We start from the raw sequence: 72,089 nt of genomic DNA on the forward strand, positions 1-72,089 counted from the left end.
CTGTACACTCCAAGCACTACCATGACCGGCCTGCAAAAGAAGCACAACCGGTCTCCAAAAGATCCCTATTAAGTATTTGGGGCATGTTATCATGCACAATAATATCAACCACATCAATACGATAGCAATTCTCTTCAAGAAAATGACTCTTTAAGAGCACGTACATTGGTTGGCTCTTCAAAATAGCTCTTGGAGGGCTCTCCACTCTCTCTCTACCATTATCTTTCTACAAGATACACTCAAGAATTCATTCCTAAAAACACCCAACATTGGTTAGTTCCTCAAATGAGATCTCCAATAATTCTTTTACCATTTGGTGGTCCCATGTCAATTCTTCATTTATTTTATATATATCAACAATGTTAATATTTATTGGTAATAACTAATAAGTTAAGTAATTATGATAGAAAATTTTAGGTTACTGCAATATTAACAATAATTAGATTTCAAAAAAAAAAAAATTTATTGATGATAATACATTGATAACATCTTGTACTAATTAACTGGTATTATCTCCTAGATTATAGCTATAAAGGATAATCATAACTGATTAATCGAAGAAGACAAAATAATTTTAGTTGCAAATAAATAGCCCAATATTAGGCTTGTTAAATAGGGAAGGAAAAAAGAAAAAGTAACCATTATTGTAGATTTTCCGTAAAAAAATATTAAACATATTAGTTTTTCATTTTATTGAATCATAAATATTAAATGTAAAAAAGTTACTACTTAATTGTATTTTTACCCAAAGTTAATATCTACTTTTAAAAAAGTTACTCCTCAATTTTCAACAAGAACCAACTCTTTGAGGGCTCTTGGGCAAGAGCTATCTTGAAGTAGCTCTCCATGAAGAGCTACTCAAGAGCCCCTCAAGAACCCCAATGTTGGCAAAGAGCTAGATCTTGTTGAAGAGCTACTTGGAGAACTACTTGGAGAGCCACTCCAAGAGCCCCAATGTACATGCTCTTAGCATTATTGAGTGTTGTTGAGAAGGAGTTATTTTGTTTTCTTAGCATTTAGTATTGGTGCATTCGTTACTTTACTGCTCCCTTTGTCCCAAAATGTTTTTCACGTTTGTTATTATGCACGCGTTAACGACTAATTAATATTCATTATATTGAGATTCCTCTATTTTTATTTAAACAAGACAAATTACATTTATTCATAATATTTTGATATTGGCTATTCACGATCTCACAATCAATGTGTTTTTCACTTTTTATAATGTTTTTTTTATAAAAAAAACTGTCACTTTGGCCTCTGATATGAGACGTGAATATCACAGTCGATGCATATTACACCAAACAATTTGTTCATGTTCTCTCTCACTGGTTTCTATTATCAACCAGTCCAGATAATTTGTTATGCCTGTGATGTGGAAAAAATGTATTTGTAGCATCATTAGTATAAACGCAAAGTGTTCTAAAATGAAACAAACTCCACAATCGCATAACCGTGTTGGAGACATTAGATAAACTCTGACATCTAAGATGAAGTGCTACAACAAACATTATCGCATTCGATACGAGGGAAGGGCCGATACTTCGATGTCAGCACCCTGTTAGAGTGTTAGCATAGTTGACATGAAGATTGGTAAGCCAATGCAGCACTGTGCAAGACTCGACACGAATTCTGATTATAAAACGGGGTGAAATGGGAAAATTTTCAATCTCTTCGATATACAAATTCTTCTTTTTTTCTTTTTTTTCCTTGCCCTGTATCCTAAAAACAATGGGGCTTGAAAGAACAACGCCCACAAGAACAATCAAGGACTAATGCAACTAATGAAGCCATCTGTCACATGTGAAGGCACGGCAGAGTAACAGGGGTGTTTACATTATGGATGAATTGCTATGCCAAGAACATTTGTGAGCTGCTGAGCTCTAGCCAAGCAAGAATCTGAACACATCGCTTAATGTAATAATGCCTTCAACACGCTTGCTGCCCGCTTCCACAATCACAAGCCTCCTCACACCTGAAGACAAGGATCGATAACAATATAAATCACGTCTCATATCAGAGGCCAAAGTGACAGTTTAAGGGCATGTGATGTGACCATATGTTTTGGAGCCCGGAATCAGCATACCTGGATTTGCTAGCCGCTCCATCACCTTTTGTAAGGAATCGGAGGACAAGCACATCTGACATCTTTGTCCATTAAATACTCCAGAAGGAGAAGTAGCATCTTGTCCAAGTTGAAGTGCCTGTAAGACAGCAAATAGCTAGGTGTGTAAGAGAGAAGTCCAGTCAAGCTATATCAAAGATATGAAGACTCCTTGTGATGAAGTAGACAATATTGAACCCTGCATCTAGTAAAGTGATCTTGTAAATCATCACAAGGTTACTGGTGAACAGGTGAAGTGAAGAAAGTAGGATAGAGAAAGTAACTAAACCACAGAAAGAGAGATTTTACTGCAGGGATCTAGCTACATTTACCTGATGAATACTCATTTCGTCAAGACGAATTTGTGCATACGCCCTGTCTTTTGCTAAAGATGTAATATCACTAACAAAGAGATGAAGGATACATCAGATGATAAAAATGAATATACACAAAAGGATCAACTTTCTAAAAGGAAATAAAGCACCATCAATACCTTCGAGAATATATATCCAGTAACGAGTCATTTTCATCAACTATAGGCACTGAACTCACATCCGCTGCAAAAATAGCATGAAACAAGCATGAGATGGATAAGGCTATACACAGAGTTCTCTTAAATTATTGATGTCTTTTTGCATCACAAAAAGGCAAAGAGTAACAAGATAGATCCAAAATGAGCCTATGAAGCTATATAGAGAGTTCTCAAAAACATTCGCTGTTTACACACACAAAAGACACTGAAATCTTATTTATCTGAATGGAGAAGCATCAAAGGCCACAATCACCTTCTACAAGCATAGACAAGGCATCCCCAAGTGAAGCATTTGGTTTCAATGTAGCAAATGGCAATCGACTTGATTCCCCAATCTTGGGAACCCAAGTACCCAAAGGAACTGAACAAATTGGTTGTTGAAGAATAGGCAAAGAGCTGCTAGAGTGTTTAAAATGTCTGCAAATACCTGGAAAAATAGGACGGTGCTCAGCAGTTAATAGGATCAAGCTAAGATGCAGCAAGGAGTTGTGATGAGGGAAGTTGGGGGTTGGAAACTTACATTTTAGTATTCCAGACAAGGAAGCAAGATGTAGCAGCTGAGGGAAAGAACCATCTGGTGACGAGGAATGAATAATTGGAACAGTGGATACTTTGTTTTGCAAAATTTTCAAAGCCACGTCTTTCAAAGAATCATAAGGCCCAGCCTGCGCATGTGAAAGGTACATATGTCATTGAGAATGCTGGACCATCCTTTCAGCAATATTTTTAAGAGAAAACCAGAAACAAAAATACTGCACCACGAAATATAACAAGTATATGCTCAGTATCTCAACTCATACAAAGCCCAGAAACCAATTTCACTAACTAGGGTCAAAATACACCAGGGCTTCTTATAGATCACTTTAAAGTTCAAAGAAACAATTCCATATAATCAAATATCAGGGATTCAGGGAAAGGAAGACAACCCTTGACCCATAATGCACAAAGAAGACAGAAAACTTGTACAGGCCAGAAGTATTACGGCGTTTTACTAGAGCATATTCACTACTTGGTAATTCAGCATACTGTCTTGCACTATATGACACAGATGTGATTTCACGTCACTATCACTACCAGTACCAGATGCCATTCTTTGATGATAAAGAAAAAGTGTCGGTATCACCAGCAAATGGAAAGAACTAAAAAAGGCTGAAAATTTTGGAAGAGAATAACCAAACCCTCCCAACTAACAGATGACTCGAAGACAGCAATTACAAAGAATGCAAACAGACCATGACGAACCTCCAATTTCGCACTACAAAACACATAATCCAAAGGTTTGCTAAATCTTGGAATGTCTTCTCCAGGGGATTCTTAGATATAAATTAATTACTGTGTCAGGATTTGGAAGCACTAGCGGCAAACCTAATTGGCCCAATAGAATTGCACACCTCAGTTGAGTTAAATGCTTCAACCAAAAGCTATTACACATAGGTGAAGTCATAGAAAGGCAACTTCATAAGCTTAAGACTATAGCACTTACATTTATAAGCTGTCTGGCATATGGCCTCCCACTACCCTCAATTTGTCTGTTGAGACGAACTTTCCCATCTTTCCATGCCAATATCGTATGAGTCTCCAGCTCTTCTTCCGTCAAGTTTGAGCCATGATTCCCAAGCTAAAAATTGTACAATGTCAATAATCATACAATAAAATGATTCATAAAAACTAAACTCAACAATAGCAAACCCAACATAAGATCTGCCATCACCAGTAACGAGTACAGTGGTTTCAGTAAGGATGTTGCCAGAAATTATCATAGCATGCAATCAGAAATTCAGAACACAAGCAAGACTAATGTATAAAACATACTCTGTATTAAAGCATATGAGGCATGAAACATTAGAAAAGAGCACATCATAGTTATACTATGGAGCTCCAGTCTCAAGAAAAAAGAAAATAAAGGATGTCCAGCAAGCTATTGTGACCTTAAGCAATAAAAATTGAGGCAAAAGAATAGAAAACTAAGCCAAATCCAAATATATCCACAGCTATTGTGACCTAAGCGCCATGGATATTCTTTAAAATGAGGTTTCTAACAAAATTTGTACTTGCCTTAGATTTTTCTAAGTTACCTTGCAACCTTAGGACTTTTTTTCAGTTCTTCCCCCAACCCCTACCACAATTTTTACAGCAACAGACCACCGGAATCATCACATACTACTGAAACACGTTGGAATCCAAATGGTTTCAAGAATTTGTCTCAATCAAAATCACTAAGATCACACCGTTCCACAATGACACCACCCCACATACAATGGTGGATCACCTCAGCCATTACCGCAGAATAAGTATCGTCACAAATCAGTTTCCAATTTGTTACTTATACATCAGGATTTTGAATTTAAGCACGCACGCGTACAGGATACCCCAACTTGAATTTTCTGGACCCAGTTACCTTGAATAAGGGCAGCAGAACACTCGTTGATCTAACCCGTGATTACTGCCATGACACTCACCAAGCTAAATCGGAGAATACAGGATCAATCTAAAACTAATCCAATTAAGTACTGGCCTTAACTTATATAATTGACAAAACTTAACATCAAGGAAATAAACTTTACAAACAACTCACTAGCACCTCATAAAAGAAAATATTAAATTAATTAAACAAAATGCCTGGAAATATACAGCCAAAGATGTTCTCATGGGGCAGGGCACCTACCGAAGAAAATATTATAAAGATAGGAACATGTAGCATGAGGTAAAAAGAAATGAGTGATGCACCTGAAATGCAAGTGCCCACATACCTCTCTCAAAATTAAAATGAAATCAATTGCACTAAGAACTCCAACAAAATGGCCCTTGCCAAAATCCCATAAAGGGGCAACAGAGACTCCCTGAAAACAAATTAAATAAGCATTAGATAAATTAGACACGAGATTGTCAAGGAAAAAGTTGTCTAGGAAGAAAGCCCCAAACTAACACATTAAACATAAAACTAAGGAACTGAGGAACAAAGGACACTAACAACTACTTCCTCTGTTTATATTTACATGCATCAGATCATGGCACAAATTTTGAGGGAGACATTAGAAAAGGTAGACGAACAAATTAATTAAAGTAATTTTAACACCGGTAAGCAGGAGGCCAGGAAGGGTCCTTTAACAGGTGTTCAAATTAAATTTGTCCATTTACCCTCTCTAATCTCTTCCTTAAAATATGTGACATTGAACTATGATGCAAGTAACTAACTAAAAACAGAGGAAGTACTATAAGACAACAAAATTAAAAAGTAGTGAGATTCCCGTTAGTGATCAACTTGTAGAATTACAAGACAAGAACACAAATCAAGGAGAAATAATAGAGAAGAAAGGTAAGTTTCAATGCAGAATAACTGGAGAATTTTCTTTAAAAAGGTCCAAAGGGAGGAAATATAAACCTTAGTATACCTAAAATGACACTAAACGAAGGGATAAAGAATGAGATGGTCCTTTCAATGAAATACACAAGTTTCAGGCTTTCAGCAAATACTTCTATAATGTTATCTCACAAAATGCATACTCCGTATATTATATATTATATCCTATAACTGTAACAAAGGGGAATCTAAATCATAATTATATATTTCCTCAGTCCCAAAAAAATGTTTACGTACAATTGAGAAGATTTGTTGATTTGAGTTTTTAAACATATTATTGGTACGACATTCACGTTATTTTAATTTCTGTGGAATTAATTAAATCGTTGTTGATTACCAGTTTAAATTTTTAGAAGGAAAGCACAAATCAAGAAGTTGAACAAACCATAGATGTCGTATACTCGTATGGCTTTTTTATTAATGAATTGACTTTACTATAAAAACAAAACAAAGTTCAACAAACCACAGCTATATAGAACCAACTTCTACAACTCCTGAAATCTACTCACTTCAACAAGACCATCCAACAGAAAAGCTAAGCATAAAGATGCTAGCTTTAGCACTCAATTAACAATGGCCTCAATCCCTCGTCGAAATTGATGGGCTGGAAATATGATCTCGAAATCAAAAAAAGAAAGTGACCTACATTCTTACACTAGTGATGAGGCTGCTCAAGATATCTGAGCCACCAGTAAGCTAATAATTGTTTGGAGAACCTTCGAACTCTAACAGAATACACATAGACGTGTACATGTATTTCACTTCAAAAGGTCACACAAGTCAAACCGCAGATTCCACGACATAACTGTCAATTGAACCCCGGGTATCAGTTTCAAAACAACACTCCAGCTACCACAGACCCACAGTGTGCGACACAACTGTTATGGGCCCTAATGGGATACCCCGTTCAAATTTGGTACTTTTTGGGATGGACTGATGGACATTGATAAAGGACTAAAGGAGAGAAGGAGAGGAAGACAACATAACCGGGGGAAAAAATCCAGTCTAAAATTCAGTGCTAGATCAGTCAATTGAAGATGAAAATTGCCAAATCAAATATAGAGATTCTGATTACATCGTAAATCACTGTAGTCTAAAATTCAATGTTGCATTTGTTGTAGTTGCGGGCACTGCTGTGGTAGTCATCTCTGATCTATTACTGGGAAATTGGATAAGTTTATCTAAACTCTATTCTTCATTTTATTGGTTGTCAATTTCAATGTGCTTTATTTTATGCAGTATTCACAATGTACTGAAATTTTTAATATAATTCATAAGGCACCCAAAAATGTTAAACAAATTTCAATGTTCCTAAAACACGGTATGGTGCACGCCGTGCACCCTTCAAGTTTATCATTTATTCGAAACTACTCTTGTAAAAACCAAACATGTCTATTTTTACTGGTAAATAAATGAAACTATAAGAGTACAATGTGAATTATGCTAGAAATCAAAGGTGCAGAAGAGGAAATACCCTTGATTTAAAGTAATTTCAAGGTACACGAAACAATTCGTAAGAAAATGCTTGACAAACATAGGCCTAATGATTGAAATCAGTCAAATGAGCGGATGAACTTGAAAAACAAAATTCATCAGAAAAGGGTCAATCATGGATGGAGAAGTTTATGCATAAATTTTACCCACAAAAGCTACAAAAAGAAAAGCATTTGGATGCAGAGGTTTATGCACTTCGCAATAAAAAGATCTACAAGGGCGCTGAAAATCTTCCATCCAAAGACTTCCATTTATGACAAAAAGCGAGAGGAATGAAGATGCCAGAAACAGATTAGAAAGTTCCTTCCAGAACATGATAAAATGGATTTTCGCTAAAATGGAGGTCCTAAAGAACATAGACTGAATGATTGATTATAAATCTGAAATTGAAGTATCAGTGCATCACAAACAGGATGTACAGGCTGAATAGAATTTAAAGTTCCACTCAGCAAAGAAACTCCATAAAGCACAAAACTAAATTCACCATCAATAACAAATTTATGTTTGACTAGTAGAGACATAGTAACCAATAATCAAAATTCCATTTACTGAAAATGTATTTGTTGGAAATCGAGCATTGACATCAAAATAATTGCTAACAAACATCCAAAATTCCAGAGATTTGAAGGTACTCTTACTGGATACAAGATTTTGGTCAACTAATTTAGAAATGTACTCAATCTGCAACAAAGACTAATTAGTATGTAAATTGTAAAAAAAAAATTATTGAAAGAGAAGAAGTGATTTGAATTGAATTTTTTAAATGGGACTTTGAAGAAGACTTGTTGAATAATTTTTGCATAGATATATTATATTCCAGTGCTAAACTTATCAAGTAAATTTTCATTAGTAGGAAAAGAAAATTTTGTTATCACGTCTCATAGGAAGCCTCACATGGGAGTTTGAAAGGGATAACTCAGCTTATTCTCCTCAAGACATTAACCCTAAACTTCGTGTATTTTTATGCCGAGAAAATATGGCAATATGGCCGAAAATAAATACAGATGGGTGGCCTAGACAATACTGATGTTCGGAAAGGTCAAACTGCAACAGGGCACAGAGAAAACAGAATACAAGATTTACATTTTGTTCTTTAACATTCATCAGCACTTTATTAGGTTAAAAACAGATACCACAAACCTGCTCATAAAGGATATGAAAAGCTTGTTTTACTGGTAAAGTAACATCCAAGGCCACAACCTACATTTGCAACATAAACAAGCGTCAAAGAACAACCTCATTCAACACAAGTATATAAGTCTCGAGAATAGAAGAAGTGACTAACAAAGAAGGGCAAACATCCAAACCTTGCCTGACTCTGGCAGCAACTCATAGGCTGTATGTTGTGACAAAAACAGAGATATACGATGACGAGAAACCTGTACATCAGCATCTGAAATTTGCTCCCTCAACATTCCATCAGGTGTAGCCGTCTGTTGACATACATAGGATAAAAGAAGCAACTAAGGAAAAATTCATTTGTTCAAGAACTCAAGAAATTGATGATAAAATGATGATTTTCTTTGAAATCTATGTACACCAAACAAGCCTTAATGTAAATGTTTTAAGGGGGCTAACAAAATGTCATGGTTGTCATGCACCTAGCTTCAACAGGATATCAGTGAAATGAAATAATTGTGTTGTATTATTTATTACTAAACAAGATCATCGGCCAAGATCATCCAAAGTAATATAAACAAGTCTTACTCCCTACCCTCCCTCTTCCTCGAACAATAAAACAAAAAAAGGGAAGAAAAAACAAGTAAAGCTATCTCTATGAAACATGAACACGTGAATCTAATAATATAGGATAGCATGGAATTAATGTAAAACATGAACATTTATTAAATACTTACTGGACGAACAAACATGTTCTCATCCACCTCCATGTTAGATCTACCAGGAGTATCAGAACTAAATATAACAGGACCAATGTCAGACTCCCTCGCTAGAAGCACAGTGTTGACAACTCCATAAGTTCCACTCACAAAAGGCTGATGTTCATCATGACGCCATTCTCCATCGACATTAAACTTGTACTGCATGAAAGCAAATAACTTCAAAAAAGTGCAGGCAGCTCAATACGTTCCAGACGGGAATCTTATAAATTTTGGTTATGCAACATAAACAGGTAGGCAAGTCAGTAAAAGCATTGCCAAGCAAACAACTGCACTTCACACATTGATTAGATCTGTGCAATGCATAGCATTGTAGGATACAGACTACTCAAAATAACTATGATGACAATTGACAACTAAAAAATTCACCTACCGGAGAAAATGCAAACACCCCTAGCACAAGAAATAGAGAAGTGGAGATCACACACCCAGTAATACTTGTTATAGTGAGATTCATGAATATGAAGGTGAAAAAATATAGAATACTGCCAAAGCAATAACTATGGTAAGGAAAGAACTTGAAGGTGGGATGGGGGTCTATCTAATGGAACCTCCTTGGTCTACAATTAAGCCCTCGCCTCAAGTATAGCATAAGTAAGAAAATCCATGCTTCACTTACTACAAACGCTTGCAAGAGTACAAAAAGCATAAACATGTCACAAAACAAAGCCCGATAAACTGAGGGAAAGGGAGGGTTGAAAACATAGGGCAATTATGTTGGACGCGTACCTAAACATCTGATCATCTATCCTTCCCATATAAGGAATCAAAAGAAAGAGGGGGGGACACTATTAGCACACATTGCCCAAAAGTACATCATATAATGTACATGAACATGCAAAAAATAAAATTAAAAATTAAACCACTTTCAGTGATTTACACTTCTACACCCATCAAAATCACAGTATTGTGAAATTCTCTTCCGATATTAATGACAATTATAATCTTATCCAAATATAAGTGAGTGTTTAAATGACCCGACGTCCAAGAATATACTATCAAAGTAACAAGAGTACTTAAAATGTTTTACAAGGCGCCAAATATTGTTCTACATGATGACGTGAAACTGAAAATAAACCAATCAATGGTGTTTTGCACAGGATTGCTCTAATTGTCCCACCTACATACCCCATAACAAACAAAAGTATTAAAAAGAGAAACTGTATGCGGAATAAGAAGGCACCAATAAACTTTGTCGCCATGCCTAATTCCGGTGATACAAATGTGTAGATCCCCACCCCAAACGAACAAGTCAACAAAATCTGTCATCAATTGCCAGATCAAAGCCTCACAAAGAAAATAAAACCATAAAACAGATACAGGAGCAACAAACTCGTAAAAAAGGAGCATCCTTCAACCAGAAACCTGTGCTCTCAAAAGATTGCTAACTGGCTCTTAAGAGATGAACAAAGACAGAACAGACTGCAATTCCCACCACAATTAGAAGTTTACAACCGGATTGCAAAATTTGAGATTATTACCTCAATTTGCAGATCAAAGCCTTACAAAGAAAATAAAACCATAAAACAGATACAGGAGAAACAAACTCGTAAAAAAGGAGCATCCTTCAACCAGAAACCTGTGCTCTCAAAAGATTGCTAACTGTCTCTTAAGAGATGAACAAAGACAGAACAGACTGCAATTCCCACCACAATTAGAAGTTTACAACCGGATTGCAAAATTTGAGATTATTACCTCAAAAATAAATATCCCTTAGTTGAAGTTTAGCTGAAGAATAAAGTAAGTGACAAGTGCGGCCGTGAGTCCATATCCTAACGTAAATAAATCTCCTATGATATGTACGAGATACATGCATACATCCATTATTATTGAATTTTAAAACAGGATACCGTAATTTAATCTGAAAATATCAACCATAAAATGGTATGCTACTAAGCTATACTGCTATAGTAACTAATGACTTGTTGTAAAACGAAACAAAACAGATGTAATGTTGACAGCAGTACTAATATGTTTGTGCCGCTAGTGCAGCCCTAATCATTTCATCTGATTGCATATATCAGATGGAACAACATCAAACACTGTCCACCTAAACCGATATCCATCCTAAATTTAAATACATCAATACCCAACGCCTGATGATTCACACTAATATATCAACTTTTATAGCTACTGACGCAATTCACACAACTGAAACAATTTCAATAAGATACCAAAATCACCATTTATCAAGTAATAATTTCAACAACCAACAAAGCTAGTAAAAACGATCATAACCTGATGATATCCCGGGGTTAAGTTACAAATAACTTGAAATGCAGTAGGGCACCCCTCCATAGGGGACATGAGGATATGCTCCGACCACCTACATCAATTAGATAAAATCATGAGACTAAGAAACCACTTCGGACACCATAGTGTATCAACCATAGTTGATGCCAAAAAATCATGATCATCAATTCATCATCTAGTATGAAATATTAGGTCGAAAGGGAGCTCCTTACCCGGTAAACGAACCGGTGAGGAAAACCCTCCTTCCTCCATAAGGCCATACGAAGCGAAACGGAATTAATATGTTTCCAGGTAGTCCACTGTTACTATGAGCAGCAGAATCCGGATTGGATCCAAACATTGCCCCTCAACAACTAAATATTTTAATTTAATAACTTAAAAATTCAACCGAAACCCGAAAGCAGATAATCACAGCACCACCACCAAGCAAATTACGGCAGCAGTAGCACAAACGATTCCCTGAATTCGTAAATTATCAACTAATCCTAACCACCAAATACAATGTCTTAATCTTCAACTCATTCGTCAGCCGATTTACCAAACATCGACCCATGCCCAATCCACAACAACGACAAAGCAAATTCTCAATTTCCTACCAATTGAACTATCCTTTCGCGCATCAAACCTGAAGAAAAATTTTACAGGATCAGAACCCTAATTCCGAAGTCATTAATGCATAAATTTTCGTGAAAAGAAGAGAACTTCCTCACCGATTGCGAAGAGAAATTCACATCGAGCGAATCAGAAATCCCTATTTTGAGGAGAGAGAAGAAGAAAATAATGCCAGACAACCACCAAATCGACGGCGGAAGAAGGCGGAGACCACGGCGGAGGGACGACAGAAATTTTAATTTTTGGGGGTTGAAATAATTTCTTTTCTCAACATCTAAAATGGAAAGAAAAGAAAAACAAAAAGAGATAAAATTGCGGCCGGCGGCGAAAGAACCAACAAGTAATAGAAGAACGAGATTGAGAAAAGCCCCTCCTCCAATCTTATGAATGAAAAAAATTATGCTGATTTCAGAAAATAAAAACATTAAATTTGGGTAAATGTTTTTTACCATCTCTCTCTTACGAAATATATCTTGTTCTCGGATATACCGTGTGCTTAAAGTGACACATGCATTTGATGGTGTTTATTTTGCTCGTTTTGTAAGTTTTGCCAAATTTAAATTCGAATATTTCATATAATTGAAAAAGTTACGTTTGTGATCGGATATTTTTCATATTTATGCTTAATAAGTTAAAATTATATGAATCAAACATTACATACACTTTGTAATAGAATATGTATACTTCATAGTTATTAGATCTAAATGAACACAATGTGTGCTTGAATTTCAAGCATGTATAGTAACTCATACGAAGTACTCCGTAATACATTAAAAAAAAAAATTGATAATATTAGATTTTAGAAAAGTGCATGAAAAAGTATAGCGTTTTAATATTTTTCGTGGACACCAAACTCCTCAAATAGTGACTTAAAAATTGAAATATTTTCGGAATAATAAAGTCACATTTTGCGGTTACTAGCTGGTTACGATGTTTTTCTTATTATTTAGGCAAATTTGCAAAAAATGACATTTTATACTCCAATTTTTGCCAGAAAGAACATTACATAATTTTTTTTTGTAAAATCACACCTTAACGTATTTTTATTTTTTTTGCGAAAGACAACTAAAGGAAAGTTTCCTGCATTGACTGGGTTTTCTCGGCCATTAACTTGCACGTCTGCAGCACGTGTGGCTTCATTTTACATTTAACTTGTAAAAACGAGCATGTTTAGTGGAAACGAAACAAGTTCACTTAAACACGACACAATATATCAAAATCGAGCACTACCAATAAACATCACTTTCACATTGCGTTTTATTGAAAATGTAAGAAAATGAAGCTACATGTGCAAGTCAATGGCCCAAAAAGCTTAGTCAATGCCGGAAACTTCTCTTAGGTTGTCTTTCGCAAAAAAGTATTACATTAAGGTTTTTTTTTTTTACATTGGCTAATGTCAACATTTATTAATACAGAAAAGTTACATATTAACATTACAAACTACAAATATAATTAATACTATGCTTGTTGGCCTTTGATCGTCTCCTCCACCTTGCACACTCACATTTCTTTTTTCACTTGGGATGTAGCTTGGGCAATAAACAGTAAGGAAAACTCCGAACTTGTAAAACCTGAAAGAGGACGAAAGAACACAGAACGATAAAAATTTCACGAAATGGTTGCAACAACCTTGTAAGCAATGGGAAATGCTCAAGGACAAGCAAGGCACCCTTAAGAACGGGTACACACAGTCCTCTCATTGACCAAGAAGGACTAGTTAACATGCTATGAACCCCCAACCTTTTCATTTGGGGAGCAGTCTTCGGATAAACATTTGTGAAGGTAATGAGAGCACATCTCATCAACAACCTGAAATAAACAACCAAACCCCGTGAATACCATACACTCCAATAGTCACCCCTACGACTCTCTTTCTCCATCTTCACGCCTGACATACTACCCTCAAAAGTAGTATCATCATGGACAAGCCCATTAAAAACTACGATTGCCTTACCTTCGACAATCAAAGGGGAAACACTTAATCCCAAAAACTCAAAAACTGTAACACCCCGACAATTCCCTTTTTTCTAAAACAACCCTTTTATAAATATAACTATAGAGAATTATCAAGGCATTATCGCCCGTGTGAAAACGTAACGGCTTATTCAGAATTTTGCAGCGGAAAACATAAAACTAACTTTTAGGTTTATAAATAATCGATTACATATTAAGTTCAAAACCAATTAACGAAAATAAGGAATCACGAATAGTACGACAAATTTCAAATCCAAGTTAACAAATTAAATCACTTAATTAAACGAATAGAACTACAAGCTCTCTAATCCCGATCCCAATGATGCATCATCTTCAAACCTGTAGATGGGCAACGCTTATTGATCCTTAGAGACTGCTCACCAAAGATGGGTCATCACAGGATCAATAAGGCATAGCCATGATCAACACACACAAACAAAGCACGTAATCAGCAAAGCTGAGTACTACATACTAAAACAACAACAATCCTAGCATGATACTATCAAACCAACAACCCTAACATGATACTAATAAATATAAGTAAGGACAGACAAAACATAATAAATTGACGATTATACTTGACTAGACTAAGCTAGGCTTAACAACCATAATATTATTTTAGTTGAAATAGACAATGGACCGAGTTGACCATCCAGAAGTCTTCACTAAGGAAGACGAGGTACGGGCGCGACTCCGTAACCTCAGTGACCTGCGATATCGAGGAACGTTTAAATAAAAATAGGACACGGTGATCAATCCGGTCCCAGAAAAGGCCATGGGCTACCACCATGAACCCCAACTCCTGTTTGTCCGTCACTTCAGACGTGCACAGTCTAAAGCTATTGCTATTCAGTTTCACTTTACATGATTTACAAATTGAGATTCCGTTATGACTCAACCATTACATAAGACAGACAATTCACATTTGTTCACAACTGTTTTTATCTTGGAATTAAGTAAGTGATCATAAAAGCATCAATCAAGACTCATTCCAACTTAACCAACCTTTCCTTTAACCATGAGCAACCCTGTATATGGGCATAAAGTTTCAACTTACTAAACAAGGTCCTCCGCCCTTATAAAGTAGTGAAAAGATAGAAAGGGAACAACAACCAATTGATCCAACCCAATCATATAGAATAATCTAGTGTTCCCAACCAACATGTTTGTATCAAACATCCATACTAACATGTTACAGTTCTTATAGTGCAAAATGAGTTCAATAAGTTTGTCCAACAGTATTAAACATGCACATTCAATATAACCCAGTTCGTCCATAATATCAACATCACCAAGTTCAACAATAATATCAACATAACCAAGTTCAACAACAAGATTCAACATGGTTTCAACAATTAGCACACGTTCCAAGCACACAGGTATGTACGTACCTTGTATAAACAACTAATAGGCCACTTTAACACTTTCAAATATCGCCTAAAGAAAATTCTCCGCCTAAAACAACCAACAAATAATCCCCATCAATTTCTAATCATTTGCAACCATAATAAAGCATTCCAAATACATCCTAAATATACTTAGAACATTCCCCAACATCAAAACTTGAGTATTTGATTTCCTAGCATAATAATTATTGAATCAATGATTGAAATTCGTTGAAAACTCTTCGCAAACATCATACTTTAATTTCCAGCAATATAACTACTTTCAAACTGCTCCAAAACATAATTAACATGTTTGAAATCATAAAAACAATAACTTTAATAATTCCTAAACATCCTACCATGATTTAAAATCATTAAAAACCTTAAAATTCATACTTTAAATAATTAAAAATCAATATTTCAATGCATTTATATAATCTGAAAATTAATAATTTAATTATGCAAACATATAATTCTTGAAATTCATAATCAAATCATAAAAGTTATAATTTTAATTCAAGAAACATAATTAAATTATTAAAACGTAATTAAATTCATTAATTAGTTTAGGGTTTAAGGAAATAACCAAAAGTTAGGAGAGAGGAAGGACGAAGGCATGGCTGGAGGCGCGGCTGGGCGGCAGGGTTGCACACGGAGGTGCGCTGGTGGCTGCGAACGCATAAACAACCGAGTAAGGTTGTAGAAAACGAACAAGAGAAAGAATGAAGCAAGAGAGGGAGGAGGAATAAGAGATTACCGGCGCAGCAAGCATGGAGGCGTCTCAACGGCGCGGCAAGGTGGTGGCGTAGTAGCGGCGACCAGGTGGTGGTGGTGGTTGTCGCAGAAAACAAAACCACGAGTGAGGATGAGAGAAGACAATAAAGCAAAGTAAAGGAGAAAGGAAAACGAAAGAGAAGAAGCAGGAGGAGATGGAGGAGTACCGACGACGGAGGAGTGGTGGCGCAGCAGAGGTCCGACGGCTGAGAGAAAGGAGGAGGGTTTGAGATTTTGGTGATTTTTACGTGAACACGTGAATGGGGAGAAGAGAAGGGGAGTTGAGTTTCACGTGAGTATTGAAACAAGGATTTGGGTTTATGGGTTATTTGTTTTGGGCTTTATCAAATTGGGCTATATCAAATTGGGCTAGGATTAGAATTAAGTTTGGTATTTGAATTCAACACCGCTTAGGATTGTTTTCTAAATTCAATCGTGTTTTCGTAATTCAAATTATTTTCAACATCAAATTCTAAAATTATTTTAATTTCATAAATCGTTGAAATATTTAAAACGTATAAAAATAAATATACGTTAATTATATATTTATTACTAAAATTAGTAAATTTTTATTTAAATATAATTAACTATACGTTAAAATATATAAATAATGTTTCTAAATTTACGGGGGATTACAATCTACCCCTCTTAAAAGAAGTTTCGTCCCGAAACTTGACACGAAAATTCACACATTTTTCAAAAGTCTTTAATTCATCTTTAGTAGATAAATACTTGTGCCACTCATGTGCACTCTTTTGCCAACTTAAAGTTGTTTGTGTTACTCAAGAACACATTTTCCTTATGCAAAGAATATCTTTATTTTGCATCAACAAGTATAAGTTGCTAAAAATGAGCATAAAATGCATAAAATTTCTATAAAAATAGGTAAAAAGCGCGAATTTCTATCGCATTCTACCCCTCTTAAAGAAAACGAGTTACGCCCTCGTAACTCATTTCAGGGAATAAGTTTGGATATTTCTATTTCAACGAATCATGTGTCCAACGTATATTTCGACTAAAATCGTAGCAAGTAGGATTTCTACTCTCTTTCCACACAATGCCTCAACAGGTGACATCTTAAAGCTCGCATAGTAACTATTGTTGCAAGAAATTCAATCGACTCTAGGTGGTTTTCCCAATTACCCTTAAAGTCAATAACACAGGTTTTCAACATAAATCCCGTTAGTAATCTCAATCTGTCTATCGGTTGCAGGGTGGAAAGCAATATTCATTTTCAATGTTGTCCCCAAGATTCAACTGGACCTTATTGCAAAAATTTCAGCCTTTTGTTCTCGGTAAGGATCTTACATGTTGCCCTATAAAGGTAATGTCTCCAAATATTCGTAGATAACACCATAACAGCTAACTCTAGGTCATGGGTTTGGTAATTAGCCTTATAAGGTGTCAATTGACGCTACAACAACTAAATCTAGAAAGCTTCCTCACATTTCTCACTTCACTCGAATTTCGATTCCTTTTTCAACAAGTTGGTCATTGGTTTTTCTTTCTTCCAAAAGTCTTCCACAACCTCCTATAATGGTCATCTAAGCCTAGAAAACTTCAGATATCGGACGCGTTCTTGGAATAGGTCACTTACTCACAGCTTGAATCTTAGCAGGATCTACAGAGATTCCTTCTGGTCAACTTTTCCTTTTTTTTTTTTTTTTTTTTTTTTTACTAAACCTCATTACACCTTTCATGGATGTATAACTTTTGGGCTTAACTCTTAGCTCTTTCACTAATTCATATAATTCCTCCCATCTTTTCAAGACAACACACGATTCCTAACGATACTGGACCACTCGAATCTTCTCTAAATTTTATTCCCTTACGTAACATAGTTCTCAATCAATTTAGTCCTTCACTTTTCCGTCGGTGTCACTTATACACATATGACTTCAAGATTTGTATACTTCATTTAATAAAACTAGATTCTTTCTAAGCGTCTCCAAGTAATTCTCAAGTGTTTGTCATGCTCTTTCTCATTCCTTGAACAAATCGGGATATCATCAATAACATAATAACGACTTAATTCAGAATTCGTAGAAAACCTCATTCATCAAATCCACAATTAATGCAGGTGCATTGGTTAACCCAAAAGACGTTACTCTAAACCCTTAATGACAATAACGAATCCTAATGAGGTCTTAAGTATATTCTTATCAGCTACTCCCAATCGGTAGTACTTTAAACCCAAATCAGTCTTCGAGAACACACTCGCCCAATTCAATTGGTCTAATATGTCATCTATCTTAGGCAAGGGATACTTGTTCTTGATGGTGTTTAGCTCCCTAAAATCGATGCATAATTCCATACTCTTATCTTTCTCCTTAACAAACAACACAGGAGCTCCCCACGGTGATGCACTAGGCCTAATATATTCCTTGACCAAACAACTTTTGCAACTTTGTCTTAATTAGCTCATTTCAGGAGGTGTCATTCTATATGGTGCTTTAGATATATGCGTCATTCTAGGAACTAAGTCTATAATGAACTCAAAGGCTCTAACAGATAACATACTTGCAATTTCACTCGGAAACACATCAATGAATCCATTCACAATGGCAAACATCCTCAATTTTCACTCCACTTCTTTACTCACCTCTAACACACTACAGGAAAATAGTTCACACTTTCTATTCATCAATTTCCTCACTCGCATTCCAGAAATAACTAAAGGTTTTTGGACTTCTCAAAACATCTACACGAGGCCAACCTTCCAATAGGGTTCCTTAAACTTATTTTCTGAATTTCACAGTCTACCTTAGCCTTGCACAAACTTAGCCAGTCCATCCCAGGAATTACATCTAGGTCCCTCAGATTAAACCTTATCAAATCAGAAGGAAAACGCAATCTTTTATCTTCAAAGGCAAGTTCTTAAACAACTTGGTACACCTTAAGGTTACACCAGTAGGTACTAAAAGGTAAATCAATCACCTCAAAATCTACTAAATTCAGACTCTTAACAACAGATGACGAAACAAAAGAATAAGTTGCCCCCGAATCAAATAACTTTCTAACTAGTATGAAGTTAATAGGAAAGTACCAGAAACTACGTCAACAGATAGCTCAGCTTCATTTCGAATCATTGCGAACAGTTTACCCGGAGCCTTATTATGGTTGTTATTCTCATTGGCAGACTTATTGAGGTTCCCTTGGTTGTTCTGCGCTCCTACATGCTTTGAACCCTAATTTCTTGACTGGTTAAATCCCGACTTCACCTGGTTACCACTCTCATTACCATTATGCTCCTTTTTCTGCTTTAGTAAAGCATTCATACTCCCCATGTCCCTTTTTCTGACAATAGTTGTAGGTGACTAATTCTCCATTTGTAGTTTCTACCAGGATGGTTGTTACTGCACATCTTACAGTACTACACTCTCTCATATTGATTCCTATTGTTGTGCCCTTGTTTGTTCCTTCCTTGAAAGTTTTTATATCCATTCCCATACCCGTTTTCATTCATATTCCTCTTGAAATTCCCCCGGTTTTCCCCAGCATTAAACTCTTTTCTTTTCTCCCCAAGAACAATTTTTTTTTTTTTTTTTTTTTTTTTTCCCTTCTAGACTGCAAACCATAAATATGAGCAGCTTTCCCATACACAATATCCAAAGATGTAAAGGTTTTCCCACCTAATCCTAATTGGATCTCCTCAGTCAAACATTGCTTAAACCCCAGAGCCTTTAGCTCCTCTGTGGCTACAACCTCAGGTGCAAACCACGACAGTGCTATAAATTTGCTATAGTAATCGACAATGGTCATGCTCCCCATACTAAGGTTTATGAATTCCCAAACTTTTTGATTTCTCATAAAAGGTAGGGTAAAACTTTCCCTTAAGGCAGTAACAATTGAATCCTAATTGAATCTCTCAGCAGTGTTAAACCTAACTCTATTCTCTCTCCACCATAAATCAGCTTCATCTTTCAAATACATGACAACTTGACTCACTCTCATATTCTAAGGACAGTTCACAACCCCAAACGATTTCTCAAACTCTCCAACTCGGTTTTCTAAAAAGGTAGGGTCAGCTTTTCCGCCAAAAGGCGAATAACAGCAGCTAGGTCATTATTGTTGGTCATCCTAGAGCGCAACTTGGAATTCTCAAAACGAAAAGAATACTTTAACTTTTATTACTAACTCTATAGAGGTTTAATACATCCTTGAAAAGAATAAAGAATAACTTAAACTCCTATTGCTTTAACTTTAAACTGTTGTAGCTTTGCTACTTATTCTCCAAAACATTTAAGAACAACCTAACTATTACAACTTTAAATGTTTAAGGCATCTTGTCTATCTGTTCTTTCCTTGGAAATTTGTGAAGTGAAATCTAGATCCTCAGTATTCGTCGATCTTCTCAAAGGATCTTATGTTGGTGTACTTGGAAAGAAGCGTTTTATTCATGAAACAAACAACTTAAGATCTTACTAACGATTTCCCAACCAAAGCATAATCAGAATTCAATAAAACAATAAGTTTGGTGGAATCAAACAATTTCTATGCACATTTACATGCAACAGTTAAACATTTAACACATGCACATAGCAATTAATTCTTATGCTAGCAATTAACTACTAATGCACATATAATTCTATCCTATATGCCCTTTCCTATATTACCCATCTCTCATAATAAATCAAAATAAGTAAAACATTAAAACACTTAAGAAATAAACGAGACGGTTAATAAGAAAGGAATTTTATTAAACGAATAAATATTTATTAAACGAATAAATATAAAGGAATAAAGATACTTAAGGAATAAGTTTTTTTTTTATATATATATATTTAATTTAATTTCGAAAAGAAAGAAAAACGTACTTAATTCACGTAAACGACAAATTTTGAATAAATAAGTTAATTTCGAACTTAAATAAGAAATATTAATGTACTTTCACACAAAATAAAATGAATATGGTCCCCCAAAAAAAAGTACGCATTTTTGAATGATATAATAAGTAGTAGCTCAATTCTGGGAAATTCATTTTAGAAAACTAGCTAGTTTAGGCGCCTAAAAATCATTGAAGTAAAACCATAAGCTTCTAGATACCACTTTGTAACACCCCGACAATTCCCTTTTTTCTAAAACAACCCTTTTATAAATATAACTATAGAGAATTATCAAGGCATTATCGCCCGTGTGAAAACGTAACGGCTTATTCAGAATTTTGCAGCGGAAAACATAAAACTAACTTTTAGGTTTATAAATAATCGATTACATATTAAGTTCAAAACCAATTAACGAAAATAAGGAATCACGAATAGTACGACAAATTTCAAATCCAAGTTAACAAATTAAATCACTTAATTAAACGAATAGAACTACAAGCTCTCTAATCCCGATCCCAATGATGCATCATCTTCAAACCTGTAGATGGGCAACGCTTATTGATCCTTAGAGACTGCTCACCAAAGATGGGTCATCACAGGATCAATAAGGCATAGCCATGATCAACACACACAAACAAAGCACGTAATCAGCAAAGCTGAGTACTACATACTAAAACAACAACAATCCTAGCATGATACTATCAAACCAACAACCCTAACATGATACTAATAAATATAAGTAAGGACAGACAAAACATAATAAATTGACGATTATACTTGACTAGACTAAGCTAGGCTTAACAACCATAATATTATTTTAGTTGAAATAGACAATGGACCGAGTTGACCATCCAGAAGTCTTCACTAAGGAAGACGAGGTACGGGCGCGACTCCGTAACCTCAGTGACCTGCGATATCGAGGAACGTTTAAATAAAAATAGGACACGGTGATCAATCCGGTCCCAGAAAAGGCCATGGGCTACCACCATGAACCCCAACTCCTGTTTGTCCGTCACTTCAGACGTGCACAGTCTAAAGCTATTGCTATTCAGTTTCACTTTACATGATTTACAAATTGAGATTCCGTTATGACTCAACCATTACATAAGACAGACAATTCACATTTGTTCACAACTGTTTTTATCTTGGAATTAAGTAAGTGATCATAAAAGCATCAATCAAGACTCATTCCAACTTAACCAACCTTTCCTTTAACCATGAGCAACCCTGTATATGGGCATAAAGTTTCAACTTACTAAACAAGGTCCTCCGCCCTTATAAAGTAGTGAAAAGATAGAAAGGGAACAACAACCAATTGATCCAACCCAATCATATAGAATAATCTAGTGTTCCCAACCAACATGTTTGTATCAAACATCCATACTAACATGTTACAGTTCTTATAGTGCAAAATGAGTTCAATAAGTTTGTCCAACAGTATTAAACATGCACATTCAATATAACCCAGTTCGTCCATAATATCAACATCACCAAGTTCAACAATAATATCAACATAACCAAGTTCAACAACAAGATTCAACATGGTTTCAACAATTAGCACACGTTCCAAGCACACAGGTATGTACGTACCTTGTATAAACAACTAATAGGCCACTTTAACACTTTCAAATATCGCCTAAAGAAAATTCTCCGCCTAAAACAACCAACAAATAATCCCCATCAATTTCTAATCATTCGCAACCATAATAAAGCATTCCAAATACATCCTAAATATACTTAGAACATTCCCCAACATCAAAACTTGAGTATTTGATTTCCTAGCATAATAATTATTGAATCAATGATTGAAATTCGTTGAAAACTCTTCGCAAACATCATACTTTAATTTCCAGCAATATAACTACTTTCAAACTGCTCCAAAACATAATTAACATGTTTGAAATCATAAAAACAATAACTTTAATAATTCCTAAACATCCTACCATGATTTAAAATCATTAAAAACCTTAAAATTCATACTTTAAATAATTAAAAATCAATATTTCAATGCATTTATATAATCTGAAAATTAATAATTTAATTATGCAAACATATAATTCTTGAAATTCATAATCAAATCATAAAAGTTATAATTTTAATTCAAGAAACATAATTAAATTATTAAAACGTAATTAAATTCATTAATTAGTTTAGGGTTTAAGGAAATAACCAAAAGTTAGGAGAGAGGAAGGACGAAGGCATGGCTGGAGGCGCGGCTGGGCGGCAGGGTTGCACACGGAGGTGCGCTGGTGGCTGCGAACGCATAAACAACCGAGTAAGGTTGTAGAAAACGAACAAGAGAAAGAATGAAGCAAGAGAGGGAGGAGGAATAAGAGATTACCGGCGCAGCAAGCATGGAGGCGTCTCAACGGCGCGGCAAGGTGGTGGCGTAGTAGCGGCGACCAGGTGGTGGTGGTGGTTGTCGCAGAAAACAAAACCACGAGTGAGGATGAGAGAAGACAATAAAGCAAAGTAAAGGAGAAAGGAAAACGAAAGAGAAGAAGCAGGAGGAGATGGAGGAGTACCGACGACGGAGGAGTGGTGGCGCAGCAGAGGTCCGACGGCTGAGAGAAAGGAGGAGGGTTTGAGATTTTGGTGATTTTTACGTGAACACGTGAATGGGGAGAAGAGAAGGGGAGTTGAGTTTCACGTGAGTATTGAAACAAGGATTTGGGTTTATGGGTTATTTGTTTTGGGCTTTATCAAATTGGGCTATATCAAATTGGGCTAGGATTAGAATTAAGTTTGGTATTTGAATTCAACACCGCTTAGGATTGTTTTCTAAATTCAATCGTGTTTTCGTAATTCAAATTATTTTCAACATCAAATTCTAAAATTATTTTAATTTCATAAATCGTTGAAATATTTAAAACGTATAAAAATAAATATACGTTAATTATATATTTATTACTAAAATTAGTAAATTTTTATTTAAATATAATTAACTATACGTTAAAATATATAAATAATGTTTCTAAATTTACGGGGGATTACAAAAACCCTCATCGTCGGACATTCACACACAGAACACCCAACCATTAACCAACCTTGCAATTCCAGCAAAAAAATAGAGGAACCAACAATCCCAACCTTAACAATTCCAACAAAAGAGAGTAAACTTTCAACCAGAAGAAACTTAAAATAACTAAACACTAATAAAAGTACTCAAGCTAACAAAGTACATAGTGTAGGATAAAAGCCACACCAACACCCAAAAACCAACGACACGGTGGATAGATCCCCAAATCGGACGAAACAATTAATACCAAACCGGAAACAATAACCTAATCTTTACCTTTACCGTAAAGATCAGCGTTTTCCGACACTACAAGACGGCGGCGATGCAGTTAATAAAATCTCTAACCAAATATTTAACTTTACCGTCAAGATCGGCATTTTTCGACACTACGAGACGGCGGAGATCCAATTAGTCTTGGTATTAAAATACCCGATAAACAAATCTGAAAATCCTCCCTCCTTTGTACCCAACGAAGGTGGCTTGTAGTTAGATCCGGCGAGTGAGACACACTAGAAGGAATTAAAGCTTACTTTGTGAACGAAGCTTGCTCCCCTCTTCTTTTTCTCTAACGGTGGGACAAAATGACCCTTGTTTTAACCTATAGAGGATGAGAAATCCGGCTCGTTGGCGACCTTATGGAGCTGGTGAAGCTCGGGTCGGGCTCCATCAAGCCGGCTGCGGGTAGAATTTGAAGAGCGGAGAGGGTGTTTTTAGGGAGGAAATTTAGAGAGAGAAAGGAAATTTACATTAAGGTGTTATTTCAAAAAAAAATTATATAAGGTCCTTTCTCGCAGAATTTGGGTTATAAAAGGTCCTTTTTGGCAAATTTTTCAATTAGTTATAATATTTGAAGTACTAGTTAAATGTATGTGTGAAATCTATATTATTAAAGCGGGAGTGGTGGTTAATGTGAGAGCTCCAAAACCCCAATATTCCTCTCTCGGCTACTCTCCTATTTTGAAAACAATTGAAAAAGAGGAGAATAATTGACTAAACATTTAAAGAAAAAATGAATAAAAGGGAAGCAATATCAACCGAATAAGAAAAATAAAGTTATTAATTGACAAACAAATGAAAAAAAAAAGGAAAGTAATTAAATTGACAGACAAATGAAAACAAAAAAAGGGGAAACAATACATAATCGTAACTAACATCAATTAATAACAATCCATAATAGTAATAATAGTAATAATTATAATAATTACCAGCTTCTCTTTGGCTCTCCTCCCCTAAATATTCCATCAGGGAAATGTACAAAAACTTGTGTACAAACCAACCTCATACTCATTGGGCTAAGCAAGTCTGGAACAGATATAGTGTACCAAGGCACAGGTTCACTATGTGGTTAGCTAGTCAGGACCGACTGAAAACTAAATCAAGACTGCTTAAGGTGGGAATTGGTTTGGATAGCAACTGTGCTATTTGTGATACCTCTGAAGAAACAGTTAGCCACTTGTTCTTTGACTGTAATTATAGCAAAGAATGCAGAAACTTGATTTTGCTATGGCTAGGGCTGCCTTGCTACAATGGTGATCTAAACAAGCTCCTAAAGTGGGCTAGGAAGCAAGGGTCCAGTAAGTTTACCAGGCAGACCATTTACACTGCATGTGCTGGGCTAGTGTACCACGTGTGGAAAGCAAGAAACACTGCAGTTTGGGAAGCTAGTGTTCCTTCAGTACAACACACTGTTGAGAGGATTCAGAAGGACACTAAAGGCAGAATTCAGCAATTGTTAGGGAAGAAAGTTAGAAACTCTGAGTTGAATTGGTTTCATTCTTTGTGATTCACAGTTGTTTTAGGCTAGCTAGTTCAGTTAGCCTTTCAGTTTGTTTCCTTTGTTGGAGGAAGCTTAGTTTGTAAAACTGTTTCTTGGTATCAATATAATCTCTTATTTGCTTGCCAAAAAAAAAATTATAATAATTATTAAAATAAAAAAGACAATTGTTAAAAGTTCAAGAATATATACTTTAATGAATCTTATATGAAGTACATGGAATAGAGAAATTTATTAATGGTTCATAAGAAAAGTATTATTAGGGAAATTAGAATCACTTATATACTCCACAAAATATTTTAACAACATAAGAACTTAATTGAAAAGTGGTGCTTTATTTTTAGGGGTTGAACACAGTCCGGTTTGGTGCAGTCCGATACGAAACATAAACCAAATCATAAAATAAGGTATTGCATTTTGTCAAATCAAACTATATTACATGCATGACCGGACCAAACCACATTTAAATGGTTTGGTGTTATTTAGGGGGCGTTCGGTAACGTTGTTGTTTCTCGTTTTTCTACTTTTTTAAACAGAAAATAAACAAAACAGTGTTCGGCAATTCCGTTGAAATAAACAAGTTATTGATACTTTCTACAAAACTGCAACAAAAACCACGCAACCACTAAAAGTGGTTTTCAAGTGACTTGTGTCCATATGGACACAAGTGGGATTAAAATAATGTAAAATGAAAAATAAAAAAAGGAAAAGTAAATATTTGATAACGGAGTCCGTTAGAGGAAAAGGGGGAAAAGAAAAGGGTGGAAACAAATTGAAGAGAGAGAAACCCCTTCTTCTTCCTGAATATTTCTGAAAAACATTCTGATTTTCTTATCTCCTCACCATTTCTGCAGAAAATCCATTATTCAAGGTAAGCTCTCATCCCTATTAATTTTTTGTTGTTTTTACAATTTTAGTTAGGTGTTAACAATTAGGGCAAATAAAAATTGGAATCATAATTGTTGAAATTGGGATGAGAATTGTGAACATTCGTAATTTATTGTTATTGATTATTGAAATTAGAATCATAATTTATGCTTACACATGGCCGTTTGCGTATTTACGCTTATTAATTGTTGAAATTCGAATGATATTTTTAACGAATACGTAGCGTTAATTTCATTGTTTTGCAAATAAGTTGTTGAAAATGGTGGCAATTGGATTTTTTTATTGAAATTTATGGTTTAGATTTTTGTATATTGGATATGTTACTTTCCATTTATTAGAGAAAAGAAATCAGAAAGAGAATCCACCATATCACAGATAGTTGTCAAACTCGACTCTGCTCTGCTTTGCTTATGTATTGGTACTGAAATTATATGTATCGATAATATATAATCTTGTATAGGTATTGAATAAATGGGAAAAACATGGACTTGATTTTGCAAAATATTGTTATTGGTTGCTTTGCTTATGTATTTTGGTACTTAAATGTTATGTATCAATATTATATAATGTTGTATTTGGTATTGAATAAATACGAAAAACATGAACTTGATTTTGTAAAATATTGCTAATGGTTGTTCTGCTTATGGTTGGTGCTTAAATGTTATGTATCTATATAATGTTGTATTGGTATTGAATAAATGCGAAAATGATTTTGTAAGTTGTTGATAATGGTTGTTTTTCTTATGTGTTGGTACTGAAATGTTATGTATTAGTACTATATAATGTTGTATTGGTATTAATATATGCGAAAAACATGGACTTGATTTTGTAAAATGTTGCTAATGGTTGTTTTTCTTATGTGTTGGTACTGAAATGTTATGTAGTAGTACTATATAATGTTGTATTGGTATTAACATATGCGAAAAACATGGACTTGATTTTGTAAAATGTTGCTAATGATTGCTTTTGTTATGTGTTGGTACTGAAATGTTATGTATAGTACTATATAATGTTGTATTGGTATTGAATAATGAATATATGCGAAAAACATGAACTTAATTTTGTAAAGGAAATTTTGTGAAACACTACCTTTAAGTTTGGTGGTTTTGTGAATTGCTACCTTATAAAAACTTTTTTTAATTTAACTACCTTATAAGTTTGGTTTGTTTGACTAACACTACCATTTGACGTTTTTCGTTAATGTTTTCCGTCGTGTATTTCTTCTATTCTTTTAAATATCTCCGTTCATTTGTCATTTTGTGCATTTGCCATATTAAATAACCGTTGTAGTGGAGTCCAAAGACGTAAAACATTAACAAAAAACGGCAAATGGTAGTGTTAGTCAAACAAACCAAACTTATAAGGTAGTAAAATGTAATTTCCTTTTTAAAAGGTAGCAATTCACAAAACCACCAAACTTAAAGGTAGTGTTTCACCAAATTTCCTTTTGTAAAATATTGCTAATGATTGTTTTACAACATTATGCAAGAGATAAGGAGTAATTATCTTCTAAGGATGAGAAATACAGAAGAGAATGATGGTTCCTTCTACTCCCTGGATGTCCATGATGACACCTCCACAAGAAATTTCGGAGTGAGACATGTTGGTGTTTAGGACGTTTATATTATTATCACGGTGTATGGTTGGATTCATTGTTTTGTGAGGAACTTATGTTGTATTTTGCTTTTGTATTCTCCCATTTGGGGAATTTTATATTGTATTTCTATTAAGTATTATGACGTGTTATCGCTTTTGGATTCTCCCTTTTATGGACTAATGAGTTCAAATAACTATAGGAGTAATCACATTGTGTTTTCAATTACCTCATGAATGTGACATTTATCCATAGAAGTTCAAAAACCTCAGAATATGACTCTTAACTCATTCAAGTTGGAATACTATATTGTATTGATACTTATTTTAAAGGAAATAATGCATTTACAGGTCAAAAAGGGGCTTATTAACACTCAATTAGTACACTTGGCAATCATAACTGTACCAAACTGTGTTGTATTGGTACATATTTTTAAGTGTTTGTCATAGATTTAAATAAATATTAGTGATATTAAATCCGTGACATTAGAAAAGGTTAATATAATAATGAAAAACATTAATAATTAGAAGTCATAACCGTTCGATCTAGTTTTAAGGGCTTATCATAGTTTGAAATAAATATTGGTGATGTTAAATATGTGATTTTAGAAAAGGTTAACATTTGTATAATAATAAAAATAATTAAAAAACATTAATAATTAGAAGTCATAACTGTTCTTCTAGTTCTATTTGATGTTACACGTCAACTATTAATATTTTTGTATCTCATATTCTCATGTGTACATTATATGATAATAACCATAGATTACGTTTAATTTACTTGTTACACTTAAAACGTATAAAGTTTGATAACCATAGGTTGCATTTAAGTTACTTGTTAGTATCTGGTTCAATCCCATATGTGTTTTATAAAATGATTCACTTCATATACTTCGTGCTAGATAAGTATTACTATTAATCGCACTCATATATTTCTAATACTTCATACAACTTTACCTATTAATGTGATTTTGACCAATTGGCCATTGAACACTATATTTTATTATACTTATTTTTTGAATTTCATTCTATATTGTATTATACTATATTGAACACTATATTGTATTATACTTATTTTACAGTGTTAAACCCTTTGGTACGAGAAATGTACCCTCCTTTGTTGTATTTGCATTCATTTTTATGAAATAACCACTTCATATACTTCGTATTAGATAAATATTACGATTAATCGCAATAATATGTCCTTTAATTATGTGATTTGACCCATTGGCCATTAAAGTTAGATCACAAAATTAAGTGATTTGACCTTTAATTATGTGATTTGACCCTTTTTGTATTAGTACAAGGTTTACAGAATATAATACATTTACATTTCAAAAAGGGACCCATGAACTCTAGGTTGGTACCCTTTACTATTAGAAAGGTATCGACCTTTAATGTATTAGAACTTAGTTTTAAATTCAAAGACTTAGTTAATTGTAAAATAAATACTGATAATGCTGAATCTGACATTAGAAAAGGGATAACAATCACTTATTTGAATTTCATTCTTCAATACTCGTTTTGTTGATAGCAATAGATATGATTGCGATTCGTAATATTAACATTGGTAATATTAAATGTGTGACATTAGAAAAGGTTAATATTGGTATAAGAATATAATAATGAAAAACGTTAATAATTAAAATTCATAACATACGCCTACTTCAATAAGATGGTCTCGTATTGAACTACTAACATTTTTTATTCTTTTATTCAAAGGCTTATCTTAGTAACAATCAAATAAATATTGATAACGTTGAATATCGCATTAGAAAAGGGTAATGTTGTATAAGAATATAATAATAAAAGAACGTTAATACTCAATATTAGTAACTCATAACTGTTCCTTTTAGACAAGGTTGTAGTTAACTAGTTACTCAAATCAGTAAGACGAACTATTGATACTTTTGAATCTCGCATTAGCTGCTTATATATGGAACATACTATTACAAATTAATTAGTTAATGGTTGGTTTGTCACATAATACATTCCTTAAATTTCATTTGTATTTTATGAATAATAATGTCTTTGATTCTTAGATTCTTGAAATAGATAAAGCATTGATGTTTGTGAATTTTGGTTTAATAAATAGTATAATAACATTATTATGTAGCAATAGGGTATGTATAATTTATTTGAATTTCCTTCTTTAGTCTTCATATGAATTTTATGAAATGATTCACTTAATATTATTTCTTATATATTAATCGCAATCACATGCCCTTTAATTATGTGATTTGACCCATTGGCCATTGAAGTTGGAATATCCTTTTTGTATTGGTACATGCTCTACATGATATAATACATTTACATGTCAAACAGGGACCCTTGCACTTAGTGTTGGTACCCTTTACTATTAGAAACGTATCATTGTTTTATGTATTGGAACTTAGTTATAAATTCAAAGGCTGGTACCATTTACTATTAGAAACGTATCATTGTTTTATGTGTTGGTATAATCCTTTATTTTAAGTAAATTAGTGCTAGTGTAACAGTACTATCTTGTTTATGTTGTGAGCTGGTGCAATGTAATGGTTTGTTTGACCAAGAGAAGTTATTGAAATAATATATGGGTCGTTAAGAAACAGAATATTGTTTTAATTGGTCATAAATATATGTCATTACAATAATATTCAATAGACTTCTCTATTAAATTCCGATTACTAAACTATTACACTTTAAATACTAAACTTGTTCTCATTCAATAGTAAGTTCACATAGAGGGTTGAAGTTAATTTTCAAATAGGACTTCACCAAATACCACCAAAATTCCAGTCGTGGATTACGGGATCATCATCGAGTCCCGCATTTGCGTACCAGTCTAATTCTTCATACTCTTCCATCTCTTCCATCACTTTCATGCCATGATCGTGCTCATCAATTGGCGGAGGTGGTGGTGGGGCGGTTACTGGGATGGCCCTGGCCTCCGGTAGATTCATTGACTGATGTTACAAAAAGTGTGCATTATGTTATAATATAGTATACAATACCACAACAACAATGCATTTAGCCCAAGACATGCACCACTACAAGTACCATTACCACAAAAACAAGTACCATTCCATTTATAACAAGTACCATTATCACAACAACAAGTACCATTACCAAAAGGAGTGAAATTTGTGTCAATATATTTACTACAAGTATATTTACCACAAAAACAAGTACCATTACCACAACAAGAAGTATCATTCGGTATATAACAAGTACTATTACCACAACAAGTACCATTACCAAAAGGAGTGAAATTTGTGTCAATAACATATTGGAATTTCGACATATTAGAAACTTGATAAACATTACCGCTCTATAAAATTTGACAACAATTTAGGAACTTTGGTTGTTACCAAATCACCAACTCTTTTTGGAAGGTTGATGAAGCACGAAAAGTTGCATAAGCTAGCACATTGCATGCACAAGTGTAACCATAGGAAAAGTAGCTTGTTGTAGAGCTGACATAATAGCCTTAGTATTGATCTGTTTAACAAGCTTAACTAAGACCAAACTCATTCCAGTACTCTCTTAGACCAAAATCATTATGATACTAAAGTATTAACAATCAAAATCTCCAATTGTTGAAACTTAAAGAAACCTAATCCCAAAACCCCCCAAATTTATATCTCCTCTGCCTACTTGCAACATTCTTTATCTTAATCACACAACCAAATTCAAAAATACCCCTAAATTCACAACAATGTTAGTTATTTTATCCCTAAATTCACAACAATTGAAAATCCTAACCCTAACCTTGAAAAGATCCATACCTAGAATTTTCGAGCTATAACAATGGTTACTGTAGTTGAGTTAACAGAATATTAACAATTTTCAAAAATATAAAGTGGAATAAGATTAAAGTCATGAAATTGTTTATAAAATAGGGATAAACTTACAATTGTTAATGGAGATGAGTTGAGAGGAGAAGCACTGTGGGAGTTGAGAGGTCTGGTCGACAATGGCACGGACTCGAGGAGGAGAGAGAAATTGCAGGGGCGAAGCTTCAAGAACAGGGAAGACCACTTGCCTTTTAATTTTCAGAAGTTTTTTTTTTACATTTTGAAAACACTCCAACTGCAATCCCGTTACGTAGTCCAAATCAGCTTGTGGGGTTCAGTTATAAAAGCATATGAAATTACGTTTTTAGCCCCGCTTGTGTCCATATTGGACACAAGCCACTTGTGGTTTAGACAGCCTCCCACATCCAATCTTATGAATGAAAAAATTATGCTGATTTCAGAAAATAAAAACACTAAATTTGAGTAAATGTTTTTTACCATCTCTCTCTTACGAAATATATCTTGTTCTCGGATATACCGTGTGTTTAAAGTGACACATGCATTTGATGGTGTTTATTTTGCTCGTTTTGTAAGTTTTGCCAAATTTAAATTCGAATATTTCATATAATTGAAAAAGTTACGTTTGTGATCGGATATTTTTCATATTTATGCTTAATAAGTTAAAATTATATGAATCAAACATTACATACACTTTGTAATAGAATATGTATACTTCATAGTTATTAGATCTAAATGAACACAATGTGTGCTTGAATTTCAAGCATGTATAGTAACTCATAGGAAGTACTCCGTAATACATCAAAAAAATAAAATTGATAATATTAGATTTTAGAAAAGTGCATGAAAAAGTATAGCGTTTTAATATTTTTCGTGGACACCAAACTCCTCAAATAGTGACTTAAAAATTGAAATATTTTCGGAATAATAAAGTCACATTTTGCGGTTACTAGCTGGTTACGATGTTTTTCTTATTATTTAGGCAAATTTGCAAAAAATGACCTTTTATACTCCAATTTTTGCCAGAAAGAACATTACATAATTTTTTTTGTAAAATCACACCTTAACGTATTTTTATTTTTTTTTGCGAAAGACAACTAAAGGAAAGTTTCCTGCATTGACTGGGTTTTCTCGGCCATTGACTTGCACGTCTGCAGCACGTGTGGCTTCATTTTACATTTAACTTGTAAAAAAGAGCACGTTTAGTGGAAACGAAACAAGTTCACTTAAACACGACACAATATATCAAAATCGAGCACTACCAATAAACATCACTTTCACATTGCGTTTTATTGAAAATGTAACAAAATGAAGCTACACGTGCAAGTCAATGGCCGAAAAAGCTTAGTCAATGCCGGAAACTTCTCTTACGTTGTCTTTCGCAAAAAAGTATTACATTAAGGTTTTTTTTTTTACATTGGCTAATGTCAACATTTATTAATACAGAAAAGTTACATATTAACATTACAAACTACAAATATAATTAATACTCTGCTTGTTGGCCTTTGATCGTCTCCTCCACCTTGCACACTCACATTTCTTTTTTCACTTGGGATGTAGCTTGGGCAATAAACAGTAAGGAAAACTCCGAACTTGTAAAACCTGAAAGAGGACGAAAGAACACAGAACGATAAAAATTTCACGAAATGGTTGCAACAACCTTGTAAGCAATGGGAAATGCTCACGGACAAGCAAGGTACCCTTAAGAACGGGTACACACAGTCCTCTCGTTGACCAAGAAGGACTAGAATTAGTTAACATGTTATGAACCCCAAACTTTTTCATTTGGGGAGCAGTCTTCGGATAAACATTTGTGAAGGTAATGAGAGCACATCTCATCAACAAACTGAAATAAACAACCAAACCCCGTGAATACCATACACTCCAATAGTCACCCCTACGACTCTCTTTCTCCATCTTCACGCCTGACATACTACCCTCAAAAGTAGTATCATCATGGACAAGCCCATAAAAACTACGATTGCCTTACTTTCGACAATCAAAGGGGAAACACTTAATCCCAAAAACTCAAAAACCCTCATCGTCGGACATTCACACACAGAACACCCAACCATTAACCAACCTTGCAATTCCAGCAAAAAAATAGAGGAACCAACAATCCCAACCTTAACAATTCCAACAAAAGAGAGTAAACTTTCAACCAGAAGAAACTTAAAATAACTAAACACTATTAAAAGTACTCAGGCTAACAAAGTACATAGTGTAGGATAAAAGCCACACCAACACCCAAAAACCAACGACACGGTGGATAGATCCCCAAATCGGACGAAACAATTAATACCAAACCGGAAACAATAACCTAATCTTTACCTTTACCGTAAAGATCGGCGTTTTCCGACATTACAAGACGGCGGCGATGCAGTTAATAAAATCTCTAACCAAATATTTAACTTTACCGTCAAGATCGGCGTTTTTCGACACTACGAGACGGCGGAGATCCAATTAGTCTTGGTATTAAAATACCCGATGAACAAATCTGAAAATCCTCCCTCCTTTGTACCCAACGAAGGTGGCTTGTAGTTAGATCCGGCGAGTGAGACACACTAGAAGGAATTAAAGCTTACTTTGTGAACGAAGCTTGCTCCCCTCTTCTTTTTCTCTAACGGTGGGACAAAATGACCCTTGTTTTAACCTATAGAGGATGAGAAATCCGGCTCGTTGGCGACCTTATGGAGCTGGTGAAGCTCAGGTCGGGCTCCATCAAGCCGGCGGCGGGTAGAATTTGAAGAGCGGAGAGGGTGTTTTTAGGGAGGAAATTTAGAGAGAGAAAGGAAATTTACATTAAGGTGTTATTTCAAAAAAAAAATTATATAAGGTCCTTTCTCGCAGAATTTGGGTTATAAAAGGTCCTTTTTGGCAAATTTTCCAATTAGTTATAATATTTGAAGTACTAGTTAAATGTATGTGTGAAATCTATATTATTAAAGCGGGAGTGGTGGTTAATGTGAGAGCTCCAAAACCCCAATATTCCTCTCTCGGCTACTCTCCTATTTTGAAAACAATTGAAAAAGATAAGGAGAATAATTGACTAAACATTTAAAGAAAAAATGAATAAAAGGGAAGCAATATCAACCGAATAAGAAAAATAAAGTTATTAAATTGACAAACAAATGAAAAAAAAAAGAAAAAAAAAGAAAAGTAATTAAATTGACAGACAAATGAAAACAAAAAAAGGGGAAACAATACATAATCGTAACTAACATCAATTAATAACAATCCATAATAGTAATAATAGTAATAATAGTAATAATTATAACAATTACCAGCTTCTCTTTGGCTCTCCTCCCCTAAAAACTACATCAGGGAAATGTACAAAAGCTTGTGTACAAACCAACCTCATACTCATTGGGCTAAGCAAGTCTGGAACAGATATAGTGTACCAAGGCACAGGTTCACTATGTGGTTAGCTAGTCAGGACAGACTGAAAACTAAATCAAGACTGCTTAAGGTGGGGATTGGTTTGGATAGCAACTGTGCTATTTGTGATACCTCTGAAGAAACAGTTAGCCACTTGTTCTTTGGCTGTAATTATAGCAAAGAATGCAGAAACTTGATTTTGCTATGGCTAGGGCTGCCTTGCTACAATGGTGATCTAAACAAGCTCCTAAAGTGGGCTAGGAAGCAAGGGTCCAGTAAGTTTACCAGGCAGACCATTTACACTGCATGTGCTGGGCTAGTGTACCACGTGTGGAAAGCAAGAAACACTGCAGTTTGGGAAGCTAGTGTTCCTTCAGTACAACACACTGTTGAGAGGATTCAGAAGGACACTAAAGGCAGAATTCAACAATTGCTAGGGAAGAAAGTTAGAAACTCTGAGTTGAATTGGTTTCATTCTTTGTGATTCACAGTTGTTTTAGGCTAGCTAGTTCAGTTAGCCTTTCAGTTTGTTTCCTTTGTTGGAGGAAGCTTAGTTTGTAAACTGTTTCTTGGTATCAATATAATCTCTTATTTGCTTGCCAAAAAAAAAATTATAATAATTATTAAAATAAAAAAGACAATTGTTAAAAGTTCAAGAATATATACTTTAATGAATCTTATATGAAGTACATGGAATAGAGAAATTTATTAATGGTTCATAAGAAAAGTATTATTAGGGAAATTAGAATCACTTATATACTCCACAAAATATTTTAACAACATAAGAACTTAATTGAAAAGTGGTGCTTTATTTTTAGGGGTTGAACATAGTCCGGTTTGGTGCAGTCCGATACGAAACATAAACCAAATCATAAAATAAGGTATTGCATTTTGTCAAATCAAACTATATTACATGCATGACCGGACCAAACCACATTTAAATGGTTTGGTGTTATTTAGGGGGCGTTCGGTAACGTTGTTGTTTCTCGTTTTTCTACTTTTTTAAACAGAAAATAAACAAAACAGTGTTCGGAAATTCCGTTGAAATAAACAAGTTATTGATACTTTCTACAAAACTGCAACAAAAACCACGCAACCACTAAAAGTGGTTTTCAAGTTTTGGTTTTGGAAATTTTCTCCATCTCTTTCCTATGTGTTATGTTAGACTCCCTACCTATTCTTTCTTCTCTCTCAAACCACGGACTCATCTCTCCACGCTGAAATCTCACCCAATTCCATAACACTCCCCCTCAACATCTTCACATACTACAACGAAACCGCCGCAATTTAGACCGATTTCGATTTTAAAATCTCAGGTTTGGCTAACAATCTAACCAATCTCAGATTCCAATTCCGATTTTAAAATCTCAGGTTCGGTCCAACAAGCAAAACCAGGAGGCTGAATTAGCAGCAAAAGACGACGATGGAGGTCGAGGTTATTAGCAGCGAACAAGCAAATTAGCGGCAAAAGACGATGATGGAGGTCGAGGTCGAGGATAATGGTAAGGGATGGAGAAATTGGAGTGACAAATTGCGACGTTGATGAAATGGAAGGTGGAGAGAGAAATTAATGGTATGGTGAAGAAGATATTTTGTGTAAGGTTGAAGAAGATAATTAAACAGATCTACTTTTGTATTTAAAGAAATTTTGGGGAAGTTACGTTGAAGAAGATGAAGAAAGAGATATGTACTTTTTTGGGGTTGAGTTGGTTTTCTATTTCTCTGGTTAAAGTAAAGCTCAATCATGGTGAATTCAACTATGGAGGTGCCTAATTATAGAAGATTAAAGGGAGAAGTTTACAGAAAAATAGAGAATGAAGGACAGATGGTGAATAAGTGACAAAGAGTTGCCACTTGCCCACTTGGTCATATATTTCATAGGGGTGTAAAAGTTAATAAGTTTTCTTTTATTATTTTATTCAAAGTAAAAGTATTGTACAGTTTTAAATTGGTTTTATGAAAATATGAAAGTAAAAACAAATTAAAAACATGTTTTTAGTTTTGTGAAAACTAAAAACAAAAAACTGAAAATGATACCGAACAGACCCTTAGTTTTCGTTTAATAAATTTTTTTATTTTATTATTAAAGTAGTTTATAACATACATGTTTTACTAAACACATTAAAGAAATGCTTGAGAAAATTAATATATTGTAGAATAAATCACAGAAGTCGATAGTAATACTTTTGTGTCGATGTACATTGGGTATAATTCTTTAATATAATACAAAAGAATATTTTATGCATAAAATAATTTATTATGGTTTGCTTGCAGTTTGGTTTGGTTTCAAATTTTAGGAGAATCAAACCAAACCATAAATTGCGGTTTGAATTTCTTTTCCAAATCAAACTGCTAAAAATTTGTTTGGTGTGGTTTAGACCAAACACTGAAAATCCCTAAATTACTTAGAGAAGGAGAAGCGAAACAATAAGATAGGAGGAAAAGTTATCGATCGTAGGTACTGGGTTCAACATGTTTTGTGAATTTCATGCACTATTTTATTAGTTTCTCGGAAATAAGTTACAATGGATCGCTACCAAATGAAGTACATACATGGAGATGTTCGAAGTATTTTTTTTGATTTGCAATTACCATTCTTATCAAATAATTTGCAAATTTAATGATTACACTTTGATTTATGTCACGGGATAATAATCCTTAGATTAACTTTAAGGGATAGGTTTCTACTAATTAATGTCGTTTATTATTCGATAAACTGAAATATGATACATTTTGGGAATATCTATATATGTTAGTAGTTGAATACTATTATAGGAAGAGTTATACGGGTCTCTTAAAATATAAAACAAGTCATTTTAATAAAATGATACACCTTATAGGCAATATCTCTCCACAATCGGACATACCAATTTATTTATTGATCCAAATTGGACGTACCCGTTTGTTTATTGATCCAAATATAAAAAAGATTGGTGACTTTAATGGCAGGTAAGTACTTAAAAAAATTTCCCTCAGAAAAAAAAGTACTTAAAAAATTTAGTGTTAGATCTTTTATCTCCATTACTTATATCTTCAAAAAAAAAATATTTTGTTACACAAATGATGATTATGTTAAAAAACATATTAATTGAAATTAGTGACGAGCTAATGAAATATTTTAAATGGGAATGTTAATATAATGCCTAAAGAATCGATCTAAACCAATATGCAATGATGTCCAACGTAAGAAAATTAATTTTGTGACATTATTTTTAACAATTTTGGTGTTTATTAGTTTTATCTTTAATAGGAAGATAAACAAAAAAATGATAAATGTATCACGTATGATTTTGAAATCATAATTTGACTAAAGAACTAGGTTGCATGTTACATGATTCTAGAAATAAATCATACTTAATTTGTATGTTTTATAACTGTATTTAAAAGAAAAGCTAAAGTAGTAAAGTGTAGCCTTTTATTTTTTGACATAAGCTTAATTTGCATTAATAAAAAAGTTTACACACTAAGGTCTTTATACACCATTACAAAACCTACTAAACAAAGAACATACAAATTGATGAAAAACTTAAGGGTAGTCGGTCTCCCTCGTGTTGGTACTTTGTTGTTGAGCTTTCCTTCTTTACACCAACAACTAGGCAATATTGGACCAGGACCAATAGCTAGTGGTTGTGATTTCCTTATAGGAGACGGAGTTGAAGTCAGACCGATAAGCACTAGGAAGCTCCTTGAACCCGTGGAACTCAGGAAACCAGAAAATAAGCTGAAGACTAACAATGCCTTGGATTAGGTGGTGAGACCTTGTGTATTGCACACAAGTCTCAAAAGTCGATAAACATAACTTAGATAGCATGCTATTAACCCCCAAAATGAGGAGCAACGCTAAAATAAGAGGTTTTGAAAGCATTGAGAATGAACCTCGACACTAACCTAAAATGAGGATTAACAAAATTTAATCCCCACGACCCAACAACAAACGCACCCCAAGAGCAAACCTTCCTAACACTCATTACCCCTTATCTCGTCAACCAACATCCTCCAAGACCACAATTCAAGAAGGTGAAATACTCCATTACACTCCCAATCACATTTCCTCCTAAACCCCTAACACGAGACTTGGAGGGGGAGAGGACTTCACCCATAAAATCTTTACTGTACCTAGAGACATAACCCCACTTCTTTACTGCCTTATGCCTCCAACACAATGAGCATAGTAGAAAAACCCACACAAATGAAAACCACAATTGAACACCACACTCAACAACCCAAAATGAACACTTTCCAACGCAATTGAAAAGAGACCAAACTAAAGCTACCCACATCAGCTTAACAAAACACCACATCAGCTTAATAAAACACCACAACAACAAAAAAGAAATCAAACCAACCCAACGAACTAACAAACCAAATACTAGGGAGGTAAACAGAGAGGGATCAAGCCACAACATCCAAACCATGACAAGAAACCTCAAACTAAAAGGATTCGACAAATTAACCAAAACGGAATTCCTAACTTAGTCTTTACCTTTACCGTCAAGATCGGGGTGGTACGACACTACAAGACGGAGGCGGCAAGGAAATCTTCGGAATAATGGCAAAAACCCTAACAATCCGAATCACAACCTTAACCATAGAGTTTCCTAATCCAAAATAGAAACCCTAACCCTAAACTTTACCTTTTACCGGCGATTTTTTCGGCGGCGACGTTTAGGGAAGATCTGGAATTAGGCGCCAGCAGTTGATAACTCGAACGAACAAACCTCCCACCACAACTTGGCTAATTCTTGATTGGCACCACCAGAAAAGAAAAACCGACGAGAGGCGAAAAGACACTAAGAAGGCAGGGAAGCTTTCTTGAAGAAAAACTTGGACCTTCTTCTTGGCTTCGTCGTCGGAAATTACAGAAACAAGGAAGCTAAAGATCTGAAAATTGCTTCCTCCTTATGTCTTCTACTTCACTATGAACAAAAAAAACTAACCCCATATCTGAAATTTGGGGCAAAATAAACACCTGATAGGCGATTTTCTTGTCGTTAACAATAACCACCCAATCAAACAAAATTTGTAATACTCCTAGCCTACCAACTATATTGATTATAGTGATAAGTTCGAGATCATCCCAAGAGAACGGTGAGCAAGAGTTTAACAAGTTCGGGCCAGCTTAGAAGAGAAAGGAAATTAGGTTTGTAAGGAACTAACACTTCTACAACTAATTAACGAGAGAATCAAGATGGAAATAACTAGGGGATCGGGGATCAACTCTGTTTCATTGGGAAAAGGCGAACGGAATTCAATGCAAAGACATGAATCATAGGGGGTAAACCATAAATGTAGCAACAACACCTCTCGGATATGATGCAATAGCCAACTAATTTTAATGGCACGCTTTCGCATCACCTCAAAACTAGCATGGCTCATAAAATCGACGAGTTCACCCTTATGCTCTCATTAATTCTCAATCTCTTGACAAATTAACAATAAGCACTCCAATCAAATAGCTATATATCATTTGCAACTACTATTCAAGCTAAACATGGAAATCCTATTCAACACATCATAATTTAATCACAACATTATCATGAATCCCTTTCTAATTCCCCAAATACTATCCAAGCTTCACCCCTACCACTAGCAAGAATCTACTTAAGAGCCATGGAAATGAAGAAGAATCTAAGTATAGAAATCAAACAATGAAGCATGCTAATTAATCAAAAACAAAATTAGAATCAACAAATCAAACAAACATATTTTTGTGGTTTTCTTAATGTGAAGGAAAATGAAGAGCAATAACAAGTGAACAATATTTAAAAACAATAAAGGAAGAGCAATAATGAAATGACAAGATTAAGGAGAAAGAATTTTACTAAAAGCTTGAGATTAATCCACAATTGAAGTTGAAATCCAAAAGCAATAAACTAAGCTAAGTGTTTCTCTCTCTACCTAAGAATATAGAAAATTAGAACAATAAATGGAATGCCCTACACAATCGACAAAAGTTATCTATTTATATACTTTCCAAAATTAACATAAATTACAAAGGAATATCCATCCCGCGCCGATGTGCGCGCGCACAGGAATTATGTGTGCGCGCACACTTGAGGGTGCGTGGGGGCGCATATGTAACACCATAATAATTCCTTGCTTTTATAAAACCATTTTCCGACTTAAAATAAAGGAATTACTAAAGTATTACCGCCACCGTGATAACGGTTAAGGCTAGTACCAGAATTACGCAGCGGAATTTAATGTCAACTAACTTTTAAAAACATAATTAATTAAATATCGAGGCCTCCTACAAATAGGAGTGGCAATGGATCGGAGGTGGATCGGGTGGAGCTTCATCCGCCTCCATCCGTTAGCGATCCATCCACCATCCAACCCATCCATCATCCGCTAGACCCTTCATCCATATCCGATCCACCCATCATCCACGGGTGAATCGGGTGGATCGGGTGCTTAACGGGTTAAATTTGTAATAAATTATCCTGCACTTTTTTATAACTCGAAAACATCATATAAAATAGCATAAAATTGTTTTACAAGCCGTAGCCCACCAATAAAGCAAAGGCAGGGCCAAAATCATCCCAAACAAAGGGGCACGGGCCTAAATCATGCCAAACAAAGGGGAAAAGGCCTAAATCATCCCAAATAATTCTAAGTAATGCAACTTTCAACAGAATTACATACTGTAAAACAGAGTTTTAACTAGGAACAAATAAAAAAAATTACATATCAAGCATTCAGCATATATCAGCATCCATCAATTCTTCGAAGTCTTCAAATCACATATCCATGTCCTATCCGTCCTGACATGAATTAACGAAGCTAATCAAAACTAAATATTATCAAAGAAAAGGAGTATTATTAAAAAAAAATAAGAGATATATCAAATTACCGAATTAGCATCAATAACATCACTTGTAGGGCTTCCCTTACTTCCCCATCCGCATCATCTAAGACAGAACCGTATGCTTGTGCATTGACAAATGAAGCATCTACACAAGGAAATCCACCAAAACGTATCATTAATTACCATATCAAATAAAGAACAGATTAAAGAACATGTATATCAAATAAAAAATAGATTAAAGTACATGTATAGCAAATAAAGAACAGATTAAAGTACATATATATCAAAAAGTTATATTACCTGAATACTCTCCAAGTAGCCAATTTTGCATGCACATAAGTGCTTCCACTGTATTATTATGAAGACTTGAACGTTGAGGACTCACTACCCTACCACCCATGCTAAAAGCACTTTCAGAAGCTACCGTCGTTGCAAGTATTGCTAATATATCCTTAGCAATTTTTCTCAGAGTAGGATACTTCAAATCAGTTTTCCAGAAATTAAGGACATCAAACTCACTACTCTCTGGTAATGCATCACCTTCAAGATAGTGATCTAACTCACACCGCACGTTGGCCTTTCTTTTCTTAGTCTTCTTTATCAAAGTCCACTTATCCAACTCATCTCCATTAGTATCATCATTGGAAACAAAAGGTTGCTTCCCAAGCACAGTGGAACCAGAAGTAGTAGAAGTAGGAGACAAAATTTCCTCTCTTTCAAATTTCTCATGGTACTCATGAAGCAATTCATACAACAAACTTTTTACCCTTTCCACCTCGATAATAGGTTCATCGCCATATATTTCATTAAAATAAAACTCAACACATTCCAACTTATTTCTAGGATCTAAAATTGCAGCAACAGAAAATATTCCATTGATATTTGACCAATAATTATCAAAATTTTCAACCATTTTTTCAGCCATGTCCCTAACAACCTGCTCATTGCTATTTTTCCACAAACGCAAAGCTATTTTAATCTCACATACTTAACGAAAGAACAAGTTAGCAGTGGGATACTTTCTACCAGAGAACAACTCAGTAACTTTGTGAAACCTTTTCAATTTATCACATATAATTTCAGCCAACTCCCAATCACGTTGAGTAGGAACCACAAATTTAAACTTCGGGTTTTGCGTTTTTAAGTTACCAAATACATTCTTATATGGTAAAGCAACTTGAAGCATTAAAAAAGTGAGTTCCACCTAGTTTTACAATCAAGAGACAACTTTTTAGAACAATCAACCTTTGAAGCTCTAGCCTTATCCTCTAACTTTTGGAGTCTCTTTTGTGTAGAACCCCAAAAAGATACACAATTACGAATCCTTTCAATTCCAGATCCAATGACCTCCAAACCATCTTGGACAATCAAATTCAATATATGTGCACTACAACGAACATGCAGAAACTGACCAGAACAAACAAGACTCTCAGAATCAAACTTTTCGTGCAAAATATCAACCATGGCGTCATTTGTGGAGCAATTATCAAGAACCACAGAAGAGATTTTCTCAACAATATTGTACATATTCAAGGTATCCACTAGAACTTGAGCAAGCATATTGGCAGTGTGTGGACAAGGAACGTAAACAAACCTATTTTGAAAAGAAAAAAAAATCAATTTTGTACAAATACACTACACATAAAATTAAACAAGCAAATAAAGCCACCAATCAAAGGCAATCATCAAATTATATGCTAAATAAGGAGCTTAAAAATTAACGTACCTCAAAGTTTTGTTCCGCAAAACCCATTGACTATCGTTGAAATGTGATATGACAGCCATATAACCTTTCTTTTGGTGTGAAGCAGTCCACATATCAGTTGTAATAGCTACTCTTCCTGCATGACCATCAAACATCCTCTTGAGATTTTCTTTCTCATTCACAAACATCTTCAGAATATCACTTTTCAAAGTATTACGACTTATTATCTTGAAGTTCGGATTCAAGCCATTAATAAACCTCTTGAAACCAACATGCTCTACAATTGACAATGGGTACTCATGTAGAATAACCATTTCAGCCATATCCTTTCTGGATTCCTCTTGATTAAAGACATGATTTTCCAGCCTTATGCTTGAATCTTGCCTACGATTAACTGACAACAACTTTTGACGTACATCAACCCTCATGTGTTTATTAGTGCATCTTAGATTCAGATAATATTTCAAATGAGAGGTTCCATTCTTGCTATTTCCTGAAAATAGATGCTTAGTGCAAACATCTAGCCTTTTGTTCACCATTGATTATTGTCTTCTCAAAGTGATTCCACACATCTGATTTCAGTCTCCTAGGACGTGGAGGTGGCGGCCCCATTTCCCCCCCCCCCCCCTGTACAAACTCTTGAAAGTTGTTCTCAGGCATCTCACCTTGTTGAGTTTGAGTATTATTAGTAGGATGAAAAGGTATTGTGTTTTGAAAAGGCAGTGAGCTTTGAAAAGCCAGTGGGTTTGGAATTGAAATTTCTGGAGACGACGGAGATGGGGAGAATGAAAAAGACTAGGACCCGGCAGTACTATCTCCTTCCTCCATGGTTTCTGCAATTAACATTAAAAATTAATAAGAAAGATCACCAACCAGAGGTACAAACAATACATATGACTAGTTAATCTACAATTTTAATATTTTTAATTATATTATTCTACAATATTACCATATTTTATATGCTCATTAGAATACTACTATGTTTTGTATGTTCGTAAATATACTAGAGTCAAATTACTACATTCAAGGAACAATGTAAGTTACTATGGCTAATGGACCACTAACTAAATTAAGAGTCAAATATACCAAATGTAAACAAATAAAAGAGAAAGCTATATGTACGCTTTTATGGCTCCCAAGTTAGAAAACTTTAAGCAAAGGAGACAACAAGAAAGTTCATTAAGGAGTATATGAATCTGTAGTAACATAACATATTTTAAACTTGATTAACTTATATTAAGAAAGATAAAACTCTATCATTAGTACATGACATATGACAGTTACGAGTTCTACTTCCAGTACCAATTTGAGATATCAACTGACTAGCAGATTATGAGTTTATGACCAAACTAAGATGACCAATATCAAGTTTAGAGTCCCAATTAGTTGAAAAAACATTCAGGCTTCAAGATAATAGTTTAACAATGGGTGAAAACAATTAAACATGAGATTTAACAAGGAAATCGAAATTTAACAATTAATAGTTTAACAATTAACAATTAACAATTTAACAAACAATCATTGAGATTTAACAATTTAACAATCATAAAGATTATTGCCGACAGCCGACACTCATCAATTTGGTGGATTTCATTTTAAATATGGGTGAAAACTAAATCTAGAGTTAAATTACAAGGAAATCAAAATAGAAGATGATGAAATAATAAGAGGGAGACCGAAAGAAGATGATACCGGAAACAAGGAGAGCAACACCGACGACTTGTGAGTGGTGACTGCGTGAGAGAAGTAGAGAATTGAGAGAAGGTGAATGAGAGAAGCTTCCCAGGTGACTGCGTGAAATTTTGAATGAAGAAACCCTAATTTTACTCGTGTTTTGTTTCAGTAATTTTAGAAAGTTTATTTTTTTTAATAAAAATAACGGGTGGGTCGGGTGGGTTGGATGGTGGGTCGGGTGGTGGGTTGGATATGTCTCCACCCGAATCCGACCCGATCCACCACCCGACCAACCCGTCACCCGACAAAAATCCATGTTTCTTCGGGTTTTCATCCATTTCTTCGGGTCGGGTGGATCGGTTATCCGTCGGGTCAGGGTGAAGTTGCCTGCCCTACCTACAAATTGGAACCATGACGGCCCAAAAACTAAAGTATAAAAATTTTAACGAATTCAAACATAATTAAAGTATTAAATAAAATCATTCAAAATACGAAAGCATGCAACTCTCTCAATCATCCCAAGCCACATGATTTCGATCTACCAACCTGCTATATTATTCTACTCCCCATCAATGCAAGTGCAAATGATAGATCATCATAGGGTCATTAAGGCAAAGGCCATGACCAAAAATACAAAGCACGTAGTCAGCAAAAGCCGAGTACTTACAAGAATAGAGTGAAACAACTATAAACATGCATCACTCACTATGTACTAATCATCATGCAAAAGTCATTTAATAATTAACAAACAAATCATGAATACAAGACTCGACTCTTGACTCGACTCTTGACTCACAATTTAATTAGAATAAGCTTCGAACGGGCCAAAAGAATATTCCATAAAGGAAGGGTGATGGGAGCAAACCATACACCAAATAATAAATAATAAAATCGGGCCATACCGAGTGTCGGGCCATACCGACGGAATTCCTGCGCATAATATAAATGAAACAACGTCTTGTATCATTAGTAGGAGATCAAGCTTTCCGGCAAGTTTCCCCTATTGTTCATACTCAAGGTATATACGTTCCAAGAGTTTTGAAGCTTGTTCTGGTTGCACTTTACGTTTATTAATATTTTATTCAAGGAGAACTCAAGACTCAACAACATATACACATACAATTAATAAACAACAACCAAAACAATCTCATTTTAATGCTTTAGGACTTGTGATCAACAAAGCAAGACACTTGTGAAATTACTACCATGTTCCTCCTCACCAAAGTGAGATTCCACATCATGCCCATTAACATGAGGGTTGTGCCCTTGCACGAAAAATCCTAATTCATTTCATACAAAATATTCCAACTGAACCCTACATGTGCGGTGGCTTACGTGAGCTAACCTTTCACCTGTGGTAAAATAAATAGTACAACGAGGTACGAATAATTGGCTCAAAGTATGCTAGACATCCCGTACAATAGCATAATAATAAATAATCCATCCCTTGCCGTGAAACAAACCATACATGCATAAATATTGAACAACATGATTGACAATGAAATCCATACTCACAATAATCTCAACATGCTTGTTCAACAATTAATCCAATAAATCCAACATCATAAATCACATGATCGTTCACCAAAGTAAACATGATTCCACATAATATAATTCACATCAACAACAATCATGTAATTCTCTTGACAATTGGTGTTATCGCCCTAGACTTGTACGTACCTTGAATACCTAAGCGTAGGGGCCAATTTGCAATAACGAGCACTCACTTAGAAATCACCTCCTATCATCAAAATAATGAAACTTAAATTATTTCCATGTTCATTAAATTTCCAGCAACTTTATAAAATCTAAAACCTCATTTAAACTTTAGAATTCAATCGTTTTTCAATAATATAATCGTCTCAATTTGCAAAACCAATCCCTAGTACGAAAACATACTTTTTCCGCCTTTAAAATCAATAAAAATCAACACTTTAAGCCTTTATTCAAATCTGAAAATATAATTGATTATCATAATTAAAATCATCACCTAATTATGCTAATCAATTGACTCATTAAGTCTAGGTTAAAACCCTAACTTGAAAATCTCAATAAAACCAATTTAACATCATAAAAATCAATCCTTTATTAAATAAACGAATCTGAAAATTCATACTTTAATAATTAAAACAAGCCTAATGAATCACAACACGTAAATCCTCAAAGCACGGTGTTCACAACCGATTCCCAGCATTTTAATCATTCAAAACAATAATAATATTATAATTTAAAATACGGAATTTAAATAGAATAGGCAAGGAAGAAGAGAATTATACCAATCCGGCCTATAGCACGGAACAACCACGAATTGATGTGATTGGGCGAAAAAGATTGAACAACGAACAAAAACGACACACACACACACACACACACGGTGTGTGCGCGCGGCAGGGGAACGAAGCACGGCAGCGCTGGCGCACGCGGGACAAGGCAACACAACACGCTGGGCGCAGGGCGTGGTGCGCGAGGAAGGGACGAGAGCAGGGGCGCTGCGCGCGAGCGAAGGGGCGAGAGAGCAGGGCAGCGCGCGAGCAAAAAGGGGCAAGAGAGAGCAGGGCGCGCGCTGGAGCGTGAGGCCGAGCAGCAGCGACAGCCACACAACACACAACAACGACGCAACAAGAAGGGAAGGCACGAGCACGAGGGCACGAGCACGATGGCTATGCGGGCGTGCGGGTGTGCGGACGAGAGAGGAGAGGGAGAGGAGTGAGGTACAAGAAAGCAAAAAGAGGGTTTATAAAATTAAGGGGGATCATTTAATGAGTGGAGTCCTATTTTCAATGGGCTAGGCTTAGAAAATTAGAATTGGGCTTAGGGAATTAAATGATTGGGCTAGCTTAGAACTTGAATTAAATTCTTTTGATTGGGCTCGTTTAATAAAACGAATTGGACTTTTCATTTAAAACCCAAACCTTTTAAAATTACTTGCGACCCATTAAATTTCCCGGCCCGAAAATTAAATTCGTTTCGTAATTAATTAAAATAATAAATGTTCTAATTAATTAAAATACATTTAAATAATATTTAAATGCGAAATAAATTCCAAAAATCGTAAACTGCTTTATAAATATAATAAAATATATTTATAAATATTATAAAAATACGAGGTATTACAGTCTACCCTCCTTAAAAGAAGTTTCGTCCTGAAACTTGGGTTCGGAAATCAAAATTCAAACTCAAAACTTGAGACTTTATGAGACTTTTAATGCGTTCACTTGCAAAAATTTTAAGTTGTTGTACTCTTTACATGATTAAACAGGACAATAATAAGTGCAAATTCAACAGAAAGCACTAAATTGAGCATAAAATAGGGGGAAACAAGGTAAAAAACGCGAAATTCTATCGCACTCTACCCCCCTTAAAAGACACGAGTTACGACCCCGTAACTCCACTAACCTCGGGAAAAAGCTCGGGATATTTCTTTCTCATTTCGTCCTCCGCTTCCCAAGTTGCTTCCTCATATTCTTGATTAGACCACAATACTTTGACAATTTTCACATCTTTAGTACGTGTACTACGCACTTTACTATCAAGGATTTTGACAGGTCTTTCCTCAAAAGTTAAACTTTGGTCTAATTCTATGGTCTCCGGTTGCAACACATGCGACTTATCCGGGATATATTTCCTTAATTGAGATATGTGGAACACATTATGCACTCTATGCAAGTCCATAGGCAAGGCTAGTCTATAAGCTACCTTTCCAATTCTTTCTAAGATTTCATATGGGCCTATGTACTTAGGGCTTAACTTCCCTTTCTTTCCAAATCTTATGGAACCTTTCATTGGTGACACTTTGAGCAACACCTTGTCACCTATATTGAACTCTTCATCCCTACGTTTTAAGTCTGCATATAGCTCTTTTGGAGATCCTGCGCCGCTTGAATCTTTGATTGGATGGTTTGGATTTGATTCATGGTGTCCTCTATCATTTGAGGTCCCAACACTACGGTTTCACTATTTTCATTCCAACAAAGGGGACTTCTACACTTTCGTCCATACAAGGCCTCAAATGGTGCCATTCCAATACTAGCATGATAGCTATTGTTATATGAAAACTCAATCAAATCCAGGCTATCTTCCCAACTTCCTTGGAAATCAATGACGCATGCCCGAAGCATGTCCTCAAGGGTTTGGATGGTTCTCTCAGTTTGTCCATCTGTGGCTGGGTGGAAGGCTGTACTCATTTTCAATGTCGTACCAAAGCTCTTCTGCACACTTTTCCTTAAATTCGAAAGAAACCTTGAATCCCTATCTGATACAATATCCTTAGGAACTCCATGTAACCTCACAACATTCTTAATTTAATCTTTAGCAAGTTGTTCCATTTTCCAGGTTTCCTTCATTGGTATAAACACGGCTGACTTGGTCAACCTATCTACCACAACCCAAATTGTATCATTTCTGATCTTCGACTTAGGCAAACAAGTGACGAAGTCCATAGAAATACAGTCCCATTTCCAGCTTGGAATCTCTAAAGGTTGGACCTTTCCTTGAGGTCTCTTATGCTCTATCTTGACCTTCTGACAGGTCAGGCATCTAGCCACAAATTCAGCCACTTTGTTCTTCATTCTTGGCCACCAATAGATCTTTTTCAAGTCTTTATACAACTTGTCACCACATGGGTGCACAAAATATGGCGTATTATAGCCTTCTTTCATTAATTTCTCCTTCAATTCTCCACACCTTTGAGGCACGCACCATCTGCCTTTGTACCTCAAACTTCCATCATCATGGATTCGGAATTATAACTCCTTGCCTTGCGAAATCTTCTCCTTGATTCGCTCCAACTTTACATCACCAGCCTGATTCTCCCTAATCTCATCGAATATTGACGGCTGGATGGTCAAGGAATTCATCATTCCCTCAAGGCTTTCACCACTTACTATTTCAAGGTTCAAACGCTGCATATCCTTACACAGCTCGTTAGCAACTACTAACGCATTAACACTATGCCTTGATTTCCTACTCAAGGAATCCGCAACTACATTCGCTTTTCCTTCATGGTACTGAATATCCAAATCATAGTCCTTGATTAACTCCAACCACCTTCGTTGGCGCATATTCAGATCCTTCTGTGTGAAGATGTACTTTAAACTCTTATGATCCGTAAATATCCTACACTTCACACCATACAGATAGTGTCTCCATATCTTCAATGCAAACACTATAGCAGCTAGCTCTAAATCATGGGTAGGGTAATTGGATTCATATGGCTTCAACTGCCTCGACGCATACGCAATAACCTTCCCGTTCTGCATCAATACACACCCTAAACCATTCTTAGAGGCATCATTATACACATCATAGGTACCACTCTCATCTGGCAAGGTTAATACTGGCGCGGTTGTCAATCGCGTCTTCAAGGCTTGGAATGCTTCCTCACACTGGTCATTCCATTCAAACTTTGCTTCCTTCTTCATCAAGGTTTTCATGGGCTTGGCTATCCTAGAGAAGTCTTGCACAAAGCGTCTATAGTAGCCAGCTAATCCTAGAAAACTTCGAATGTCAGTCACACTCTTGGGTGTAGGCCATTCAATCACAGCTTTGATCTTAGCAGGGTCAACTGCCACTCCTTCCTTAGACACAAAATGTCCCAAAAATGCAACTCTTTCCAACCAAAACTCACACTTTGAGAACTTGGCATACAACTGGTTATCTCTCAGGGTACTCAACACAGATCTCAAGTGTTCAGCGTGATCCTCCTCACTCTTGGAGTACACTAGGATGTCATCTATGAAAACCACTACAAACTTGTCCAAATAGGCATGGAATACACGGTTCATTAAGTCCATAAATATTGCAGGTGCATTGGTTAACCCAAAAGGCATAATAGTGAACTCATAATGTCCGTATCTAGTCCTGAATGCGGTCTTTGGTATGTCATGATCAGCGATTCTCAATTGATGATAACCCGAACGCAAATCGATCTTTGAAAAGATTCCTGCTCCTTTCAGTTGGTCAAATAGGTCTTCTATCCTAGGTAAAGACTCATTCTTGATCGTGACCTTATTGAGCTCCCTGTAGTCTATACAAAGCCTCATACTTCCATCCTTTTTCTTCACAAACAACACTGGTACTCCCCAAGGTGATGCACTTGGCCTAATGTAACCTCTCTCTAACAGATCCTCCAATTATCCTTTCAACTCATTCATTTCTGCTGGAGCGATTCGATATGGTGCTTTTGAAATAGGCGTGGTTCCAGGCACTAAATCTATGGTAAAGTCAATAGGTCGATTGGGAGGCATCCCCGGGATCTCTTCCGGAAACACATCGAGGAATTCATTAACTACTGCAATATCTTCAGGTTGATCTTTGATCACATGCTCTAGGTTTCTCACATTCCATAAGAAGACCGGGTTCCCTTTACCGACTAGCTTCACGAGTTCCATTGCCGTGATAATCCCTATGTTCTTAGGCTTACCAAAACGACGATATGACACTACTTTGCCTAGGCTAGACCTCAAGTGAACCTTCTGCTTCTCACAATCTATTTTGGCTTTGAACATGGCCAACCAGTCCATTCCTAGAATTACATCTAGCTCTCCTAACTCAAACTCGATTAGGTTAGATAAGAACACGGTCTTGGCTATGGTCAACGGCACATCTCTATGGATCTTGGTACACTTCACTATGCTACCAGTAGGTATGACTATAGGTACTTCAATTGTTTCAGGCTCTTTCAACCCTAATTTCCTCAAAGCATCTACTGATATAAAAGAATAAGTCGCACCAGAATAATATAGAACTTTAACTAAGACGGAATTAATAGAAAAAGTACCCGCTATGACGTCAGAGGAAGTCTCCGCTTCTTGCCTAGATATCACATTCAGCTTCCCTTGGGTGACTCCTTTGTTATAGCCTCCTCCATTGGTGTTTCCATGGTTGTTTCGGTTCCCATTCTGCTGTTGGTTTCCTCCAGGCTTTCCATGGTTCTGGTGATTGCCATTGCTATTTCCATTGTTACCACCTTGGTAATTCCTTTGGTTTCCACCTCCATTTCCCCCATTTCGGTTCTGATTATTCCGTTTATTGCTCTGGTGGTTACCTTGGTTAGGCTTCGCAATCTTAGAATAGCATTCATACTCCCTATGGCCTAACTTCTGACAGAATCTACAAGTCACTAGGTTTCCGTAACAATCCTTTCCAGGGTGATTCATGTTACATGAAGGAAATAATGCCCTTGGTCCAAGTATGCATATAATGTTAAGTCTAATAAATGCGGTTCAGTATTAATTGACAAGTTAATAATTCAGTGAGATCAAGTGAGCTGAACGCCTAGCTAGAGGCCGCTTCAGTTCAAGTGGAATTAATGATATTAATCCACAACTTACTCTTGACTGAACCCGTAGGGTCACACAAATAGTATGTAAACGGATCAAGTATTTAATGGCATTAAATACTCCATCTATGGATATTCGGAATCGACGGATCTTGGTTTCAGTAGGAGCTAAGATCGTCAAAGGCAAGCAAGTGAATACTCCGGAAACGATGATATTGCCGGAAACGGAAATATGGATCGTATCGGAAATATAAATATTATCCAAGTCGTAGATGTTGCCGGAAACGGAAACATGGTACGTATCGGAAAATATTATTGGAAATGGAAATATTGCCGGAATCGGAAATATTGCCGGAAACGGAAATATTGTCAGAATCGGAAATATTATCGAAGTCGGAAAAATATTTCCGGAAACGGAAACGGAAATATTAAATATTTGTTCGAAACGGGAATTAATTCCGGAATCGGAAATATTAAATATTGTTCGTATCGGAAATGAATTCCGGAATCGAGAATTTAATCGGAAGCGCATAGTACGAATTAGCATCGGACGAGACTTGCTAGACGAAGGCCCAACACGAAGCCAAGCCCGCGTCCAGCAAGCCAAGCGCCCAACACAACGCATCCAAGGCTACGCCAGGCCCAGCAAGGCCAAGGCGCGCGCGCGGGCTGACGCTCGTGGGCTGCGAGCAGCGCCTGCTCGTGTGGGCCGCAAGGCCTGCACGGGCTGTGCGGTACGCTCGTGGTCGTGCAACGTTTGTGTTCGATACGAATCCTAAAGCTGATGGAATTCGTTCATTGATTAAATCATAATCCTAATAAAGATAGAATTAGTTTAAAAGAGTTTTAATGAAATTCTAATTAAACTAATTAGTATCCTAATAGAATTATAATTCCTTTCCATAAACTCTATAAATAGGTGCCTAGGGTCACATATTTACATCGAGGATTGAAGTATTCAAAGGTAAGATTTTGGAACAAAATCAGCCAAACACTTGTAGCCTATTAGCCGAAAATTCTTAGAACCTTAAGGGCGATTCTAGTTGGTCAAGCTTAAGGCGGATCCGGACGTGCTGTGGACTATCTACGGAGGGACGACACTTGGAGTCCTAAAGACTTGTTCTTGTTCGGTTCGGGCGCAGCTAGGGAGGGCACGCTACAAAGTGTATGCATCTGAATGATGCTAAATGATTATGTGTAAATAATATGTTTCCTAGCATTAAGGTTTTCCGCATGATTTATGTTTTGTCATATGTATCATAACCTAACAGTGGTATCACGAGCCTCTTATTATTTTCATAATCTAAATTGCATGAACATGGTTAAATTTTACAAATTTGCAAGGAATTAAAGGGGTGATTAGTTTTCGTAATTAATTGCAAATTGCGTTTATTTAATTATATGTACGCAGTTTTTCGGCAGAATATTCGTTACTCAACCAAATCGAGTTATTTTTGTGTCAATTTCGCATGTAAAAGGCATTCTAAAATTTTGATAAAAAAGTATATTTTTCGGCCGAACCCAGAATTCCCAAATTCGAAGCCTAACTATGACTTTTCGGAGGTTTAAGTTTTTCGAACGCAAAAGTTTGTAAATTTAAGATGTTAAATTGAATATTTGCGATTCTTGTTGATAAATCTTGAATTTTTTATTGACCTACTGTATATGTTTAACAAATTTGAATGCCTAGACTTGTTAATTATACAACCTAATTTGTAATTATGATTAATTTGTTGAAATTCGAATAATTTAGAATTGATTTGTTTTTCATAATTAATTAATAATTTAATTAGGTATCCATGATTAAAATCCACCATAAAAATTGTTAATTTATGTTAAATTTTAAATTTTTATGACCTAGATTTGAATCCATGTTAATCGGAAATTAATTAATTAATAAATTTTCGATTTTTCGCCCTAAAATTATGAAATTAATATGATTTATTAATTTGTCGTTAATTTTAAATTAAAAATTGTAAATTTTTATAAAAACGCTCATAAATGTTGCATGCACAAAGCAAAGGAAGCTACGTGTTACCCTTAAGGGGTGTTGTATAGTGCGGGCACGCGACGACGAGCAAGGGAGCTCGTCGCCCGTGCGATACGAATGCAACGAGCAGCATAGCATGGCGCGCGCGCGAAGCATAGGTGCTGGCCGTGTGTGCTATGCGAGGGGCGTGGGCGAGGGGCAGGGCAAAGCGAGCAGTCGCGTGTGGGCAGCAAGCGAGCTGCGCCACAGCGCGCATTGCCTCGCGCCAGCGAGCGCTGGCTCGTGCAGCGAGCAATGCCTCGCGAGGGAAAGCAGCAGCAGACGCGACACAACACAGAGGCTGCGCGCAGCGTGGCCATCGATGGCTGCGTGTGCGTGTGGCCTGTGGCTCCGTGTTGCGTGGAGCTATGTGTGCCTTGTGCAGCGACCAGTCGTGCACATAATGGGACTTGGGAGCAAACCCAAGTGCTCGTCGTGTTACGATTGAATAGTTTTGAATTTTAATTTGAGATTTTCAGTTTGGAAATAATTTTAATTAATTTTAAAATTAATAATTTAAATTATTTTCTCGGATTTTAATTTTGAATATTATAATTATTATAAATTTTTATTTATACTAATTATAAAATTAAACCTTGAATTAATTTAAATACATTTAATTCAACTGAAAAATAAATTAAATAAAATGGATTCAATTATAAATTTATATGAGCTTTAAATTTTAATTAAATTTGTATGTTTTCGGTTAGACTAGAAATACATTTTTATGTTTAAAATTAGTAAAGCATATGAATTTATTGGTTTAAGTGGGAGCAATTTTAGTCATGAACTCTTGATTAGGTCTACAAATCCTTTAAGGTTAAACAACTTAATTAGAATTAATAAGGACTGAATAATTGGTAGATTATTGGTGCCCTTGATTAATTGCTGCAAATATTTATGTGATGCATAACATGTTTTACTAAGCAGCTAAGTGGGCCATTCATGATAATGAATGGGTGAATGGTATATATTGTATATGTACTGTTTTGCAGGTTATGAAGTGACTAGTATGGCCCAAATAGGATAGAAAATATGGTCTGCGTACCATTAATTTGAATGTAATTGGTCTAATGCACCAAATTTGTTTTTCAATTCAAATATGGTCTGCATACCATCAAATAGTTGTAATTAGATTAATTATAGCTGATCCTGTTTGAAGAAAATGGAGCCTCCCACGGTGAAATTCAAGACGAAGTTTCCATCCATTTTCAAGACGGACTTTGAAGTTGAAGCTTCAAGATGAAGTCGGGCCATACTAGATCACATTTATCTTATGCATGCTTTAAGTTATTTATTGCTTTTAAATATGTCTTAAATATGCATGAGATTGAAGCTTGATTATGTTGCATGATTAAGGATTTTAGTTCACTTAAAATCTAACCAACATAGTAAGAGCCTTAAGTTCCAAACTTAAAAATTGAGTTAAAAGGTGCCATGCCAAAATAACACTTACTTGGATAACCTTTACATCAATCTAGTAATAGTTTTACGCTCAGCGAGGTGTTACTGTGAGTACATGTTAGTTTTGGTGAAACTCAACGATATAAGTAAGGAGTCCTTTTATGTCGTGGCAAAATCGATAGGTTTACCTAATAAGTTCTTAGACGTACCTATCAACCAAGAGTAGTTTCTAGACTATTAGCAAAAGGCATTTTCTTACCTAAAAGATTTTTGAATTGAGTCAAAATACATAATGTGCTTAATTCTTCAATGGTTTTTAGGGTCTTGGAATCATTTTATTCACACCTGCCGGAACACATAACTCGAATAAAATGCTAATGACTTGTTTAAATTGCATGATTGCTTTAATTTTCAAGTTATTACTCATGATAAATGTTTAGACTTAGCATGCTTCAATGTATGTTTTAATTATTGTTTATAATTAAATATCTTGCACTGTAGTAAATCCTTTTAGAAAGGTAACAGTAAATTTCCTCGATTGGTAGTGAATCCAAGAACGATTCACGGAAATGAGAGAAAATGAGCAATTTAAAATGTACGTTTCTTTTAGCGACATTTATGGTTGTTTTCGAGTATCAAAGTCGAATGGCAAACCGATTGGTGCTTGTGAATTCAAAATACAATGTAGTTTTGAGATCATAAAGCATTGAGTTTAAACGCTCCGCTTTACCAATGGTTAACAACCTAATATCTTTGTCCATTTATTTCTCGAATGAGTCTAGTCCCTAGACATTCGAATAGATCGATGCTTAGAGAACTTTAGAAGCTTCTGGTAAGATCATCTAGTTGAAACAGAATATTCAACATAAATAAAATGGTAAGAACTCTGTTGGAATGACATCGGACATGTCTAACAAAGTATAAAAGTCAAACACTTGAGAAGTTGATTCTTAAGACTATAAGAAAGGGTACAAGAAATAGGAAAACAAAGGAACAAATGAAAGGAATTTACGATTCCGTTTCTACCTATAAGCTTATGTTTAAAGAAAAGTGACCTAGCAATCAAACTTCCTTGGTATCATATACCGCTTGAGGTTCTTACTTCGGTAATAACTCAAACAATGGAAGCTAGGATACACTAATGACCTACAAGTGGGAAATGAAGCATGGCAATGCTACATTAGTTGTAGGGTCATCTAGTTTGTTTTAAGTCCTTTCAAAGACTGGAACTTAATGGCTATTTTGTTCCATAATCAGCATACCTAAATTTCTGCTTCAAACACAGAAAGACTCACATTAAAAAAAAAAACAAAAACAATGTTTGCTTGTTTATTTCAATGAAATGGTCATTTACGGGTTGAGTCAATATGCTTGATTAAAACAAACAACTCTTTAAATAGAACTTTACTAGGTTCAAATCAACCTCTCGATTTGAGTTCCACAAACCTTTAGCATTGTTACTTAGACCATATCAACAAGTTAACATTCAAAAGCTCTATTTTGATGGACTTTTGAAAGTTGATTGATTTCTAGATCATTTAAGACGAGCTAGTCTTACTTGTTGAAAGTAACAAAAGATATGAACTATTGTTAGAACGCCTAGACAATAGAATTCAAAGCTAAAAGGAGATTTTATGACTTTATTATTTCACCTAAATTTGAGTGAATATTGGTTTATTTACTCAAAGTGATATAAGTTTGAATCTGTTTGGCTAGTTCAAAGATTCAGAAGTATAAAATCCACATGGCAAGAAATCGTAAAGATCTAGGATAGATCATGTTGATGATTACTTGAGACCAAAAATGATCATCAATGATTGTGTGTTGTAATTTCACGATCTAGCTCCAGAAGATATGGCATATCTAAGTTGGAATGATCGAAGTCAATTAGTACTTGATTCGATCAATGATGATTCATAAAGACTTTTCCTATAATTTTTAAAACAAAATGCTCAACTACCACCAAACTAAACCAAATTCGTCAAAGCTATTGAAAAGTAATTTCATAATATCTTTTGATAATATATCTAAAGAGTTCCTAAACTCAGTGGGAGCTTAGTGTTTGTTATTCAACAAACTAAGACCCAAGTATAGATATATGTTTCATTGTGATTTATTCAAATGAGACTAAGGGTATTGTTTCTACCACGAAATTTTGAGAACATAATGTTTGTTTTCTCGAAATAGTGTCCTTTTGGAGATTCGTTTCCAAAATGACAAGTGGGAGAAAATAGACCTCGAAAGTATTCGAGGCGAACAACAAACATAAATCGGACATTCCGGAGGCTTTTCGAAGTTCTTCAGTAAATCCGAACACTTATTCTGTAAGGACTTTAGAAGTGGCTTTAAAGAATAGACATCTCTTAGAAGACTTTACAAGTGCTTCAAGGAGAACAGAATATTCAAAAGACTAACAAGTGGCTATTGATATTCTATTGTTTGATGTTCTATACCCTAGTAGGCATGGAATTCAGGTCACTGAAGCTATGCAATTCTTCTATTAGATAGTGAAGAAACCTACAACTTACAGTCAAACTATTATCATGTAGATTAATGAGTTTATAAGAAAGCTATGACGAAACCTAGATTCCCTAAAATGGTTAAAGGCCATATATAGACTCAAATGTTTTAGATGGTTAAAGGCCATAAAACATAATCAATGTTTTGATGACAAAATTGAAATTTTGTTGATTTGCAAGAATAGATTAAACACCTATTGGTTGCAAATTGGTTTTAAGGATAAAAACCATCAAACATTGAATTGTGTTAACACACAAAGCTAGATTAGTTGCTAAAGGTTACAAGCAAATTCATGGCATGGATTGTATTGAAACCTCATGCATAATCGTAATGCTCAAGTCTATAAATCAAGCAATGATTTCATATTGGTACATATGGAAATTGGATGACAAAACGTATTCCTCAATCAAATGTAGGAAGAAAACTATGTACATGGCATGTCATAGGATTTGTGGATCCAAATAATGCTTGAAATGAATGCTAGCTTATGAAATCTAAGTACAGATTTAAGCAAGCAATTGGGAATTGGAACTGTATTTTAGTGAAGCTAATAAGTATTTTAGTTTCATAAAATGTACATGAATCTTATATATATATATATAAGAAGTTTAGTGGGAGTACATAAAACTTAATTGGTCCTATGTGTATCACACACATATCTCTCTAGCTATTGTGAAATAATATTCATATGCTAATGACTTAGATTTGAAACTCTTCATCAATGATGGACCATGGCGAAACTTAGTACATACTGGGTATTAAGATCTATTTACAAAGTTCTTATAATATTGTTTTGGATTAAGTAATGGCATTTACTAAATCAAACACGAAATACTCCATTGGAGATATTCGACCCATGTGAATAAATCTAGGTAATGAGTGTTTGAACTATGTATAAGCATTTACTAACTTAAACATCAAAGGATATAAGTGAGATTCTTAACCTATATTATATAGCTGGATTTAGTATCTATTGAAACTAGAATGAGCTAAAGTTACATGAATAGAATTCAATTGGGAATTATTCTGCAAAAGAATTTATCATGTATGATATAATATGAGGATCGCCAAAAACGTATCGTATGACTTTAGGCATGACGAACATATACCAATCTCTATTGATCTAAGTAAAGATCAACTAGATTGAGATCAAGAAAAACTTATGGTACTTGAAAAGGTACATAAGAGTAGTTCTTGATTCAAGGAAATAAAGATATGCTAAATATTGATGCTACACGCATAAACACTGGCAAAGGATCAAGCAAGATTCCTTTGGAGTTAACCATTGACAAGGACGAGCTAAAGAGCATCGTGTTTTGAAATGGCAACATGGATTGGAGACCATGAGTTATTGCGTGGGAAATTAAAATAATAATTTCTATGTTCTAAGATATAGTTGGAAAGTCTTCCACATATCTGTGAACTGCTTGGATAAGGAAATCCAAACAAAGCATCACTAGCAACCTAAACAGTTGAAGTAAAAGTAATTATTGCCTAAGAAGCAATAAAACATGGTTGTTTAAAGTTCTTCACTAAACTTGGGTAGATCATCTATCTGCTGGCTTGATGGTTCTTCATTGAAAAATGCGTAGAACCACTCTTGAAGCAAGAAAAATGTCTGCTAACTTGATGGTTCTTCATTGAGAAATGCGTAGAACCACTATTGTAGTAAGAAAGACTAGATCACATAATAAACAAACTCAAAAGATCTTATCATCATATCTCGAATACTATTCGATGAAAAGGATATTAAGATTGGCAAAGCATGATAACTAAACCTATGCAACAAGTGAAAAACAACACTCACATTGTGGCACTGGAAATCAAGCATAGTTTTGAATTCCACTAATTGTTTTAAAGATGGGTTCGAGGCCCATGGTTGTAAAACATTGGGGTTGAACATTTATCATATATGAAATGTATTTTCATATTCCATTTAATCTTGGTTTAGTATTAAATGATGAGTCCCTTCAAATTTGACGATATATTCAAGATAGACTGTCAGGACCAGTCCTGTGACTAAGAAATGTCTATCAAGTGAACTTGAATGTCAAAAGTTGAAAATGGTCCCTGGTCGGAGTTTTCTATAAAGACGGACGCAAAGAAAACGTTAGACGACTAGAATGCAAGATGACTAGTAGTTCTGTTTCTTGAACTATGTGGACATGGCAATGTCATAATCATTTGCATAGATACTTACTTTGGGAAGACTAGTATCGGACAGACCTATGAAACTTTACTGTAAGAGATGAAAATCTGTCATAAGTAAATTTCATTAAAATTATTAGACACTAAATCCTCAATACCTGAGTGATTTGAGATTACTTGTTTGAGAACTGCTTACTTTGACGTTGACCAACCGTCGCACCGTAAAAGGAGGCTATAAAGGCAACGCTCATGTAATCACCTATCAAACGAAGTCTAATCTCAAGATCGCAAGATTGGATTATCCTCCCATAAATCGGGATGAGATGCTTAAAATTTGTACAAGGCCACTCGGAGAGCTAGAAACTGTAAAATGCATGGCCGTGCTCAGATGAATCATAGGCTATGATTATCTGTTTATTTGATCAGTTGAACTCTGAAACCGAGAAACACCTCTGGACGTAATAAGGATGACATCTCTTACCTTATGTTCAAGAGCAAGCATTGAGCGACAAAGGAATTAGGAAATGCACACTTGTCCCTAAGGACAAGTGGGAGACTGAAGGAAATAATGCCCTTGGTCCAAGTATGCATATAATGTTAAGTCTAATAAATGCGGTTCACTATTAATTGACAAGTTAATAATTCAGTGAGATCAAGTGAGCTGAATGCCTAGCTAGAGGCCGCTTCAGTTCAAGTGGAATTAATGATATTAATCCACAGCTTACTCTTGACTGAACCCGTAGGGTCACACAAATAGTACGTAAATGGATCAAGTATTTAATGGCATTAAATACTCCATCTATGGATATTCGGAATCGACGGATCTTGGTTTCAGTGGGAGCTGAGATCGTCACAGGCAAGAAATGAATACTCCGGAAACGATGATATTGCCGGAAACGGAAATATGGATCGTATCGGAAATATAAATATTATCCAAGTCGTAGATGTTGCCGGAAACGGAAACATGGTACGTATCGGAAAATATTATTGGAAATGGAAATATTGCCGGAATCGGAAATATTGCCGGAAACGGAAATATTGTCAGAATCGGAAATATTATCGAAATCGGAAAAATATTTCCGGAAACGGAAATATTAAATATTTGTTCGAAACGGGAATTAATTCCGGAATCAGAAATATTAAATATTGTTCGTATCGGAAATGAATTCCAGAATCGAGAATTTAATCGGAAGCGCATAGTACGAATTAGCATCGGACGAGACTTGCTAGACGAAGGCCCAGCACGAAGCCAGGCCCGCGTCCAGCAAGCCAAGCGCCCAACACAACGCAGCCAAGGCGACGCCAGGCCTAGCGCAAGGCCAGGCCCAACAAGGCCAAGGCGCGCGCGCACGGGCTGACGCTCGTGGGCTGCTAGCAGCGCCTGCTCGTGTGGGCCGCAAGGCCTGCGCGGGTGTGCGGTACGCTCTTGGTCGTGCAACGTTTGTGTTCGATACGAATCCTAAAGCTGATGGAATTCGTTCATTGATTAAATCCTAATCCTAATAAAGATAGAATTAGTTTAAAAGAGTTTTAATGAAATTCTAATTAAACTAATTAGTATCCTAATAGGATTATAATTCCTTTCCATAAACTCTATAAATAGGTGCCTAGGGTCACATATTTACATCGAGGATTGAAGTATTTAAAGGTAAGATTTTGGAACAAAATCAGCCAAACACTTGTAGCCTATTAGCCGAAAATTCTTAGAACCTTAAGGGTGATTCTAGTTGGTCAAGCTTAAGGCGGATCCTGACGTGTTGTGGACTATCTATGGAGGGACGACACTTGGAGTCCTAAAGACTTGTTCTTGTTCGGTTCGGGCGCAGCTAGGGAGGGCACGCTACAAAGTGTATGCATCAGAATTTACGTAAATGATTATGTGTAAATAACATGTTTCCTGGCATTAAGGTTTTCCGCATGATTTATATTTTGTCATATGTATCATAACCTAACATTACAGCGCCTACAGTCGTAGGTCCTTACTCCATTCCTTCCAGACTGATTTCCACCACCTTGGTTGTTGCGATTGCCACCATTGTTAGCCCTAAACTGGAAGTTCCCATTCCCTTTGTGCTTCTTAAAATTCCCCTGATTCTGATGGTTATGCCCTTGATTCGAGCTTCCACCATCCTTTTCAATACCCCATTCTTCCTTTGCTGTAACCCACACAGGTGAGCAACTTTTCCGTACAGGGTGTCTCTTGAGGTAAAGGTCTCTCCAGACAACAACAGTTGCAAGTCCATGGTCAATCCATTCTCAAATCTTTGAGCCCTGAGCTCTTCCGTTGCCACCACTTCCGGTGCAAACCTAGACAGCTCTATAAACTTAGAATAGTATTCCGTTACAGACAGACCCTCCATTTTGAGTTCGATGAACTCCTGCGCCTTTTGCTTCTTCAGATAAGGTAAAACTTGTTCCTTAAAGCGGTTTTGAAAGCTTCCCACCCAAAGTTAGGTGTGGCTCTAAGGGTATTCTCACATCGTTGCCACCATAAATCAGCTTCACCTCTCAGGTAGTACACAGCACTGTTCACCCTAAGGTTTTCGGGGAAATTCACAGCTATGATAAGCTTATCAAACTCTCTCAACCAGTTTTCAAGCACACTTGGTTCAATCTCTCCTCTATACAGTGGAGGCTTGCTTTGAGCTATTTTCTTAAACATTTCCCCAGCCGGATCATGCACTGGGTTGGCTCTAGTTTGAGCTAGGTCTCGAACTACCTCAGCTAGTTGTCTAACCACTTCAGAAATCTCTTGTTAGCCATATCCCTTCTCCTGAATAAAAAAAAAGGCTAACTTTAATATTGGTTGGACATGACATTACTAAGGCACTAGTTCGACAACGAACCCACTCACAACAAGAACACAGTTACACGTGCTCTAGGGGAAAGTTGGCGCCACTTTTGGGCCTTCTCATCCCACTATTCGATGCATGTAATTTAGATGGTTGCTACTTGACCACCTTGTACATAAAATTTCATTGAAGAAACAACAATTAATCCCTTTGCGATACCCACGAAACTTAGAATTGAAAATTGAACTTATGAGATAACGAAAAAGAAATTCTATGCTTTTATTAATGCTTCAATGAATAGGTCTTACATCCACCAATGATATAACTTTTATTTCTCCAACTATAATAGAACTAACAACCATAAGTAGTAGCTTTACCACTTTATTATTCAACGAAAAATAAATAACTAAGGATTACATTTCTCTAAAGACTAACGTCATCACGACGATCATTTCTTTCCTTATATTGCTCTGGAGTAAAGTCTTGATCATTAGGATCATCCAAGTATTCTTCCGGATCAGAGTCTTCATCCATAGCCTCATCATCCTGCTGTGGCTCACTATCAACTACATTATTCTATTCAAGCTCATCCTCAGATCCACTAGATATCTCAATTGTTGGTTCAGGAACTACAGGATTAGGATTCTCAATCTCTACCACATCATCATCATCATCATCATCGTCCTCCTCAACATCACTAGCTTGCTCATCATGAATCATGCCATCCTCACCATCACTTTCTATTCCTCCATAGCCCATACCTAGACCCGCAGAGTACTTCCCATCCTCATAGCTATTCTCCGCAACCTCTAAGATAGTAGTAAGAACTTCAGTATCATACTTCCACCTACCATCTCCAGTCCCATATTTGTACCAATTAGGGGTACCATCATTAAAATGCATATCACTGAACTTGTTCTTGAGGTCTATGTAAGGGTTCTTATGGGGAAAACAATGAATAACAATACTAGCCATCATATCTTTGTGCCTAAGGTGGGGCATATCCATGGTTGAAGCAAGATAGTTGCAAGCAAACACGATCTTCTAGACATACATGTGAGGAGTCTCGTTATCCATCTTCTCTAAGCATCCTAGACTGGTGAACTTAGAAGGTAGCATCCTTAATTCCTGAAAATTCACAACTAGAAAGTCTTACTAACGCGTTCCCATAGAAATTCCAACCCAAAAAAAAGGATACAATAAGTAGTTCGTGGAGCCATACAATTTCAATGCACAAGTATATGCTCAACATGAAATATGATGCAATTAATCACATAAAGCAAGATAAAGCATGATTAGAACACATACATGGCAATTAATAAATCACATTTTCGCATAATATGCATTTTTAAACTAATATGCCCTTCTTAGTCTACCCATTCCTCACTTGAAAATAATATTAATTTTCGAAATTAATTAAGAAATAACTCCTAACTTAGTTGAAATTATTAAAATTAAAATCGAAAATTAATAAGAATTAATGATTAATTAGCAAATTAATTTCGGATAATAAGAAATCCGAAAATTAATTAGTTAAATAAATAAATAAATAATTCGGACAAATTAAAAGAAATCCGAAGAATATTTATATATTTTTTTGAATTTAATTCGGAAATTCCTAATAAATAAAGTAATTTCGGAAAATTTAAGTAATTTAAATAATACTCCAAACTTTTCAACTTATTTCAAACGACCCAAAATAATTGATATTTGACCTTTAAAATATTGAGTACTCAAAATAATACGTTTTGACTTTAGGAAAATAATATTTAAAAATCCTAAAGTTTCGCATCAGTCTCCGATTACCACTTTGTAGTATTGCTTACTACAAAGAAAGAATGAAACTAAGCTCTAGTATACCACTTTGTAGTATTACTTACTACGAAGTAGCCTTAAGCTCCTGAATACCACTTTGTAACACCCTAATAATTTCTTGCTTTTATAAAACCATTTTCCGACATAAAATAAAGGAATTACTAAAGTATTACCGCCACCGTGATAACGGTAAAGGCTAGTACCAGAATTACGCAGCGGAATTTAATGTCAACTAACTTTTAAAAACATAATTAATAAAATATCGAGGCCTCCTACAAATTGGAACCATGACGGCCAAAAAACCAAAGTATAAAAAGTTCAACGAATTCAAACATAATTAAAGTATTAAATAAAATCGTTCAAAATACGAAAGCATGCAACTCTCTCAATCATCCCAAGACACATGATTTCGATCTACCAACCTGCTATATTATTCTACTCCCCATCAATGCAAGTGCAAATGATATATAGATCATCATAGGGTCATTAAGGCAAAGGCCATGACCAAAAACACAAAGCACGTAGTCAGCAAAAGCTAAGTACTTACAAGAATAGAGTGAAACAACTATAAACATGCATCACTCACTAAGTACTAATCATCATGCAAAAGCCATTTAATAATTAACAAACAAATCATGAATACAAGACTCGACTCTTGATTCGACTCTTGACTCACAATTTAATTAGAATAAGCTTCGAACGGGCCAAAAGAATATTCCATAAAGGAAGGGTGATGAGAGCCAACCATACACCAAATAATAAATAATAAAATCGGGCCATACCGAGTGTCGGGCCATACCGACGGAATTCCTGCGCATAATATAAATGAAACAACATTTTGTATCATTAGTAGGAGATCAAGCTTTCCGGCAAGTCTCCCCCCATTGTTCATACTCAAGGTATATCCGTTCCAAGAGTTTTGAAGCTTGTTCTGGTTGCACTTTACTTTTATTAATATTTTATTCAAGGCGAACTCAAGACTACAACATATACACATACAATTAATAAACAACAACCAAAACAATCTTATTTTAATGCTTTAGGACTTGTGATCAACAAAGCAAGACACTTGTGAAATTACTACCATGTTCCTCCTCACCAAAGTGAGATTCCACATCATGCCCATTAACATGAGGGTTGTTCCCTTGCACGAAAAATCCTAATTCATTTCATACAAAATATTCCCAACTGAACCCTATATGTGCGGTGGCTTACGTGAGCTAACCCTTCACATGGGGTAAAATAAATAGTACAACGAGGTACGAATAATTGGCTCAAAGTATGCTAGACATCTCGTACAATAACATAATAATAAATAATCCATCCCTTGCATGTGAAACAAACCATACATGCATAAATATTGAACAACATGATTGACAATGAAATCCATACTCACAATAATCTCAACATGTTTGTTCAACAATTAATCCAATAAATCCAACATCATAAATCACATGATCGTTCACCAAAGTAAACATGATTCCACATAATATAATTCACATCAACAACAATCATGTAATTCTCTTGAAAATTGGTGTGGTCGCCCTAGACTTGTACGTACCTTGAATACCTAAGCGTAGGGGCCACTTTGCAATAACGAGCACTCACTTAGAAATCACCTCCTATCATCAAAATAATGAAACTTAAATTATTTCCATGTTCATTAAATTTCCAGAAACTTTATAAAATCTAAAACCTCATTTAAACTTTAGAATTCAATCGTTTTTCAATAATATAATCGTCTCAATTTGCAAAACCAATCCCTAGTACGAAAACATACTTTTTTCGCCTTTAAAATCAATAAAAATCAACACTTTAAGCCTTTATTCAAATCTGAAAATATAATTGATTATCATAATTAAAATCATCACCTAATTATGCTAATCAATTGACTCATTAAGTCTAGGTTAAAACCCTAACTTGAAAATCTCAATAAAACCAATTTAACATCATAAAAATCAATCCTTTATTAAATAAACGAATATGAAAATTCATACTTTAATAATTAGTGAATCACAACACGTAAATCCTCAAAGCACGGTGTTCAAAACCGATTCCCAGCATTTTAATCATTCAAAACAATAATAATATTATAATTTAAAATACGGAATTTAAATAGAATAGGCAAGGAAGAAGAGAATTATACCAATCCGGCCTATAGCACGGAACAATCACGAATTAATGTGATTGGGCGAAAAAGATTGAACAACGAACAAAAACGACACACACACACACACAGGGTGTGCCCGCGGCAGGGGAACGAAGCACGGCAGCGCTGGCGCGCGCGGGACAAGGCAGCACAGCACGCTGGGCGCGGGGCGTGGTGCGCGAGGAAGGGGCGAGAGCAGGGGCGCTGCGCGTGAGCGAAGGGGCGAGAGAGCAGGGCAGCGCGCGAGCAAAGAGGGGCGAGAGAGAGCACGGCGCGCGCTGGGGCGTAAGGCCGAGCAGCAGCGACAGCCACACAACACACAACAACGACGCAACAAGAAGGGAAGGCACGAGCACGAGGGCACGAGCACGATGGTTGTGCGGGCGTGCGGGTGTGCGGACGAGAAAGGAGAGGGAGAGGAGTGAGGTGCAAGAAAGCAAAAAGAGGATTTATGAAATTAAGGGGGATCATTTAATGAGGGGAGTCCTATTTATAGGCTCCCTATTTTCAATGGGCTAGGCTTAGAAAATTAGAATTGGGCTTAGGGAATTAAATGATTAGGCTAGCTTAGAACTTGAATTAAATTCTTTTGATTGAGCTCGTTTAATAAAACGAATTGGACTTTTCATTTAAAACCCAAACCTTTTAAAATTACTTGCGACCCATTAAATTTCCCGACTCGAAAATTAAATACGTTTCGTAATTAATTAAAGTAATAAATGTTCTAATTAATTAAAATACATTTAAATAATATTTAAATGCGAAATAAATTCCAAAAATCGTAAAATGCTTTATAAATATAATAAAATATATTTATAAATATTATAAAAATACGAGGTATTACAGCATAAAGGGTGGTGTGTGTGCGCACAAAGCGAACAACAAGAATCCCTGTATCTGTGCGTGCGCATAAAATGGTTATGCGCGCGCACGCGTTTGAGGTGACGAGGCACTGCTGCAGGTGCTGAAGGGGCTTGAATATGCCTATGTGCGCGCACAGGTTGAAGACGTTTGTATGCACAAACATTTGAAGAGCTACTGATCCAATTTCAAGGTTTTGTACGCGCGCACAAAATTCGGTGCGTGCGCACATGTTCTGCTTTCCAGCTTGTCTGCTTTCCTTCTTTGTGCGCACACATAGTTGGCGCTTGTGCGTCCACATAGCGTTGTTTTCTTGCTATTTCTCCTTGATAACCACGAATTATTCCAATGTAACCTATGTAAGATCAAAGATAGTAAGTGGCATACATATGGATATAAAAGTATGCGAAATCAAGAAAAATCAACGAAAAAGGGAAAGGATTCCTAAGCTAAGAGTGACATAAATGTCGCTCATCAAAATCCCCCAAGCTAAACGTTTGCTAGTCCTCTAACAAAGCAATCATGAGAACGAGAGGAGAATGAGCTTATTATTGAGAGACAAGCTATCAAGAACTAAAAGAATAGACACTAACTCACTGTCGCAGGAATCACAGTTATATTTAAGCACATGCAACAAGGTCTTTGAACCTCACAATCTCTCATGAGGGTGAGTGGGATCTCGCAAGGGTTTTCTAAGAGATTGACCCATAACTCTCCAAAAACGGCGAAGGCAAGACCTAAAATGAAAAGAAAACTAAAAACAAGCAAACAAAAGAAAAATTACAAAAATTCTAGCATCGGGCTTTTATTACGGAACAAGCAAGAGTGAATGCAAATATTTCTAAGTCAATAAACGGGTGCAGACTAATGGCTATCCAAAGATCGAGTGAAAGATTAGCATACAAAGCGTAAAGAACTATGAAGTTTACACTCATCTATCCCCTCACATCCATTCTTACCGCGTCTCCTCTCTAGTTTCAATCCACTCTCAAGGATTGCTCCTCATGACACCAAAAAGGTGCCGAAAAAAATTAGAGTTTCAAGAAAGAAGAGAAGGCTACACGATAATCTTGGCATGAAAAACTCGCTCCATAGGCTTGACTTATTTCTCCCTCCACCGATAATGACTCCACTCTCTAGGTTCAAAAGGAATTTTAGGGTGTAATGTTAGGCTAGGGAGACGGGTGTGGAAAATTTTGGGATTTTAAGATACAACCTAAAGTGAAGCATCAAATTGAACGTAACTCAAGAAGATAGGACCATAACCAAACTATACCACTTATTCGGGGACACCCCCAAGCTTATTCAACAAACAAAATCAAACTAAACAATTTTTCGAACTTTTCTTTGCTTCCTTTTTCTTATTTTTTTGTGTGTTTCAAGTGAAACTTTTCTAATTGCCTTGTTTTTCTCTATTTTTAGCTTTTTTTTAATTATATTTTTGCTTTGATTTTTATTCAACATATACAAAGAACTTTCCCCAACTTTCCATTTGAATCAACATCCATCATTCTTCTCAAATTTGCACATCCAATCACAACATTGAGCACAATAACACCAAGCTTCACTATCACTTCTAAGGGTGAAAAACAAAACAAAGAATATCGGCTTGTAATGAGCTAGTAAGAAATGAAGGGACAAGGCTCAAATGACTAGCAAAGGGGAAAATGCAAACAAAATACGAGAAAAGTTAGAAAAATGATGTCCTAAAACTACAAAAAGAAAATAGTCACCGAAAGAAATGCCTTTATATCTTCCTCTAGAGTAGTTCGGTCGCGATATCGGGTAGGAAATAGTCAAGTTCTAGATAAGAGAAAGTCAATGCCAAGAATCCAAGACGATCATGCATGTGTGTTTGAAAAATAGGCTGGAAAATTCAATATCCTCACACAAGGGTAGCAAATAACATCCTTTCCGGTTTCAATTGACTAGAGAGAACGACACCATCTTACCACAAACCAAAGGATCAAGAATCATGCTCTCCAAAGTTCTAACCAACTACCTTTGCATGAAAATTCTACATTCGACCCTAGACATCCAACACTATGAACACCTCTACCAACTAGGAATAAAAGCATTCAAATTCACAAGTTTCAATTTTTTTATGCCCAAAACAAGAACAAAGCCTAAAAAGCTAGAAAAACTTGCCTTGACTAAAAAAAAGGAAAATATTTTTGGATTTTGATGAATAATGCAAATAAAGGAAAAGATAGAAAAAATAAAGGAAAAGAAAAAGAAAGGAAAAGAAAAGAAAAGAAAAAGAAATAAAGAAAAATAAGAAGAAAGAAATAAAAGAAAACAAAAAGAAATAAGAAATAAAGAAAGCATTAACGAAAATCAAAGAAAACAAAGAAAATTAATGAGAATCAATCATGAAATATTCACAAAATCACGTAATCTATCACATGGAGGTCATCATGGCAATCAAACAATCAAATCACATCCCCCCAGGCTTGAATTAGGCCATGTCCTCAAGGCCTAAAACAAAACAAGGGGAGGCACAACTACCCATCCAACCAATGCCTCAACTCGAAATATGCCCAATCCCCAAAGGTTGCAAAGAGTTAGAATGATATTGTCGGGCGGATCGTGGGAGAAAGTCCCACAAAGAGCCGAAATAATGACCGAACTCACCATAAGAACTACCGGGCACTGCAACGGTGGATGAAATGACTTCCACATCAAGGAAGCGTGAGGTACACAAACTCAAAAGGCAAACAAAGTTAGTAGACAATGGCCAATGTGGCCAAAACAACATCAATCATCATCATCAAGGCAACAAGAAGTCAATCCCACATAACGTGGGAAGAAGGAACAATTCACAAGACAAGGTGCTTGATACAACCCCCCCCCCCCCCAACTAGGCAAGATATAATCAACCAAAACGAGCATAGTACTCACGTAGATCACCTTTCCCTCAAGCTAATATAGGGCATACCATCAAAACAAAATGATGGGGGAGAGGTAGAGAGGCACCTAAGTGCCACTTAGGCCAACGCCTTTCCATTTCTGAGCCTTCTCTCTCCACTCCTCATCCTTCCGGCGTCGGTAGGCAATTGCCTCTTCGTGTGAAAGAGGAGGAGTTGAAGGTGGGGTCCACATCGGGACCCGAGTCTTCGGTATAAGGGGGACAATCATATTTAGGCTCAAGGGGGTACATCCCTTGGGGAGAATCTCCTCGTGGGCCATCCCAACCTCCGGTATACCCCTCGGGGCCACCCTCTGGTGTAACCCATGGGCCAATCA

General features: G+C 35.6%; 3 protein-coding genes across 3 annotated transcripts; 2 read left to right on the forward strand and 1 right to left on the reverse strand.

Moving 5' to 3' along the window:
- Window positions 1-1,590: 1,590 nt before the first annotated feature.
- On the reverse strand, window positions 1,591-12,644 carry LOC110790687 (sucrose nonfermenting 4-like protein). Its single transcript, XM_021995459.2, has 14 exons — window positions 12,353-12,644; window positions 11,855-12,267; window positions 11,628-11,715; window positions 9,348-9,530; window positions 8,799-8,924; window positions 8,632-8,691; window positions 5,387-5,476; window positions 4,120-4,254; window positions 3,157-3,301; window positions 2,890-3,063; window positions 2,598-2,661; window positions 2,437-2,506; window positions 2,087-2,204; window positions 1,591-1,975 (listed from the first exon to the last, which is right to left on the reverse strand). Exons 2-14 carry the CDS (start codon window positions 11,980-11,982, stop codon window positions 1,884-1,886), a joined length of 1,473 nt encoding a protein of 490 aa, XP_021851151.1. The 5' UTR covers window positions 11,983-12,267; window positions 12,353-12,644; the 3' UTR covers window positions 1,591-1,883.
- Window positions 12,645-25,571: 12,927 nt separating this feature from the next.
- LOC110790684 (uncharacterized) lies at window positions 25,572-26,015 on the forward strand. The gene has a single exon (XM_021995458.2). The coding sequence runs from the start codon at window positions 25,572-25,574 to the stop codon at window positions 26,013-26,015; it is 444 nt and encodes a 147-aa protein (XP_021851150.2).
- Window positions 26,016-35,699: 9,684 nt separating this feature from the next.
- LOC130471384 (uncharacterized) lies at window positions 35,700-36,143 on the forward strand. Its single transcript, XM_056841460.1, has one exon. The coding sequence runs from the start codon at window positions 35,700-35,702 to the stop codon at window positions 36,141-36,143; it is 444 nt and encodes a 147-aa protein (XP_056697438.1).
- The last annotated feature ends 35,946 nt before the right edge of the window (window positions 36,144-72,089 follow it).

Source organism: Spinacia oleracea, chromosome 4 (assembly GCF_020520425.1).
Source record: "Spinacia oleracea cultivar Varoflay chromosome 4, BTI_SOV_V1, whole genome shotgun sequence".
NCBI classification, from domain to species: Eukaryota; Viridiplantae; Streptophyta; class Magnoliopsida; order Caryophyllales; family Amaranthaceae; genus Spinacia; species Spinacia oleracea.

Bases quoted from the DNA above. Each gene is read 5' to 3' on its own strand.
- LOC110790687 (XM_021995459.2), bottom strand. From the start codon at position 11,982: ATGTTTGGATCCAATCCGGATTCTGCTGCTCATAGTAACAGTGGACTA. The intron at 3,064-3,156 runs GTAAGTTTCCAA...CTATTTTTCCAG, and splicing joins CTTGTCTGGAATACTAAAAT to GTATTTGCAGACATTTTAAA. The intron at 2,205-2,436 runs GTAAATGTAGCT...GCTGTCTTACAG, and splicing joins ACGAAATGAGTATTCATCAG to GCACTTCAACTTGGACAAGA.
- LOC110790684 (XM_021995458.2), top strand. From the start codon at position 25,572: ATGTGGTTAGCTAGTCAGGACCGACTGAAAACTAAATCAAGACTGCTT.
- LOC130471384 (XM_056841460.1), top strand. From the start codon at position 35,700: ATGTGGTTAGCTAGTCAGGACAGACTGAAAACTAAATCAAGACTGCTT.